At 39.3% G+C, this 66,147-nt stretch overlaps 1 protein-coding gene across 1 annotated transcript; it reads left to right on the top strand.

The window, feature by feature from the left end:
- Positions 1-19,982: 19,982 nt before the first annotated feature.
- On the top strand, positions 19,983-47,813 carry LOC311588726 (vomeronasal type-2 receptor 116-like; the record flags this gene model as incomplete). The annotated part of the gene is made up of 6 exons (XM_084766675.1): positions 19,983-20,191; positions 26,760-27,051; positions 29,768-30,574; positions 41,384-41,611; positions 42,676-42,799; positions 46,879-47,813. The coding sequence occupies 6 exons, from the start codon at positions 19,983-19,985 to the stop codon at positions 47,811-47,813; spliced, it is 2,595 nt and encodes an 864-aa protein (XP_084622801.1).
- Positions 47,814-66,147: the final 18,334 nt, after the last annotated feature.

Here is a 66,147-nt window from a genome sequence, read left to right on the forward strand (position 1 = left end):
GAAACTGAGATTTAATTATACCTAGAAGTCACTTCATAGACAATAGATAATTAAGTATTATTTTATCCGTCTGGGGATAGGGTCCAGGCTACTGATTATAAATGAGAGAGCATACCACTTTATGTAGATTAAGTGTCCTGGCACCCTTACCCATTACAAATCAGACACTTTGACTCTTGAAACACATTGCCAACAGCCCAAGGTTTATAAACAAAGACTGGCTCGCTTGCTGGAGGTGGGAGGCACTTGCTGTTTTGCTCACCATTCCTGCACCATGACCATCTGAGACCTCATTTCTTCTGGAGAGAACCATCGCTGGAAGCCCCATGTTCAGGTTGCAAGGGTGAAACTCCCTTTGCAACTGCTGGAACCTGCTTCACCACCGCCAATACGTTGGTGCTGACCACAGGTGAAGCACTACCAGGCCTGCATGACAGCATACCAGCATCCCTCCCAGCCAGGAGGTTTCAGAAATAAGCCTGCCTCTGCTGTGGTTGGCACAGCAGCTCAAACAAGGAGTTGTAACAAGTATAGCCATCACAGGCTTGTGGAAATCCTAAGTCTTTACTGCCGTCTTAGACCTGCAGCCTCACTCTAAAGAGATGTAAGCTGTGACACCCAATGGAAACTCATTTTCCACATTCCTAGAAGGCATAGTGCCCAGGCAACATGCCTCACCCTAAAGTGGCCTAGCCACCCCTGAGCAAGAAAGTTCTCATCCAGAGGCAAGCATTGCCTAGAACAGCCTGAAGGATGTGGGACCAAGGCCAGCCTCATCTACCATAAGGACAGCTGGCTCCCACCTTACGGGGCAAAAACAAACAAACAAACAAACAAACAAAAAACCCCAAACAAACAACATCCAGGTAGAGCAAAAAAAGGAGAGAGTTCTCAGGCCTAAGGAGGCCTCCACACTCTGAGGGACATGTCACTATTTATTTTCTAGTTTGCTTTCAGTAGGTGACTGAGCAAGGTATCAGATATGTTTTGCAGAACAACTAAGGCTCTTGGTTGTGGTCCTCCATGTTATACACAACCTGGGTATAGGCAATTGTATTTTAGCCTTTCAGAAAAAAAAAACCAAAAAACTTGTGATACTGTGGTCACTTGCAAGTCATTAGGATGGCTGCCAAATTCTTAAATCTCGGCATGATTGTGGTTGTGGGGCATGCCAATCCCTCTTGGAAAACTGCATTTAGAACATTGGCCATCACCAATCTTTATATATCACCATGGGGAACAGTTTATCACATAAGAAAGACCCTCAGGTTATGGAGATATGTAACCTTAAATTACACGGCATGAACTTCAACAAAACCAAATCTCCTTTCTTTGGGAGGAGGTGCTTCACGTAGCACCTCACATAGCCACAGGTTTTTTGTTGTTGTTGTTGTTTTGTTGTTGTTGTTATTGTTGTTGTTGTTTTTACACTGATGGTGGACCGAAGTTGAGTCTCTTATGCAACAATAATCCTAACAATCAGGGAGGAAAAACTTCTCCCAACTTTCAGCTCATCTTAGCCCTAGTCTGTCAGGGCCCAGAACTAATTGCAGACCCTGCCATAAATGCTGCTTCTTCCAGGCCAACTGAGTCTGAAATCAGGGCCATACACTGCAGCCAACCTCAGGCCTAGAAGCCCTCACTGAATCCTTTTGGGAAGTTTAAACTGAAATCCTGTGGGACTGTATATTCTTTTATATTTAGATAGCATTGTCTGTATATATTTAATAGGTCCAATTGACTGATAACATCAAATATTGTTGTTATTTCTTTGTTTAGTTTCTGTCTTGATCATGCTTTGATGAGAGGTGTGTCAGACACTCTTACTGTTAATGTGTGGGATTCAACGTGTGTTTGAATATTTATTAATTGTCTATCTTATGAATGTGGGTGCCCATCGCAGCTTTTAATATTCTGTCTTTGTTCAGTAGATTTAGTGTTTTGATTACTATGTGGCATGAGCATTTTCTTTTGTGGGACAGCATAATTGGTGTTTCGTATCCTTCTTGTATATTTATAAGCACCTCTTTTTTATGTTTAAATGTTTCTTCTATGGTTTTTTGAAAATATTTTTTGGTCCTTGGAGCCGAGACACTTTACCTTCTTCTATTCAAATTATTTATAGGTTAGAGCTTTTCATAGTATACAAGATTTCCTGGATGATTTGTGTCAGGAATTTATTGGCATTCACATTTTCTTTAATTTGTGTGTCTATTTCTTTTATCATTTCTTCTGTTCATGAGAGTCTTCCTTCCATTTCTTGGATTCTCTTGGAGATGCTTCCTATGTTATTCCTGTTGTCTTCCTCAGGTTTTCTATATCCAGATTGGCTTCAGATTGTGCTTCGTTTATTGATTCTGCTTCCATTTTCAGGTCTTGGACAGATTTATTCACTTCTGTAAACTGTTATATTATTTTTTTCTGTATTTATTTATAGGATTTATTAATTTCTTCTTTTAAATCCTTTATCATTTTCATGAGACTATATTTAAGGTTGTTTTCCTTAGCTGTATTGCAATATCCTGGTCTTGCTGTAGAAGGACTCATGGGTTCTGGTGTTGACATGTTGCCAGGATTTTGTTATTCATAGTTTTTTGTGGTCCTTTAGCCATCTGCTTGTCTCTAGTAGAGACTGCTTGTCACTGGGGACCTCCTGTTTCCAGGAATGCATGCAGGTGTGAGTTCCAGTGGATGGAGAGTGAAGGAGAACAAGGGTAGCTCCTCTCTGCTGTGTTTGCTCAGCAGTCTGGTTTTTGTTGGGGGCTGTAGGCCTCTGTCTTTGCCAGGTGTCTACTGAGGGCCTTCAGGGATTGCTAAGAGCCACCCCGTTAAGGGAGCTCACTAGGCATACAGGCTGTCTAGGAGGTTATCTATATTTTTCAAGATCTTTACTGTGATGTACCCCAGTATTGCTTCCAACCTCTGACTACCCTGTCAAATGTACATTGCTGCATCTCTCTAAAATCTGGTATTAGAGCTGGGCTTGGTGGCACATTTCCTTAATCCAGCACCCAGAGAGGCAGAGGCATGTGAATAACTGTGAGTCTAAGGCCAGCTTGGACTACAAAGTGAGTCCAGGACAGTCTTACACAGCGAAACCTGTCTGGAAAAAAACAAAAGAAAAACAATCTGGTATTGGTGTGAACTGTCACTTTCTGGGTATTGACCAGCTCTGATTCAGCAGGCTTCCTACAAGAGGATGTACTGTATATTGTTCAGATGAATTAATCCCTGATTATTGATTTCCCGATTTGATTCAAATAGTTTTAGAAGTTAAATTATTTTTGATCTTCTAAAACAATTTTAAAGAGTTTATGGCTACAATAATTACCTTTGTGTACCTCAAATGCCTCACTAGGGGTAGCTTTATGGCAGATTTGTGGGTTCAGATAAGCTTCTACTCCAGATGGCACCATGAGTATGGGTATTTTACAATAAATATAGACAAGTTGGTTTAAATTTCCCATGAACCCTCGTTGGAATGATGCTAACTAAAGATGTCTTAATTTACTCTGTTTCTTAGAATGAAAGACAGATAAAATTATTGTCCTGAACGCATTACAAACTAAGAGATAGCTGGACAATGTATAGTTAGGTCAGTTCTGATTGATAAGTCATATACTCTTGTAATTTTTTGGTCTCGTTACCCTGACCACACTATAAACTAATCTAATGGATACTTAGATAATAACTGTTCAGATTCAAAACATGTAACCTGTTGTATTTTAGAATTCATCTGTTTTTGTGATTAATTGCCTTTTTTTGACTATGAGGTAATTCTCTTTTCTCAGAAGTATAAGTACGGTGACCAACAATAAACAACGTTGAAATTGGGAAGCTTAACTTCATCCAGTTGAAGTTAAGATGCCTAACTTCATCCAACTTTTCTCTTGAGTGTATGTGTCAAAATTGGAAACGTGACTTCAATTGAAGTTGTAATGCATAATTTTATCCACCTTTTCTGTTGAATGGATGTGTGTGAGTAGTTTATTTTCTATCTCTCTCTTATTTCTTATTTCACTGTAGATTTGCAAATAAGTTGGCCGACTCAGTGCCATTTTTTACCTGACCCTAATTTGACATTACCTTTACTGGAGATCTACACAAAAAGGCCTATCTACAGATCAAAGAGCCTCTTTTTATGACAATCCCCACCACATGCAGTTTCTGGCTAAAGCTGCTTTTATAGCCTCAGCCATATGAAGTTGTGGTCACTTCAAATTATCTTCCTGGACCACAGTACAGTCAGTCCCTAGAGAAGAAACCCTGGACTCCCTTCCCTCCTTGCTCTTTTGATCCTGATCAGTTGCCTGAGCCATCAGCTGTGGTGACCCAGGAAATGAAGCAAACTGGAAGGGCATCTGTATCCAGCACCTGAGACCCTGCTCTGGATGTCTTAGGGCAGCAGCCAGGCATTAACAACTGGTGCCTGGACAGGGACCTTGGATAGATAAGTGGATGTGGACAAGCTCATCCTGAGAGCCTAAAAAAGATAGATGAGAAAACAGAGACGTGAGTCTTGATATAGAGAAAGAAGTGTCAATGCCAGTCTTACTGGTCCCACAAAAGAAAGAATCATCAGGCTTAGTCTTTCAGATATAGAGAAAGAAATGCCAGTCGCTAGTCTAACGGGCTCCAGAAAAGAGACAAAGAAACAGAGAAAGATTCGGCAGTCTTAATTCCTCAGATACAGATAAAGAAAACACCAGTCACCAGTCTAGGTGGCTCCAGAAATGAGAAAAAAGAAACAGAAAGAATCATCAGTCTTAGTCGTGCAGGTATAGAGAACTAAGTGTCAGTTGCCAGTCTAACTGGACACAAACAACAGAAAAAGTAACAGAGAAAAAAAAAGCTAGTCTCAGTTGCCAGTCTTAGAGTTGAATTCACGTGCTGCCATCAGCACAGGTTGATAATGTACATGCCATCAGCACCCAGCTGCATTTGTGGTATCAGCAGTACCAGATTTGTGTCAGGTGCCATTAGCTCTCATTTTGTTGTGTATACCCCTTAAATATCCCTCAAGATGGGATAAGGTAAACCCAGAGATAGATGGATTTTCACCCATATTATCAAATGTACTCTTAAGAAAAAAAGATAATATTGAAACAGACATTTCAATCCAATTCAAGGGGACTGGAGGTAAAGGCCTGCCAATGACATTGTTTAATAGATGGAATGTGCTTCCACAGGCATTAGCAGATGAAGGAGAACCCCCACATAAATCAGAATCTCTAGCCTCTTTTCCTCATGAAGGAACTCCATTTATTGAAATCCCACACAAGATCTAGGAACACTGTTGATCATTTAGTAGAAGAGCCCCAGGAAAGCGATTCAGAAAAAGATATTGATGAATCAGGACAGGAAAATTTGGCCTCAGAGGAAGAACTTGATTTAGAAAGGGGAAAAAATATACCATGAACCAAAGTGGCCTTCTGTGCAGCACTTGGTCATAAGCCAAACCCCCAGCATCCCCTAAAATATCTAAAAGGAAGACAAAATGACCTGTGAGCTTTGCTGTTGCTGTTAAGCAGTCCCAAAAACAGGGTGAACCTCTAAGATGCTTTCCTGTGGTTATGGGAGATGATGAACGGACTGAGGAGCCTTCCTGGCATCCTCTGCCATTTAAACATCTTAAGGAGATAAAACAGGCCACATCTGCCTATGGACCCACATCTCCATACACTCTCATTCATGTGGAAAGTTAGCCTCTCGATCGATGACAACTTTTGATTGGTTCCAGGTGGCTAAAGCCTGCTTAGGAGGAGGCAGTATTTTACTTTGGAAAGTTGAATATGAGGACTCAGTTCATGACAAATTATCTAAGATGACTAAAATTGCCTACAGAAGCTTTACTGATAGTTATAGTGGCTGCTATAGAAACATGTAAACACATATCTGTGGGAGATACAAATACCAGACGTCTCTCTAGTATAACACATAAGACAGAGGAACCTTTTGAGGAATTCATTGCTGGACTAAGAGAAACAGTGGAGAGAATGGTTCCTACCCCTGAGACAAAAATATCCTTTATAACAATTGGTCTTGGGAAATGCTAGGCCTGCATGTCAGTCATTGGGGAGGCCAATAAAAACTCTGAAATATTTCTGACTTTATTAAAGGCTGTGCCCAGATGTCCACCAAGGGACTCCAGGAATTGAGGTGCTGGTGGTCCCTCTGGCCACCTGGCATTGGGGAATGATGTCCTGTAGATGGTGGGTACAGGAGTTGGGTGGAGCTCACTGCTCCTGTGTTTGCACAGTGGCTTGATGCAACCAGGAGGCTGGTTCATAGAGATCTTGCCTTCTTTGCCAGGTAGCCACCTAGGTCATTCAGTGCAGGGATGGATGTGTGCCTAAGGTTATTTTGTAGTTTAAATTCTGATTTTCTGTATAAATGTTGTATTAAACCTAATCCCCAATTTTCCCTCTGTTATGTCAATAAAGCAGAGCAGGGGAGAGAATAGAGCTGGACTTCCTGCCAGTCAGGATAGGAAGAGTTAGTAAAGGAGCCATGGGGAGAGGGCAAGGGACGATGAGGAAAGAGCTGGAGCCTAGGAAAGCTACAAACCTGCCAGTATCTCTGGGATGTTTGCTGGGAGTAAGTCAAAATTGCTTACAGGGTTAAGTACAGACTTAAACTTCTCAGATTGTGTTGTGAAGCCTTGTATTATATATATTAAAAAGGCTTCTCCTGGAAGCAGGAGCAAGACATAGACTGAAAAGCTTCAAGCCTCTTAACTGGGAAAGTCTAGAAGGGAAGCTGTGTCTAAGAAAGTGAAGTCCTTAGGAAGGAAATATACTTTGTTGATCCCTCCACATAGGAGCAGAACTGAAACTGCCTGAGATATGAAAATATCTCCAGCCAGGATATTAGTTATGCATGGCAATAAATCTTTGACTACAAATTCCACAGCACTTATCATGCCAATCTGTTAAATGACACAGATAAAATTTTATTTTACAGAGAATCATCTTTAACCAAACTGTGCTCAGTGCACATATGTATATGTATGTGTGTATGTACAAATGTATATATATGTATGTGTGTGTGTGTATATGTATATGTATGTATACTACCATTGAAAGTTAATATATTTTGCACAGCAAAAGGACCAGACACCAAAAAAGACAAGATAAGTAGCCCAGGTGATCCTCCCTCTAGATGTCCTCAATGACAGTGTTTCCTTGAAAGTCTTCACCTGGGACAATTTCAAAATGGCTACCTAGGTGATCCAGCATCACAGACTGTTCCAGTCATGAATTCAGTTGAGCTGGGAACTTTCTCAGCATTTAGAGACTGGATAGAAAATGTTTCAACTAGTTTTTTTAGACTGGACAATACCACACATTTCTTCCTCCCCCGCATAAGAAAACTATGTCCCATTCCTTTGCCAGTGTGGTGGTGGACGGTTTTTGTCATACTATGGGTGACAGATTTTTGTTTTTCTTAAAGGAGTTGGTTATAAGGATGATAAGTAAAAGGTTAGATTATTGAATCTGCTTATAAACCAAAGAACATTTTAAACCTAAAATCTTATATTTATTTAGATCTTTGTATTATATTTTGTTACAACATGCTAAAGTATTGTACCTAAGTAATTATTAAAACTGCAACATTAAATTCTAGTCATTTTGAAAGCTGCTATTGTGAACTGTTTAAGATAAGTATGAAATCTATGTTAGTCTGAAAATCAAACTCATGTTCATGTTAGATATTAGTTTATTTAATTATTAAAAACATGTTTCCTAGATTGACTGATAAAATTAGCTAAAAACAAGCAATTCAGATAAATAGATACATAGATGGTCTTCAAAAAACCTCAGAGATCTACAGAATATGCCGTTTAAAAATGGTAGTAAATTAAGGCTTTTTTGACCTAAGACAAGACTACTTCTGGCAACATCCCATTCTACTTCAGGGAGCATCAAAGGCTTCTTCATATTTGGCAAAATAGCCACTGGGTTAGAAAAGGCAATTGTGTCAATTACATACAGAATACAGTCCAAACATGAGAAACTGGATGCAGGAGGGTTGACTGTCAAGATTTGCAGGACAAGGTAGGTAAGTCTTAATAATTCCTGCTTCACAGAAAAACTGTCAAGTATTATGGCTCAGAAGACTGAAGATGAGGCTCTAACATTACAGAAAAATTTGAATGACTGTCCAGGCAGCTAAATATCTCTATCAACACTACGCTTTTGGAAGCTGCTTGCCTTCACCTCCTACATAATTAGATAATATTTATTCCTTGTTGAATCTCATATGGAGTTGAAGACTAGATAGTTACAGTCTCATACTTAAACTTAACTTGTTTAGATGATAAAAAATTGATGGATAATAAAATATGTTTATTTATACAAATTTAAGTCTTACCTAATAATTTTCATGATTGTATATAGTTTGTTAATGTAATAAAAGTAGCCTTTTATTATATTAAAATGGAGAAATGTAGGCATAAAGTTTTGTATAGTTTAAATTCTGATTTTTCAATCTAAATGTGTAAACTCTGCTTCGCAATTGTCCCCTGATATGTCCATGAAGCATCTTACAGCCAATCAGCGAACAGGCCAGAGAATAGGGCTGGACTTCTTGCTAGACTGGAAGAGGGATTAGGGAAGGAGTGAAAGGAGAGGGCAAAGGAAGTTGAGGAGGAAGGAATTGGAGCCAAGGAAAGCTACAAAATTGCAATTATCTCTGGGATGTTGGCTGGGAGTAAGACAAAATACCTTAGAGGGTTAACTACAGACTTAAACTGTTCAGATTGTGCTATGAAGCTTTGTATTATAAAAGAGAGTTAATTATTTGGGTGATAGCTTGGTTAAGAAATAAGCTAAGAAAAACAAACACAGTTGCATAAAATAAATTCAACAGATGAGACCCTGTATCTAGAATTTATTTCCATTGATTTTTAACCACAGGATGTATTAACACCAAGAGATGCCCTAAACAATCACTTGAAATCCAGAAATAAGCTTTGTTACCTCCATTGAAGAGATGCAATTCAATTTCCCCTTGGTAAGACTGGTCAATAACCCTCCTGAAACTTGTAGTTTTTTCTTACTGTATCAACTTAACCATCAGAAACTGACTGTTGCCTTTGAGGAAGTATGAACTTCAAGTTTATTAGAATATTTGTTGTGTCTCCTAGCAGGAACAATTCTTGCTCTTGAAAAAAATATTTCTAGGCCATAGGAGCTCAAGATTTTCAGGAACAGGAAGCATAATTTTCCTAAGGGTCACTAGAGATGATATTGGAACTATTCCCCATTTCTAACTCCGTATTCCTGCACTAGTAGATCCTAGCTCTGGAATAAATGGAATATATTGCACACTTTTTCAGAGCATATACCACCCTTCTGGAGAACCCATCCCTAACCTCCAGGTTATTGCTATCAATGGATACTGTAACCATGTTTCCAAAAGGCCATTTCAATTCCAACAAGGCAGGTGCATCAGAACAGGAGATAATTTGGCAAGACCTGTGAATTCCATGATTGTGGTCCTGTTGTCTTACTTCTCTGGCTGTGAAGTGTGTTTCTTGGTCCCCTACAATATTCTGTGGGATACCACAATAGTGAATAAAGCATTCTGTACATCCATGGATGGTAGTTTGGGCACAAGCATTATGTGCTAAATGGCAAATCCATACTCATAATAAGTATCTATGCTGTTAAGGACAAAACATTTCCCTATGGAGTAAGCGGCCCAGAGTAGTCATCTAGGCACCTGATCATCAGCTAGTCACCTCAGGAAATAGTTCCATGTCTGTTGCTCAATGTGGGTCTCTGCTGTTAGCATATCTGGCACTCTGCAGCACCTTTAGCCAGGTAAGCACTGATGATTAGATGTTCATGTTGTTAAGGTCATGCATAGCCCCTGCCTCGGCCACCATGACTATTTTGTTTATGGCTCCATTGGGTAATGACAGGATAGGCTGTAGAAAGAGGTTACCTGTCCACAGATTGTGTCATCTTATTGACTTGACAACTGAACTCCTCCTCCTCAAATGAAATCACCCTTTGATGTGCATTTTCACTGAAAACAAGGAATGTCAAACTCTTGCCCATTTGGAGAGATGTATCCACATATATCTTTTCCAGATGTCTTTCTCACAAATTTTCGAATCATTCCCTTTTAAAGTACCTGCTAGTTGAGTTAGGGGACCACTGTACCTATTGTGATTTGAACTTTGGCCAAAACTCTATTAACCACCTGGCCTTTAAAAGGCTTTACTTTATCTGAAGTGTAACAACATTTCTTGGGATCTCCTGGAATCCATATTTATTCAGAACTGGTGTCCAATGAACACAGAAATCTCTGGTTGGTTTCTATTCCCCTTGTATAATTACTCTTGTAATTATGCAGCAGGTCTATCTCGATAATGTTCCTAGAAGTTAAGAAGTAAAACTTTTTGAGAAGTTTTATCAAGATCTGTCCTCAAGGAAATCTGGAAGTCTTTTCTTAAGAGGTCCTGGATGTAAAATCACCTCAAGTCAGGAAGTTGACTTGGGTGCTTAGATTCCTTTTTATCACAATTTCATACAGCATTTTTTAATTTGTTTGAGATGTTTTCCACTTATACAGACCCAACAATGACTCAATAGGCTCCTTATCTATTATGCTGGAGTAGACAGCATCAATGGTCTCAACAATCATAAAATTCACTTGGAATGTGCTGATTGTGATGGATGAGACCATTATGGACATTCTTTGTCTCTGTTTCCCATTAGGACAACTATGATCACCTTGCCTTTGCTGACTGCTTCCTGCTACCTGGCCTGCACCACCTCAGGGCCCAGTTAAATCCACTATATTTAATTCATTCTATTATCATCTAATATCATCCAACACCAAGATGTGGCACACACAAAAAACATTAATAAAAAAAAACCTCTTCATTTATGCTGGTGCCCTCTTTCAATTTTCTGTCTTTCCCACTACACCTGCTATGAAAACCACAGATCTTGAAAGGAGTATAACATAATCCTCAAGGAATATCACAAGTCCAAACTTTTCCTGATATGGAACTTGCCCAATAAGCACAGTGAATTTCTGGAAGCACCCAACTCTATGCTGAGGAGATCAAAGCCTTCAGAAAATGACTTCTAATATTACCTAGAAGATATTCCCTTCACCCATAGGATAATTGACGACTGTTTTCTCCTTCTTGTTATAGGGCCGCATGTTACTACATGTAAATGATAAACTGTACCGCTCTATGTAGATTAAGTATCCTGGTAGCCTTAGCCATAACAAATCAGACACATTAACCAACAGAATCCCTCCATTTTGTGCAAGGCTTATAATTAAAAGCTGGCTGGCATGCTCCAGATGCTCACTCTCTTGCTCACCATTCCTCCACCATGACTGTCTGAGACTCCATTTATTACAGCAGCATCAGTGACAGGGTGGACCATCAATGGTGAAAGTGCCTTTGTATCCACTGGAGCCTGCTACCACTGCTGCTAGCTCAGTACTGACACCCGGTGTGAACAAGAATCTGGCCTAGCACCTAGGCAGGCCTCACCCTGAAGTGCTCTATCTCCCTCTGATCACAAGCAGGACCTTTGGACCCTTGATCCCAAGGTCTGTTTTTGTCAGGAAGCAACCAGTGCCTGGACCAGCCTGCAGGATGTGGGATCCATGTTGCTCCCAGGACATCTCTAGGAACAGTAAACAGGAGAGAAGACAGATCGATCCACAATAGAGAGAACTGAGAAGACAGTGGACAACTGGTTAAGGAAAATCAGCTGTTAGTTGACAACTAGCTAGAGGAACTAGTTGTTGGAGAGAGGTTGAGGAACAGAGGAAAAAGAAAGGAGGTCTCTGGAATTTGTCAAGCAAAGCCTCTATGACTTTTCATGTCTGTGACAGATCCTGACCACCCACTAGCCAGATGCTAAATGACAGCTGATGCCACCAATGTGGGGGCGACAAAACCTCATGTTAGGGTGAAAAGAGGTGAGTGTCGCCCATCCTGGAAAAGTCTCCAGACTCCGAGGGAGGTGGTTCTATCTATTTTCCTACTTTGTTTTCAGTCAACACCTTTGTGAGGCACTAGGTAAGTTTGTGGAGCATCTGAAGTCTCTTGGTAAGGGTACTCCTCAATTTTGCTCAAAGGTTCCCTTACTCTCTTTATGGACCCTGACAGACAACCTGGGTGTAAGCAATGACTTTTTAACATCTCAGAATAAAAAAAAAATAGAAACAACTGGTAATGTAAAGGCCTCTTAAAAGTCCTTAGGACAGCTGGCAGATTCTTAAATCTGTGGGCAGGCTTCCATTGGTGGGGTATTCCAACCACTCCTGGCAAATTTGTCTCAAAAATATTGACTGTTACCACAATATTACCTATCTTTATCTATCATCATGAGGAACAATTCATCATATAGGAAAGGCCCTCATGTTAAGTGGATATGTAACTGCTTAAAAGTACATGGCATAAACAGACGAAAACCAAATCTCCTCATTTTGGGAGGAGGTACTTCAGGCAGCACCTCACAAGGCCATGGTTATGTTTATGACTCTGACTTGTTGACCCAGTCTTATCTCTTACTCAAAATCAAAACAATCAGGGATGAAAAACCTCCCCCAAGGTAATCCCCCTCAGGAACAGTCATAGGGGAGGGGAATAAGGGGAAAATGGGAGGGAGGGAAGAATGGGAGGATACAAGGGATGGGATAACCATTGAGATGTAACAAGAATAAATTAATAAAGTAAAACTAAACAAAAAACAAAACAAAACAAAAAAAACTCCCCCAAATTTCAGCTCATCTTTACCCTAATCTGTCACCACCTAGAACCAACTGCAGGTCCTGCCAAAAATGCTGCTTCTTCCCAACCAGTGGAGTCTGAGAATCAGGGCTTTAAGCCCCTCCCTGACTGAGATCTTGCAGTCCTAGCTGAATCCTTATGTGAATTTAAAACCAAATATCTCTGAGATTTTAAAATTATATACCCACCCATAACAGCCTATAAGTTCTGGGGTGTATCTGCAAACCGCTGGCCCCACCCTCCCTAGTTCCTTAATTCAACAGCCCGGACACCTGCAGGACTCCATAATAAAAGTGGGCAACTTTTCCCCTCCCAGTCCTCTACCTCCTGCCAAAGCAGAGGAAATGGTCCCTGCTTCTGCTTCTCATAGGCAACAAAACCACACTCTTAAAAATCCCACTAAAAAGTACAAAAAGAGAAGCTAAATAACTCCACAGTTTTCACCCACAACCCATCCTCTACTATGCATCATCTTTGCAATCTCTGTGATTCTGTTGTAAAAACAAAACAAACAAACTAAAAAACAAACTCAAATCAAAACCCTGGGGAGCTCGTGACTCCAATTTGTAGCCAGAAATTGAGGAATCCCAAGGATTCCCAGATAATATCATCCCTATGAGAAATCAGGACCCAGATGACATCCCATGGGGACTTGATAAACTTTTTAACCAGGAACCCTTTTCTACAGAACAGCACAGGACATGACCAACAGGTTTTTGTGACCCGAGGTCTCTGTGCAATTCAGGTAGAGAATAGAGCAATCCCTCCCTCTGGCTCACAGACACCACCTGACCAGTGGTTGTGAGTTCCTTATAACACCACTGTGTGTGCAAGATCACAGCAGCCATCTTTTTATGCCTCTTGGCACACCTCAGTGCACATCCGCAGTAGCACAGCTCAATCTACCACAGTGCCAGTCTGAAGGATCAGGCATTCAGCTGTTCCTGAAGCAGACATTTTTGTCCACCTGAACAAAACCAGGCTCCTTCCTCTGTTTCCATCTGTTTCAGGGCTCCCTGCCAGTAACCTCCCCCATTACCAGATGCTCACAAAACAGCCACTGATCTGCCCAAGTTTGACCAGGCCATTCTTTCTGTCTGGCTTGGGCTCCACTCAGCCCTTAACACTTTTCTGCCATTTCCCACCAGGCAGCTAAGACAGGGACAAGGAGCAAAGGCCCAGCCCTCCTTGCACCATCCCCAGCCTCACTCACAGTCCTTTCTGCTGTGTGCATGAGTATCAAGCCTGTTATGTGCCATGGGCAAGAAGGCACCATGGCAGACTGCCAGCTCTTTCCCAGGTTACAGCACAGGTGTCAGCAGCAACAGCAACCGACCCAAACCAGGCCCTTTCCATAGATTGCACTGGAGGAAGGAGGATGTCAGAATCCCCTGGGAATCCTGACTACCTCTCCATTTCCAGGTTTGAATTGGGGTGAAGACACCAGGCTGCAGGTTTCCCAAAAGTTTGTTAAAATACTTATTTTTCCTCACAATTCACCCCTTTAATCTCAAATTGCTTACAAGGCTTGAGAGGCCCAATTAAATACACTGAGCATGGGATCTCCACACGATCGGCTACTCTGTGCCTCAGCCATCTGTATCAGTGTTGCTCAGTTAGCAATAGCACAGACATCCCACCCAATGTCCTTTCTTATGTAACAGATATCAAAGATTGTTTTTTCTATCCCTTTCCACCATCAAGACTGTGAATACTTTGCACTTTCAGTACCCCCACCCTCATTAACAGGGACAGAGGAGACTCAAGCTAACAGCCCAATCCTTTTCCAGGAAGCTGTGGTCAATGCATTAAAACCTCACTTAGAGAAAGGACTCGATATATATCTTGGTATGGGGAGGTCTTCCATCTCCCTCTTCACAACTTAATGACCAACTATTACCTTCCCTGTCTACCCTAGGATATAAAATACCGTACCTCACAAATTACCACTTATTTCACCCATCACATTTTACAAAACAGACATTATCCTCACCTCAGGAATCCACATTAAACCCACTCTTCTCTCAGAGGGACTGGATAACTCAACTGAAGGCCAAGGAATCAATTCTCTGCTACCTCATTATTCCTTTAGAGTTTCTCACCACACCCTGTGACCCCAATATAGCCAGGCTAGCAGCCTGAATGTTTTTCCTCATTCCAGTGGCCCCTAAGGTTTTCTCACCATGACTCATGGCTCCAGATAGCTAGGTGACTAGCCTAAAAGCTACAGAAAAGAGAAAGATGCTATCCTCAATACAACAATACTTTTAACTGTAAAAGTATTTACAGATTGCAGTCAACGGTAATACTAACATAACTTGGGTCCATTTCAAAGGTCAAACAAGCTAAGTCAACGACTGTTAGAACTAGTTTAATTTTCACAGACAAGCCATTGCTGCCTAGGTCAGATATATAACATGTTTCATTTCTCATTTCTTCTTTAAGAGGGTATGATTCCAAGTCCTTCTTCCTGCTTTCCTAACTTCAGCATAGGTAATTGCCCAATTAAAGGATGCCAAACCAGGAGTAAGGTTCTTTTACACCAGATTGTAGCTCCCTCCCTCTTTGTCTCCAGATCTCATTCTCTCTCCCTCCTCTAGTCATCAGCAGGGGGAGCACCCCTCCCTAATATCTGAACTCATCCTAATAAGTCTCACTTGTACTACCTGTATTCTCTTTCTCTGTGGCCTGGCAAGGCTGCCCTGCAGGGGGGAAGTGATCAATGTTAAGGGGCCAGAGTCCATGTCAGAAGTAGCCCCTACTCACAATATTATGGGACTCACAAGGATACTGTGCTGCTTATTGACAACATCTGAGCAGAGTGTTGATGTCCCTGCCATGCATGCATGGTCCTTGGTTGGTGCATCAGTCTCTGCAGCAACACCCTCCACAACTCAGATTTTTAAAATGTATATTTTATTTATTATAATTTACTTACAGTACATACTGATTGTTATCCCCTCCCTCTTATCTTTCCATTTCCTCGCACCCTCCCTCTTCTGACTATTCTCCTCCTCTAGACCTCTGGTAACAGCCTATGAGTTTTCAGCAGGATAGCCTGTGTCCCCTTCCTCTGTGTTCTCACTAGGCCTTCTTACCAAAGGGCAGTGACCAAATCATGGGCACTGGAGTATATGTCAGAGGTTCAGCAACAGTGGCCCCTCTCTGCTTTGTCGAGAATCAGTAGTCTATTGGCTACATCTGAACAAGGGTTCTTGGTTCTCTGCATGCATTGTGCTTGACTTGTACATCAACTTCTGCAGGCCCACCTGTGCCCAGACATGCAGGCCTAGATGGTCTCCCTGTGCAGCTCTGGTCCCTCCAGGACCTTGTAGCCCCCAACTCATCCCTACAACTCTCGTGCTCTGCTAAGAATCCAGCTTTGAGTCCCAGTATCTGTCCCAAGCTCCAACTGGATGGAGTCTCTCAGAGGACTATCTATTTGGGGCTAATATCCACTTGTAAATGACCCAACAATAAGCCAGGCATGGTGGCACCTGGCTTTAATCCCACAACTCAGGGAGGCAGAGGCAGGTGGACCACTGTGCATTTAAAACTAGCCTAGTCTTCAAAGACAGTCAAGGCTACACAGAGAAACCCTGTCTTGAAAAACAAACAAACAAACAAACACAAAGACCCAACAAGAGTAGTGTGCATAACTACTCTGAAACTAGAAAAAGTACTCTCATCAACTCTTCCTCATTGATTCTTAGAAAGGCTTCTTGGGACAAACACCAATTCTCTTCACTATATTTTGAGAGTTACTGGGTTACTATGGTTCTCTCCTATCTCTGCAACTGTTTTGTCATGTAATGTATTAATAATTTTAAAAAACCAAGTGTTACAGTAAAATGTATCTGTTCAGCCTACAAAGCAAATAACTGACACAAAGAGACAGAAATGTAATTCAAAGCTGCAAGCACTAAGCCAGACAGAATCTAAACTGTTACTTGTTAAACAATAAACTAAACTACTTTAATCGTCATAACCTACATATACCCCAAGCACTTGCCGATCTGATCCTCAGTGGCTTCTCTCCTCCTACTCTCCATCAACTATCAACTCTCAACTGCTAACTAAATTCTTGGCTTCTCCACTCTCCAGGAAGTCCCACCTTCCAATTCCTGTCCTTCTGCCCTGCTGATTGGCTAACCAGTGCTTTGTTGACAGTTGTTACATCCACTAAAGACAGTGATTCACAAAAAATTCTAATTTTTTACTTTACCTCCCTCTCCCTTCTACCACCCCCTCATGATCTTGATGTCTATTGTGCAATTAAGAAGCCTGCTTTCATGGTAATGATTGGCAGCCAGAGAGAAGGTATCTTATGGGCTAGGCAGAGAGGAAAGATCTAGGCAGTCTGTGAAAGCTATGGCACCATGATAGAAGTTTCTCCAAACATTGTGTCTTAGTTAGTATTAGCTGTCAAATTGACACAGCCTAGAATTAACTGAAAAAAAATCTCAGTGGAGTAATTGTGTCTTTATAAAGTTGTTCTATGCACATATCTGTGATATGGACATGTCTTTTTTAATTATTTATTCATATTACATCTCAATTGTTAGCCCTTCCCTTGTATCCTCCTATTCCTCCCCCCTCCTGCTTCCCCCTTCTCCCCTCCCCTACGTCTGTGACTGAGGGAGATCTCCTCCCCCTGTATATGTTCCTAGGGTATCGAGTCTCTTCCTGGTAACTTGCTATCCTTCCTCTGAGTGCCACCAGGCCTCTCCATCCATGGGATATGATCAGAAAAGGAGCACCAGAGTTCATGTGAGAGTCAGATCTCACTCTCCACTCAACGGTGGAGAATATCCTGTTTATTGGCTAGGTCTGGGTAGGGGTTCGAAGTTTACTGCCTACATTCTCCTTGGCTGGTGCCTTAGTTTGAGGAGGACCCCAGGACCAGATCTGCCTGTCTTAAAGTTCTTCTTGTAGGTCTCCAGGACCCTGTGGATCCTTCTATTTCTCCATTCTTCCAGGCTACTCTCACCTAAAGTCTCAATAGGATGGATATGGACATGTCTTTATTGATAATTTGGTAGGTCATTCCTGCCCACTATTGGCAGTACCATTCCCTAGGCAAGTGGTCATCAGTTGAATGAAGAAGCTAGCTTATCATCAGGCTAGCAAGAAAGTCAGCCTGAAGCATTCCTCCATATTTCTTGCTCTAGTTTTAGCTGTGATTAATAGTCCTGCCTTAACTTCTCCCAAGAACAGGCCTCTGACCTAAAAGTGTAAATAGAAATATACTCTTTATTCCCCCTAAATTGTTTTAGTCGTGATATTTTCCACTGCAACAGAAAAAACTAGGATACCTTGTTACATCACAAAATTCTAGGCCATTTGAAGAGAGAAGTATCTTCAAATAGCTGTCTCTACAATTATTGGAACCTATGTTGGGATATAGAAAACTTAAGAAGTTCATAAAGATTTTAAATCTAGCCCAGAAAACACATTCATAATAATGTTGAGATTGTTTCACCACGACAGTGATTTTTTAAATTTACTCAAGAATCCACAGCTGAGAACTCTGGTATGATACTCTTTCCATACATTTTTTTTTTCCTGAGGAGAACCCAAATGAGCAAAAGTAATTGGTTTTCATCAACTTTTAACATCCTTCAGGGACACTGAGCAACCTAAATGCAATGTTTGGTACTTGTAGTCACTGTACAGAGATTGTTTTCTATAAACAAAATTTGCTTCTGTCAAAGAGTAGAACAGGAGGATGTTTGAAGAAAAACTACTAACTACTAAGTACACTATTCTGTAGTTGGAGCACAGAATAAAAACTAACCTGGAAAAAGTCCATGTTGAGACATAAAACCTGCCCAGATACAAAACAGCTTCTCAGCTCTGTTTCTTTATGAACTTATTTTGCATCAATATGAACTTAAAATAACCTTGTTTGTGAGTAACAGTTAAGGCCTTAAGTTGAGGAGTAGGTACAATAATCTTTCTTTTCTGTCATCCCTATCTATTTCTATATTCCCCCTTCTTTCTTTTCCACCCTTATTTCTAGATCTAAGAAAGAAGAATAAAGGAAAAAAATGAGAAATCCCTGAGTCCAACCTTGTTTTCTATCCAAATAAGAGCAATAATAACATAAAGCGAACTCCCAATGAAGATAAACATCCATAGCCCAAGAAAAACACCATTTATTATTGTAGAGTTTTAATGTTTCATTTGGGTTTTGTTCACTCTATTCTCCATCTTTTCTTAGGGGAGTCAATTTATTTTGGAGGAGGGGTACCTATTCATTACCATATCAAAATATATAGTGCATTCACTGCCCTAAACTGCTGGTGGATAGAAATAGAGCTCTGCTCAAGATAGCTTCCCTCGTTACGTCACGTCAAAGGACACATTGTGATGCATTCAAGTTATTATACTTGTGACAGAACTGAGAAGAACTTCTCACACAGTGATGTTTTCAGAGCAGGGTAAATGGTGGATGAGGTCTACATGCAGGGGTGGCTCATAAGTACACCTGTACCTAGTGATTGATAAAGGAAGTAGTAAGTAGATAATTTGGAAGTGATGAAAGCAGCAGGACTATTGGTCTTTTCCAAAGTGAGTAATAAAAAATTGTATTAGGTATAGACATCTTAGTGATCTCCAGACACAGATGTATCATAGAATAATATTCGGGGACACTTATAGCCAGGAAGAAGAGGGGACCTCACTGGTTGTTTTTGGTTTGGAAAAGCATGGCCCACTGATTTTGTCTGTGTGTGTCTGCCATGGGCATTTTCTGACCTTCTCCCAATTCACTTACCATGGCAACCTCTGATGCTGTTTTCATCAGCCAAAGGTGTTGTCACATGAAAAGTTTCCTGCCTCAAGTTTGTCCAAAACAGCCTAATAGGGAAATTGATCCCTGAGCTCTGATGTTTGTCTTCTTGGCTGAAATCATGATGCCTGTGGCTAAAGAAGAAAATACAAAATAGAGCTTCTCACTTATTCTTAAGCTGAAAACAGGGACGCAGATGTAGAGAGAGTCTAAGGGAAAAAAGACTTTCAGAACTCACAATGGCAGTGGAAGAAGTATCAGGAAAAACTGTGCTGATTAGTGTGACAGCTGCACCCAGTAACATAGTGAGAAGCACACATGCTCACAAACACTAGAGATCAATATATACCTGATGGACATCATTAGGTATGTATCTATCTGTCTTGTGCCTGGGCAGATGCACATGTTAATAGGATGTTCTTGATTTTCATCTTTGGGCTTCTGTATATTCCCAATTTTGTGTGTGATTCAACTAGCAGTCACTGCTATGCAAACATTGGTGAATATCTTTTCCATGAAGGAGATATGCAGATTTGTGCATTTATTCCTCTTGCGGACATCCATGAAGAAAAATATATTAAATATGAATATGTGCCACATCACTTTCAGAACCTTAATGTATGGTAAGTACAATTATTCATCCTCAGGGTTGAAGATTCCTGAGACTAAAAGAATGTATGGATTAAAACTTTCTTGAATTTTTCACAACTTCTCTTTTCCATTCTCAAACCATTTCAAACATATTTTCATGTGTACTTCTTTTCGTCTTTCAAGGAAAAGTAACAATTTTGATGCCTGGAGTGCCTAGAAAGTCTTGACTATGTTACATGTAGCTGAATTCAGAACAGGACTGTCACTATTAATATTAGGATGCATTTCACTTCTCTACACATGTCTTTGTGTATATCCTTTTGTAATATTTCAATGTTTCTTTGTTAAATGTGTTTATTCTCAAACAGACTTTATATATTTTTATTAATTTTTTACACATGTATTCATATTATTACATTTATATACAATAAATTAACTATAGTAAGAAGAACCATGACACAGTCAGGAATTATATAAATGTTACATTCTTAGTGTTTTGGTTATTTTATTTGGCACCCATATAACTCAATTACAATACAAGGTTTACTTCCAATATTTTTAAAGTTCTATTGCAGGCTGTTTAAGATAAATGAGTTATACATATTTTAATGTATACCTGTTGGCCGTATATGTTTCCAGTGCTTCCCTCGTTTGTATGGATGTGATCACCAAAAAGATACTCTTGATGTGAGGGTGGCCACATAAGGCCTTTATTTTTAGATTTTCATAAATATGCAAGGTTAAGGAATAGTGTCAAGAGAAGTCTGATTTCCTTTAACAAATGACAAATATTCAAGTGTGTCTCTTTATAAGGGAAATATATTGTGGCTATCTTATATAGACATCCCAAATCTCAATGGATAAATTTTAAAAAACATGAAATAGAGCAATTGAGCTTGTAAGATGTTTGAACACATGAGAAAATTGTTATGAGGACAATAGGCAGAAATTTACAAGAAAACTATCCTTCTTAAGGTAAATTGTGCTCAGTGTGACAGTGCTGTGTAATTCTTAACACCATGGTGGGGTGTTAAGTAAAACTACAGGAATGGTGGACGAAGGAATGTGTTCATATATAAAATTTATGGGATGTTTGGGGGTCTTGACACATTTCATTGGAAACTAACATAACAAAGATGGTCACGGTACCAAAATTTTCTGTGTAGATGAAAACATTTATATCTCAATGCAGTGATTAAAGTTAGATCCAAATTCTTAAGGGTCATATCTCAAATAAGATCATAAATTTGTCTGATAAACTTAGCAGACTGAGGACTTTGGATGATGGTTGGAGCCCCATCTACTACATCATAACTAATGCCTCTTGTTACTCTCTTTTTTCTGTTCTCTTAGTTTTCAGTAGCTCAGGCACAAATGTACATCTGTATGAATTTTTCTTTTGTCACCCTGCAATAAGCATATATATATGAAAAGAATATACTTTCAGTTATGTGAGCCCCGAGTGTCTGGCTTGTTTCATTTGTTTTTTCAAGTCAAGTACACTTTACTTTCTAAATGTACTACTGTAATTACAGCCTTCCCTTGTGTGGGTTGATCCCTAGTAGTGACAACAGTAAAGAAACTGAACATCTCTCCTCCAGTAACTATCGAATCTCATGAGCATGGCTGTTAGGGGTTAGACTTCATGTCCATTTCCTTTTCCATACTGGCATTTTGTCATGTTTAAGCATACATAATCTTGCTCATACTTTCATAATCATTCTGTGTTAAATGTGCAACTATGTGCACAGAACATATTCCTACCTTGAAGTTATCCTCAAAGCCTCTGGCCCTGACAATCTTCCCACTTCCCTTTAACCATGATCCATCAGCCTTGTTTGTATGGGTGTGATATGTAAGCCACAATTATGACTGAGAACATGATAGTCTTCTATTATCTGTACCATGATCAATCCTCAGTTTCTGTATTATTTGCCGTGTACTGCAAAAGGAAGCTGCTCTGGTGAGGGCTGAGGGATGCACTAACTAATGGTAAAGCAATAAGACATTAGGAGTTGATTTCCACTGTGTGCATTTAGAAGACTAACAGTCCTACGTTCTCTCCTTGGGTCTATGACCTACTCAGTAACACACTCTGTCCATTTCTATAATGCCAAGCAGTGGTTCCATGTCATCTGGGGGACTTTAACCAAATCAGACAAAGGTATTTCAACATATAACATGTGTACCCAATTTAACTTCAGAGGGACTATCATATAAGGCCTGTTGTTCCTGGATCCCTCATGGTTTTATGATGGGTGACAGTGATAGTTACCTTTATTTTCTTTGGTGGCATGCATAGAACCTTTCAGCCAGGAAAGATAGGCATCCAGGGGAGTACCAGTTTTATTTCATCATGTTACCTAATTCAAATACCTAGTATTCTCTACTGGATCCAATCTGGTACCTTCCTAATATTCTACTTTCTTTTTAATGTTTTATTTTTATTTTATTTTTAATTTGTTCACTTTACATCTCAATTGTAGCCCCTTCTCCCCATGATTCCCAGTCTCACACTCCCTCCCTCATGCTGCTCCGTCTTCCTCTCACCTAGTCATCAAAAGGGGAAGCCCCCTCTCCTCTCATGTGACCTCAGCCTATCAAGTCTCATCTGGACTGCTTGTGATTACTTCCTCAGTATCTGGCATGGCTGCCTGCCACTGGGAGGTGTTCAATGAGTGGTCACCAGAGTCCATGTTGAAGTAACCCCTACTCCACCTTGGTAGAACCACAAGGTGACTCTGCTGCCTATGAACTACATCTGAGCAGAAGTCCTCAGCATGCATGGTCCTTGCTTGATGTATCACTCTCTGCAGCAGCCCCTACCACCCGCCCAAATTTGTTGGCTTCTTTGGACTCCTTATGGAGCACCTGTCTACTCCAGGTCCTTCTATCTCCCAAGTCTTCCCTAAGACTCCCTCCTCTCAACTCCAAAGTGTGGCTGTGAGTCTCAGCATCTTCCTTAATCCCTTCCTGGGTGGAGTACTATATTAATGAGATATGTAGGGAGTGGGAATTGTTGCCTAGTTCCTGATTTTTCTGGAACTTGTTTGCATTTGTCTCCATTTAATTTGATGTTGGCTATCTGCTTGCAGTGTTTAGCCTTTATGATGCTTATGTATGTGCCTTGATCTCTCTGAAACATGAATGGGTGGTGGATTTTGTCAAATGCTTTCTTGTCATCTAAGGAGATGATCATGTTTTTTCTTTCAGTTTGTTTATGTGGTAGATTACATTGATTGACTACTGTATATTGAATGATCCCTGCATGCCTGGTACAAAGATTACTTGGTCATGGTGCATGATATTTTTAACATGTTCTTGGATTAAGTTTGTTAATATTTTATTAAATGTACTTGAATTAACTTTCATAATAGAAATTTGCCTGGAATTCTCTTTCTTTCTTGGGCCTTTGTGTGGTTCAGGTATCAAGGTGACTGTGGCCTCATACACCAAGTTTGTTAATGTTCCTTCCATTTCTATTTTTTGAAATAGTTTGAAGAGAATTTGTATTAGCTCTTCTTTTCAGGTATGGGAGAATTCTGTGCTGAAGCCATCTGACTCTGGGAGTTTTATGGATTGGGGGCATTGGATGATTGCTTCTATTTCAACAGGAGATATAGGACTATTTAATTTGTTCACATGATCTTGATTCAGCTTCAGGAAATGGCCTCTATCAAAATTGTCCCTTACATGTAGATTTCCAAATTTTGTGTCATGTAGCCTTTTGAAGTATGACTAAATGATTCTTTGGATTTTCATGGTGTCTGTTGTTATATCTTTCTTTTCAGTTCTGATTTTGTTGATTTGGGTATTGTTTCTCTGCCTTTTAGTTTGGCTAAGAGTTTGTTTATCTTGTTGATTTTCTTAAAGAACCAGCTATTGGTTCCATTCATTCTCTGAATTGTTCACTTTGTTTCTAATTTTTAGATGTCTGCCCTGAATTTGATTTTTTTCCAGCTTTCTAGTCCTCTTGGGTATTTCTGCTTCTTTTTCTAGATCTTCTAAATGTGCCAATGTGCCATTAAGTTGCTTGTATGAGATGTTTCTCTTTATAAAGGCCATTAGTGCTATGAACTCTCCTATTAACACTGCTTTCCTTGTGTCTTCATAAGGTGTTTATGTTGTTTAATCATTTTCATGGAATTGTAGGAAGTCCCTAATTTCTTGTTTTATTCCTTCCCTGACCCAGTTGTCATTGAGTGAACAGTTGTTCTGTTTCCATATATGTGTGGGCTTTTTTGTTATTTCTGTTGTTATTGAGGTCCAGCTTTAGGCTATGGAGGCCAAAGGTACAAGGTATTATTTAAATCTTCTTGTTTCTGTTGAGGCTTGTGTTATGACCTACTATATGCTCAAAAGCATATAGTAGGACCTTGGAGAAGGTCCTGTGAAGTACTGAGAAGAAGTTACACCTTTTGTGTTTGTGTAAAAAGTTCTGAAAATATCTGTTAGGTCCATTTGATTTATGACATCTATTAATATCATTATTTCTCAGTTTATCTTCTGTTCTGTTGACCTATCCTTTGTTGAGAGGGAGAGGTTGAAGTCTCCCATTATTAATGTGTGGAAATCAACGCATGGTTTAAACTTCATTAATTTTTCTATAGCAAATGTGTGCACTTAGATTTGGGGCATAGATGTTCAAAATTGTGATGTCATCTAGGTTGACTTATCCTTATGTGACTATGTCCTTCCTTGTCTCTTTTGATTAAGTTTGGATAAAAGTCTATTTAATAGATATCAAACTGGTTCCTCTAGCTTGTTTTTGTCAGTTTGCTTGGAAGACATTCTTCTAGCCCATGACTCTCAGGTAATGTCTATCTTTGTTGCTGAGGTGTTTTTCTTGTATGAACCAAAATGTTGGGTCCTCTTTATGCATCCATTCTGTTATTCTCTGTCTTTATTGGAGAGTAGAAACTACAGTGTTAAGAAAGATTAATGACCAGTGACTGCTAGGTTCTTTTATTATTATATTGGTTGTGGTACTGTATATATGTGCTTATCTAATTTCTGTTTGCTAAAGTGAAGTTACCTATGTCCAGTGTTTTCCTAGTTGTAGTTAACCTCCTTAGGCTGGAGTTTCCCTCATAGTATCTCCTGTAGGGCTGAGTTTGTAGATAGGTACTGTTTAAATTTGTTTTTGTTGTGGAATATCTTGCTTTTTCCATCTATGGTTATTGAAAATTTGCTTCATATACTAGTCTGGACTCTCATATGTGTTCTCTTAGAGTCTGTAAGACATCTGGCCAGGCCCTTCGGATTTTACAGTTTCTGCTGAAAAATATTTAACCTTCTTAATGTGACTCAGAATGTTTACTCTAGTTATGTACAATTCACCAAGATTACAGACCTCTAGTTTGTTTAAATTGGTACTTTGTATTTTAATTTTGAGAGTTAGTATAATAGCTTTTAATTAAAATATTTTAATTTTTGTGGTTTTCATTTCATCTTGGTAAATACAATTGAATCCTTTTGGTTTTTTGTTTGTTTTGAGACAGTGTTTCTCTGCATAGCCTTGGATATCCTAGGCTCAAATTCTAGACCAGGCTATCCTTGAACTCACAATGATCCACCTGCCTCTGCTTCCCGAGAGCTAGGATTGAAGGCATGTGACTCCATGACTGGCTACAGTTGAATCCTTTACTATTCATTTTTAATTATAATATATACTAAATGTTTTGTTGCATTTCATTTTGTGTGAAACTTCTAGAGAAATCTATTAATTTCAAAAGAAACATACCTCATTGCATGCAATCTGTAAATCTCAGCAGCATCCCTGAAAAGGACTATACAGAAGGTAATAAAATATATAATTTCTTGGGCCAGCATGTGTGTCAGATATGTAGCAGACCAGTAACAATCAAAAGGGGAAATGGTTTAAAAAAATAAGGGAAACACAAGAATCAGAAATGCAATAATTTCTTGAAGCAAGCAAGCAAATAAGCAAAGGAACACGAACTTAAAACAAGAACAATGCAAAAACCAAAAGAAATAAAAACAAATATATGTGACTAAAAGGACAGAATTTTGCAGAATTAAAAAGTTATATCTAGAGGTACTCTGTCTCTTTTTTTTTCAGGTATGTTTAATGAAGGTTTAACATCTTATTCTATATATCTTTCCAAAATACAAAGATAAATTGCTTTTCTGTGAAACCCTACAATATTTTAATATTGAGTATTTCTATATCCAACTGAAGGAGATTGTCACAGAAAACAAGGTGATTGGATGAAGATAAACTGATTTTTTTTTATAATTGTAGAAGCTGAAGGTCTTAGATCCTGATATCAAAGTTCTGATATTTTGTCAGACTCTAATTTCTTATTCATGGACAGGTTTTTTCCCATAAAAGACTAAGAAAGCCATTTAATAATAAATTAAAATCTCAGAGCTCATAATTAATGAGTACTAATACTGTAGAATTTTACTTAATCCTATTTAATTATACATTCTTCTAATTTTAGCCATTCATGAAAAGATATTAAAAACTGGATTTTAAAAAGATATTGGGATTTGGATTAAAAAAGCCATTGGACTAAATAGGAAGGTTCGATGGTCTATGCCTTTATTCTGTGTAATTTTATGGAATTTGTGCAGGTATAATTTTAAGAACTACCAGGTGTTTCTGGCCCTGATATTTGCCATTGAGGAGGTCAACAGGAACCCCTATCTTCTACCCAACACAACTCTGGGCTTTGACCTTTATTCTACTTTACATTCTGAAAGGGATAGTTTTGATTTTTTCATGTTCTGGTTAACACGGCTCATCAATCCCATTGTTAATTACAACTGTGGAGAGAAGAAAACATCACTTGCTGCATTCACAGGAACACCAATGTCAACATCTTCCTATATTGTTTCACTGCTACAACTCTACAACATACCTCAGGTGGGTGAGGTGCCAATGTCTGTCTTTGCTCTGGCAAGTCCAGGGTTGGATTTCTGGTACTGGATGCAGAATCTCCATTCATTTTATCTCAGGCAACTAATTAGGATTTAAAGAAGAATGATGGGAGGGAGCCCAGAGTTCCTTCTCTAGTCACTGTCTGTACTGCAGCTAAGGAGGGGAACTCAATCTGACCACAAGTTTCCTATATCCGGGGCTGCAAATTCAAATTCTAGCAAAAACAAAAAACAACCACAAAAAAAACCCCAAAACAAACAAACAAAAAACCCACAAACCTGAGAACATAATTAAAGGAGGCTTCTTGTTCTATAGATAGGCTCTTTTGTGGAGATCTCTGGAAAGCTAACGTATGCCTGTTTGTACATGATAGATATTGGGGAACCCTGAGCCTATTCACTTATTTCTGAATCCATGGTGAAATAATAAGAAAGAAACAGAAAATAGACAACATACACACACACACACACACACACACACACACACACACACACACACACACAAACACACACATTCAAGAGAATATGTGGATAAAGTTAAACATCTTAATTTCAATTCCGTTTATTCTTGGTCACCATATTTACACTTATAAGAAAAAGAATTGCCTCATAGTAAAAAGATACAATTAAAGACAAAAAACAGATAAATGCTAAAATACAACAGCTTACATGTCTTAAAATTCAATTTTTCTTCTCTACGTGTCCATTAAATAAGCTCTTGGTCAGTTCAGAATGACAATGTTTGACAAGGAATAAAGCTTAACAGGGTCTAAGTTACAAGATTATATGTCTTTTCCATTAGGACCAACCTGGCTACACAATGTCCAGTTTTCTCTTAGTTTATAGTAAATTCAGGACAATAATTTTATCTTTCTTTCATTTCAAGAAAGAAAGTAAATTTAAAATGACAGCATATAATACCGTAAGGTGACAGGGTGTAAGAGATTATAACAGAAGAGTTTGTACATTCAGACATTAGAGTTTATACTGAATTTAGACATACTCAGGTAGCTCCATCATATTATGGGTTCATGAGAAGGTTAGGCCAACTTGTGAATATTTATGGAGAATACCAAGATACATGGTGCCATCTGGAATAAAAGCTTATCTGAGGTCACAATTCTGCTTCAAGGCTGTTCCCTAGTGTGGTGTATAGAGGTCCTCAAAGGTATTTATTGATGTTATTGTTTTGGAAGATCTAAAACAAATTAGCTTTTAAAATTGTTGAATCAAACCAGGAATTCTATTATCTGGAATTAGTTCATCTGAACAGCAGTACATCTTTCAGTAAGATAGTGTACTCAGTTTAGTCAAGCATAGTTTATCAATACCCAGGAAGGGAAGATGCAGCAGTGCACAACTGACAGAAGTGTCAGACATTGGAAGCAATTCTGGGGTGCATAAAGGTACAGACTTGCAGAATACCAGATCCCTTCCAGAGAGTTCTCATGCCTACTGAACATCAACGAATAGCTGTTGACATCACATCTGAACCTGGAAGGATTTTTGAGGTGCATCATGGCACTGATCTTGCAAATTGATAGATCCTTTCCAGAAAGCTCATATGCCCATTTAACTCATTTAACAGATTGGCTCAGAGGCTGGAAGCAATTCTTTGGGTGCATCACAGTACAGACCTTGTAAAATACCAGATTGCCCCCTAGAAAACTCACTTGCCTAACTGTCTCCTTTAAGAGGATGGCTCTTGCAAGTGACCCGTGGGACTAGGAGTCAAGGATCCTATGTTGACGTTATAAATATCTTGAAATGTAAAATAGGTACATTTGAATTAATCACGTTGTTGCAGGCTCTTTGCTTACAATGTGAAACCCAAGATTTTGTACTGGAAAAATCTGCTCTTAGTGTCGCTCACCCCTTTCACACATTCTTTAATCCAAGAGTTTTCTGGAAACAAGATTAAATAATGTCAACAACAGGTCAGGAGGCAGAGCTAGCAACCAGTTGACAGAGAGTGAACATAGGAAAAAATGTATAGAGAATGGGTCAGGTTTAAATGTGCTCAACTCTTCCAAGAAAAAGAGGACTTGAGGAATCAGGGCACAGAGAGATGGGGGAGCAGATTGATCTGGATATTTTACAGAGACACATTGAGAAGAGGACAAGATAGACACAGGTGAAGATAAATGGGGCCAGAGAATGAGCATGAAGACTACAAGAGATTGCTAGAGTCAGTTTGAGGCCAAGCAGAGCAATTCAGTGAGAGGACAACAGAGAAGCTAGACCGAATCAGTCATCATGGAAAGGAGTTTGAGCCAGAACACCTGATAGAATTCAGAAAGAGCCAGAAAGAATTCAGAATGAAGAATAAAAGTGAGCGTATTTAGCAGGGAGACTCACAGGTTGAAATAATTCTAGGCCTAACTAAGATAGTGTGAAGTCTAGAGGTTTGAAGGACTAGACCTAGGTTACTAGGCCTACAATTGCTTCAGTTGAACAACAAAATACTTTGATGTCAGGTACCAAAGAAAGTGTAAGGGTACTTGATATATCCACATGTCCAGGAAGGAGAGGTGGATGAGACCTGCTAGAGTATTTAACCTGAACACTTGTCTGCAATTTTTGTAGAAAACACTGTAATGGATTTGCATTTAAAAAATTACAATTCCATTCTCATAATGAATGTTTTCATATGTTGATTCAAGACTGAGCTTGTGTTTGATGCCAGTGTGTTTTCTCTTCAGCTCACTTTTGGGCCTTTCGATTCTACCTTGAATGACCAAGGTCAGTTTCCTTCTCTCTATCAGATGGCTCCCAAGGACACCTATCTCTCACTTGCCATAGTCTCTTTGCTGCTTCATTTCAGCTGGTCCTGGGTTGGTCTGATCCTCCAAGATGACAGCAAAGGGACTCAATTTCTGTCAGAATTGAAAGAAAATATGGACAATGGTAACATCTGTATTGAGTTTGTGAATATTATCCCTGCCACTTCATATGTAGACTCCAATAACTTGGGTGAAAATCTGGAGATCATTCTGAAATCATCAGCAAATGTCATAGTTATTTATGGGAACATTGTTTCTTCACAAGGCTTAATGTTTCACATTGCAAAACTCTTAGTGACATGGAAAGTCTGGGTCTTGAACTTTCCATGGGATGTTGACAACCATTATGATTATTTCATGGTAGGCTCACTTCATGGAAGTCTCATATTTTCACACCACCATGAAGAGATGGTTGGATTTACCAATTTTCTTCACACACTTACTCCCTACAAATATCCAGAAGACACTTTTCTTCCTAAGCTTTGGGCTTTATTCTTCAACTGCTCATTTCATGGGTTTCGTTGTCAAATATTGGAGAACTGTCAACCAAATGCTTCTTTGGAGTTATTACCCAGACATATTTTTGACACAGCCATGAGTGAAGAGAGTTATAACATATACAATGCAGTGTATACTGTGGCCTACAGTCTTCATGAGATGAGTCTTCAACAAATACAGATACAGCAATATGCTAATGGAGAAGAAATGGTATTCTTCCACTGGCAGGTAATATCCCTTCCTGTGTGTTGTAATATCAGCACTATGACCTTTTTTTTATTATTTTCTATGGCACTCCAATAGGGCAGCACAAATTTTAGATCATAAACATACTATATTCCCTGTCTGGAGGTTAATGCAAAACCACGTGTAATGTCCTTTATAAAATGCATGACAAGAATAGGGAAAAACCAATATTAAATCATCCTTCAATTCTTATAACATTTTGCCCTCAGAGTTCTCTTCATAATCTTTTCAATATGAAAAGTTGAGATTTTTCATATGTTTACAAATAGCTTGGCCATACAGTTAGTCTCTTCTCTTACTAGCTCATAACTTAAAATAATCTATTCATACTGATCTACATTCTGCTTCATGGCTGGTTACCTCTGTTCAGGTACCATACATCTCTTCTCCCCACATCTTCTCCAAAAAATCCCTCACGCCAGGATATCTCAGAATACTTTCTGTCTGACAATGTCCCACCTTCTATGCTATACTTTCCTATAGTCCATAGGTTTTTATCTAAAGTTATTGTATCCACACAATACACAAGATCTTCTCTCTATATGCCCACTTTAATCCAATACAAGTCTGTTTTTCTTCTAATAATCAACTATATACATAAAAACAACTATGAGACAACCAGGGAAGATTTACATTCACAGGGTCAAGTCCATATGTCCTTGGAGAGAGTGCTCTACTATATTCTATCTTGATGAGTTTTATATCCAAATCAGTTTTATTATAGCACTTATTTAACAGCCTAAAATTTTTGACCTTAAAATTTCTTCTTAAATCCTAAATAATTTAAGCTTACTTTTAAGTCTGTAACTGTCAAGTCTTCAACCTCATCAAGGCTTGAGAACAAAATATTACCTTAGTATGTAAGAAGTATAAGGAAGCAGTTTACAACATAGAGAATTGACAGAGAGCTGTCTGCCTCAATAGTCACCCAGATTTAATTATAGTGTTGAAACGTCATCTTCAGTCTCCTTGCCCAGAATATCTGACAGACATATTTGTGAAGCAAGAATTAGGAAGGACTTGCTTACTCTGTCTTCACAGAGCTTAGCAGTTGACTTTGCCTGTGTCCAAGTTCTGCTCATTATCTGCTGATGGAGTAAAGACATTTCTTAGCTCAGTTGCAACATGCCATATTTTTAAAAGCAAATCCCTAAGAGAAATTCTTCAATGTTCATCATCTTCTTTCATGTGAAAATGTGTGCTGCCAGCACCTGACATGTCTCATTAACTGAAAATCCTTAAAACATTAAAACATCTTCAAATGCAATTTATGGCTGGTCTCTGAGGCCTTGGAGACCACCTATACTATTGTACACATTTATATAGTGCTTACTAATTATCTATCTTTCTATAGTATATGTGAGTAGACAAATGTTGATTTTTTTCTAGCTATTTACTATGTGTTTAACCTAGGATATATATTTATGTGATAAGCCAGACTGGTATCTCAGATGACCATGAATTTGATTAACTATTGACTTGTATTACTTAATTATGCTAAACAGTTTATAATAGCAGGTTTTAAAAGGACTGGAAGTAAACCTCCTCTTTATGAATGAATTGTATAGGTCCAATATGTTATACAAGAGTTGAATCAGATGTACATATGTCTATCAAAATAATTTTAAAATTTATCAATACACAATAATTTATACCAAAGTATCAAAAGTAACCTTAATTCTGTATCAAGTTACAAAAACCTGTACTATTATAAGCAAAAATAACCTTATTTTTATGTAAATGTACACAATATTACAGCGGTGTAAGATTAATGGTTTATAAAACGATTTTTGGTTTAAGAGCAGATTCAATAATCTACCCTTTTTCCCTATTAATCCTATACTCTTCCTAAATCTTATGCCCTGTCTACCGCCAATTTCTTCTGAATATCTTTCCCAATATCTAAGAAAAAAGGATGGAGTAAGGAAAGGAAAGAGAAAGTCATGAGTCTGTTTCCCTATGAGTCTTTCCCTAATCAAGACCATTAACAACCTGTAACCAAGCCCTTTTAATGATAAGCATCCATAGCATCCAAAGACAAGTTTAAATGTTTAGGGTTTTTTTTGTTTTGTTTTTGTTTCTTTTTAAGCTGGTTAACTAAGTCTGGATTTTTTTTGGTGTCTTCCTGTGTATGCACTTGGCTCCTCCTTCCTGTGCTGTGCTGTGTTGTGTTGTGCTGGCTGTGCTGTGCTCGGTCAGGCACAGCTGTCCTTCTCTGTCCCAGAGTTCAAGCTTTAAAGGACTAAGCCTCCTGCCATGATCTACTAGACAGGAAGGAGTGGTCCTGCAATGTTGTCAGCTGTTTGTGGCTTCTCAGTGGTATCCCTTCTGTTGCACTGGATGCTCCACATAATGTAGACGCTGCAGGGTGTGAGTGGATTTGCTGAAGAGACTGCTGCACAGCTCTGACCAGCTCCCACGGAGCCATCTGTTCACAGAAGCATTTCTCTCAGGTGGCAGATCATTTATTTTTGATATTTAAATATTTTGTTTATTTTTGAAATTATAATATAATTACAAAAATTCTCCCTTCTCTTCCTTCCGTCAAAGTCATCCTATAGCCCTTTGTGCTTTCCTTTAAATTCATTACCTATTTTTTAAATCAATTGATTTTGTATGCATATATGTATTTGTTTTTTTCCTTTTTTATTTGATTTTTTATTTTCATGTTTTACTAATTTTCTTTTTTTCTTCTTTTTTATTAATTTATTCATATTACATATAGATTGTTAGCCCTTCCCTTGTTTCCTTCTATTCCTCCCTCCCTCCCACTTCCTCCCTTCTCCCCTCCCCTATGTCTGTGATCGAGGGAGACCTCCTCCCCCTATATATGCTCTTATGGTACCAAGTCTCCTCTTGGTAACTTGCTATCCTTCCTCTGAGTGCCGCCAGGCCTCCCCATCCAGGGGATATGGTCAGAAAAGGGGCACCAGAGTTCATGTGAGAGTCAGATCTCACTTTCCACTCAACGGTGGAGAATATCCTGTTCATCAGCTAGGTCTTGGTAGGGGTTTGAAGGTTACTGCCTATATTCTCCTTGGCTGGTGCCTTAGTTTGAGGAGGACCCCAGGCCTCGGTTATGCCTGTCATAAAGTTTTTCTTGTAGGTTTCAGGACCCTGTGGATCCTACTATTTCCCCATTCTTTCATGCTACTCTCACCTAAAGTCTCAATAGGATGTCCTCTTCTCTGACCCACTTTCCTGGTATGTAAAATTTTTCATGGGACGTATCCCTTGGACTAGTGTCCCGATATCAGTGAGTATATACCGTTTGTCTCTTTTTGCTTCTGGGTGAACTCACTCATGATAATTTCAGGATCAATCTGATTGTCCACAAATTTCGGGAATTCCTTGTTTTTAATAGCTGACTAGTATTCCATAGTGTAAATATACCACAGATTCTCAGTCCATTCTTCCACTGAGGGACACTTAGGCTGTTTCCATGTTCTGGCTATTATGTATAAAGCAGCTATGAAGATGGTTGAGCATATGTCGCTGTTGTGTGGTAGGGCATTTTCTGGGTATATTCCAAGGAGTGGGATAGCTGAGTTTTGAGGAAGCCCTTTTCCCACTTTTTTGAGAAAGCACCAGATAGCTTTCCAAAGTGGTTGTACTAGTTTGCATTCTCACCAGCAATGAAGGAATGTTCCTCTCTCCACACATCCTCACCAACATGTGATGTCATTTGAGTTTTTGATCTTAGCCATTCTGATGGGTGTAAGGTGGAATCTCAGTGTTGTTTTGATTTGCATTTTCCTGATGACTAAGGAGGTTGAGCCTTTCTTTAAGTGTTTCTCAGCCATTTGATATTCCTCTGTTGAGAATTCTCTGTTTAGTTCCAAGCCCCATTTCACAATTGGGTTGTTTGGTTTTGTGGTGCTTAATTCTTGAGTTCTTTATATATTTTGGATATTAGACCTTTGTCAGATGAACGGTTGGTGAGGATCTTTTCCCAGTCTGTAGGCTGTTGCCTTGTTCTACTGACAGTGTCTCCTGCCTTACAGAAGCTTCTCAGCCTCATGAGGTCCCATTTATTAATTGTTGACATTAAGGCCTGGGCTGTAGTGTACTGTTCAGGAAGTTGTCTCCTGTGCCTCTGTGTCCCGGACTCTTCCCCACTTTTTCCTCTAACTGAATTAATGTCTCTGGTTTTAAGTTGAGGTCTTTAGTCCACTTGGACCTGAGTTTTGTGCATGGTGACAAATAGGAGTCTAATTGCATTTTTCTAGGGGTAGACATCCAGTTAGACCAGCACCATTTGTTGAAGATGCTATCATTTTTTCACTGAATAGATTTGGCTTCTTTGTCAAAAATCAAGTGAGAAAATGTGTGTGGATTCATCTCTGCGTCTTCAATTTGATTCCATTGATGTACCAGTCTATTGCTTTGCCAGTACCATGCCGTTTTAAGTACTGTTGCTCTATAGTACAGCTTGAGATCAGGTATGGAGATTCCTCCAGAGGATTTTTTATTGTGTAGAATTGCTATTCTGGGCTTTTTGTTTTTCCATATGAAGTTGGGAATGATCTTTCAATATCTTCAAAATATTTTTAGGAATTTTGATAGGGATTGAGTTGAATCTGTAATTTGCTTTTGGTAAGATGGCCATTTTTACTATGTTGATTCTCCCGATCCGTGAACAAGGTAAATCCCTCCATCTTCCGATGTCATCTTCAATCTCTTTCTTCAGAGGTTTAAAGATTTTTTTTCAAATAAGTCCTTCACTTGATTGGTTAGAGTTACTCCTAGATATTTTATATTGTTTGTGGCTATCGTGAAGGGTGTAGTTTTCCTAATTTCTTCCTCTGGTTGTTTGTCATTTGTATATAGGAAAGCTACTGACTTTTTTGAGTTTATTTTGTATCCTGCCAATTTGCTAAAGGTGTTGATCAGATGTAGGAGTTCTCTGGTGGAATTTTGGGGGTCACTTATATACACTATCATATCATCTGCAAATAGGGATAATTTGACTTCTTCCTTTCCCATTTGGATCCCCTTGATCTCTTTTTGGTGTCCTATTGCTCTGGCTTGAACTTCAAGAACTATATTGAAGAGATATGGGGACTGAGGACAGCCTTGTCTGGTCCCTGATTTTAGAGGAAATTCCTTGCGTATCTATCCATTTAATTTAATGTTGGCTATTGGTTTGCTGTCTATAGCCTTTATTATGTCTAGATAAGTGCCTTGTATTCCTGATCTCTCCAGAACTTTAAACATAAATGGGTGTTGGATTTTGTCAAATGCTTTTTCTGCATCTAAGGAGATGATCATGTGGTTTTTCTCTTTCAGTTTGTTTATATGGTGGATTACATTGATGGATTTCCATAGGTTAAACCATGCCTGTGTGCCTGGAATGAAGCCTACCTGGTCATAGTGAATGATGACTTTGATATGCTGTTGTATTCGCTTAGTGAGTATTTTATTGAGTATTTTTGCATCAATGTTCATAAGAGAAATTGGTCTGAAATTCTCTTTTTTGTTTTTGTTGGTTCTTTGTGGGGTTTAGGTATCAACGTGACTATGGCCTCATAGAAGGAATTTGGTAATGCTCTGTCCATTTCTATCTTTTGGAATCGCTTGAATAGTATCGGTATTAGCTCCTCTTTGAAGGACTGGTCGAATTTTGCCCTGAAGCCATCTGGCCCTGGGCTTTTTTTTAGTTGGGAGACTATAAATGGTTGCTTCTATTTCTATAGGCCAAATATGGCTATTTAATTTGTTTATCTGGTCTTGACTCAATTTTGGCAAATGAAATTGGTTGAAAAAATTGTACCTTTCCTTTCGATTTTCAAATTTTGTGGCATAAATGCCTTTAAAGTAGGTTCTTATGATTCTTTGTATTTCTTCAGTGTCTGTTGTTATGGCTCCCTTTTCATTTCTGATTTTGTTTATTTGGATAATGTTTCTCTGTCTTTTAGTTAGATTGGCTAAAGCTTTGTCTATCTTGTTAATTTTCTCAAAGAAGTAGCTCTTGGTTTTGTTGATTCTTTGGATTGTTCTCTTTGTTTCTAATTTATTGATTTCAGCCCTGAGTTTGATTATTTCTAGGAGTCTACTCCTCTTGGGTGCTTCTGCTTCTCTTTTTTCTAGAGCTTCCATATGTGTTGTTAAGTTGTTTATATGGGATGTTTCCATTTTCTTTTTAAAGGCACTTAAGGCTAGGAATTTTTCCTTTTAGCACTGGTTTCAATCTGTCCCACAAATTTGGGTATGTTGTTCCATCATTTTCATTGAATTTCAGGAAGACTTTTATTTCTTCCCTTATTTCTTCCATGACCCACGTGTCATTAAGTAAAAAGTTGTTTGTTTTCCACATGTTAGTATGCTTTTTGTTATTTCTTTTGTTGTTGAAGTTCAGCCTTAGACTATGGTGATCTGATAAGATACAAGGTATTATTTCAATCCTCTTGTATCTGTTGATGTTTACTTCATGACCAACTATGTGATCAATTTTAGAGAACATTCCATGGGGTTCTGAGAAAAAGGTATAATCCTTTGTGTTTGGGTGGAAAGTTCTGTAGATATCTGTTAGATCCATTTGATTCATAACATTGGTTAATGAAATTATTTCCTGACTTAGTTTTTGATTCAAAGACCTATCCTTGAGTGAAAGTGGGGTGTTGAAGTCTCCCACTATTAATGTGTGGGTATCGATGAGTGGTTCAAGCTTTGTTAATAACTCTTTTACAAGTGTGGGAGCCCTTGTATTAGGAGCATAGATGTTCAAAATTGTGATGTCTTCTTGGTTGACTTTACCTTTGATGAGTACAAAGTGTCCATCCTCATCCCTTTTGATTAATTTTGGTTGAAAGTCTATTTTATTAGATATTAGAATGGCTACCCCAGCTTGTTTCTTGAGACCATTTGCTTGGAATATTCTTCCCCAACTTTTTACTCTGAGACAATGTCTGTCCTTGTGGTTGAGGTGTGTTTCTTGAATGCAGAAGAACGTTGGGCCATGTTTATGCATCCACTCAGTTAGTCTGTGTCTTTATATTAGAGAATTGAGGCCACTGACATTGCGAGATATTAATGACCAGTGATTGCTAAGCCCCTTCATTTTTGGTATTTGTAACAGTCGAGATTTTGTCAGGTTGTGATTTTGCGATGGTATAGTTATCTATTTCCTATATAGTTTGCTTGTAGTTTGACCTTTTAGGATGGAGTTTTCCTTCTAGTAACTTCTGTAAGCTGGATTTGTGGATAGGTACTGTTTGAATTTGTTTTTGTCATGAAATATCTTGTTTTCTCCGTCAATGGTTATTGATAATTTCGCTGGACAAAGTAATCTTGCCGGGTATCTGTGTTCTCTTAGGGTTTGCAGAACCTCTGTCCGGGCCCTTCTGGCTTTCATGGTCTTTGCTGAGAAGTCAGAAGTAATTCTGATAGGTTTGCCTTCATATGTTACTCAATCTTTTTCTCTTGCAGCTTTTAATATTTTTTCTTTGTTCTCTATGTTTTGTGTTGTTCTTATTATGTGGAGAGAAGATTTTCTTTTCAGGTCTATTCTATTTGGTGTTCTGTAGGCTTCTTGTATGCTCATATGCATCTCCTTCTTCAAAGTGGGGAAATTTTCTTCTATTATTCTATTAAAGATATTTTCTGGGCTGTGGAGTTGGTTGCCTTCTCTTTCCTCAATCCCTATTATTCTCAAGTTTCGTCCTTTCATGGTGTCTTTGATTTCTTGAATGTTTGGTGTCAGGAAATTTTCAGATTTAGCATTTCCCTTGATGGTTGTTTCCAGTTCTGTGATTGTATCTTCAAGTCTCCATATTTGTTCTTCCATTTCTTGCAATCTGTTAGATAAGGCCACCTCTGAGATGCTTGCTTTCTTCTCTGATGCCTCTCAATCACATTTTTCTTCTGTGTGTTCCTTTATCACAGCTTCCATTTTTATCTTCAGGTCTTGAACTGTTTTTAATGATTTCCTTCATCTGGTTATTTATATTTTTCGGAAATTCTTCAAGTGCCTCTTTATATGACTCTTTTAAATCTTCAGCCCTCTTGTTTGCTTCCTCCTGAATTTGTTTGCAGATTTTATTTGTTTCTTCCGTTATCATCCTCTTTACTAAGGACTTGAGGTCATTTTCTTGACTATGAATTGCTGTTAGGTTCTCCAGGTTGTTTTCATTGGAATTGCTGGTATCTGGAGATGCCAAACTGTTTTGGTTTTTGTTAGCGTTCTTTTACTGTCCTCTAGTCATTTTGGTGACTCTGATGTTGGAAGGTAGTTTGTAGTGACCTTCACTGGCTGAAGGTGGGTAGGTGATGGTTGATTATAGGTTGAGTCCTCTTGCCTGTGGGGATCAGAGAGTATTTCCTTGGAACAGGCAGGTGATCCGGTTTCCACTCCTGGAGATTTTTCTCTACACTGTAGACTCTAGGCTGAGTCAGCCAAAGTAGGTTTCTGTTTGGACTCATTCACCTTACTGCTTTAATTCATATCAGTACTTTGGGGACCTAGAATAAGGTCAGCACATAAGCGCTTTGGTTGTGTAGGTTGAACCTAGCTGCCTGTCCTTCTTGTAGCTTTGTAGCCAAGACCCCAGGTGGATCAAATCTTCTGGGCTGTAGTTATCTTTTAGCTTTGTCTCTATACCCCGTAGAAGTGTCCAGCCTCTCCCAGAGCTATAAGCCTGGAGGGTCTGAGATCACTCTAGGTCAGTAATTAGGCACTGCAAGTATGACCCTTGGTGGGTCTCCTCTCCCGATACTGTGTGAGTTCCTGCCTTGCCTGCACCAGGAGACCCAGCTAGGATCTCTCCTTTGGGGAGTGCAGGGTCAGTGCCCAGCAGCCAGTGGCCAGAGACAATAGGATTTCTGAACTCTGGTGGTTTCAGGAGGTGCTTGCTCTTCCCACATGTCTGGGACACTCCAATAATCACTCTAGGTCAGCAATTAAACACTGCAAGCATGATCCATGTCTTCCAATAGGCCCGTGGAAGCAGTCCAAGCTGGTTTCTAATTGCCCCTGTTTGCAGGCTCAATCTGTTGTGTCCGGCGTTAGGTTTGGCCCAGGATGGCCCGTGAGCTGCAGGCCCACTTTAGCTATCTTTGGTGGGTCCCGCCACCTGTGTTTCCACTTGGCCTGGGCGTGTGATCTCCAAGTTTGGAGTGGTGTGGATGGAGGGATCCAAGGGCAGATTCACCTTGTTCCCTGAAGCTCCTCTGGCTAGGGGTCCAGAAAATCCCTTCCTCAGACAGCGAGTTTGTGTTTCATATGCCGGTTGCAGTTTGCGTGTGGATTCCATTCCAGAGTTTGGGGAGTGTGTTTAGCACCTTCGGGATGTTGCTTGTCCCTGTGGTAGGCCCAGTGGTGGTCTGTGGAGTTTGGGACCCCGCTCACCTACAGTTCTCAAACTCCAGCAGTCTGTGGCTCCATTCATGTGTCTGGCCTCCTCTGCATATATGTATTTGTATATATATATATTCCCATATTTTTTTATTTTTACAGACATATGTTATTTAGCTAATTTGAATGTTTGGTACATCAGATATCTCTAGCACTATAATTTTCCTATTGTTTCTAGAGAAAATTTCCAGAAGTTTAACATCTTTTTTTTCTTTTGGTCTTTACAAAAATTTTTTAATTAATTCATTCAATTGTTATCCCATCCCTTGAATAATCCCATTCCTCTATTCCTCCAGGCAGCTGTTTAAAAATGGAGAATCAGGAGCTTTGTTTTAAGAGGCTAACATCTGCTGTATCTCTCTGCAATTTCCTGCTCCTTTCTAGCTTTTTATTTAGAAAAATCTTGTGTCCAGCTGCTTTTTTTTTACCTATTTGTGCCACTATTTTCAGAAGCATTTTGTCTTCAAGCTTCTTTTCTTTAAAAAATACAGGTTTGAAGTTTCATTTGAAGGGTGTGAAGTTTCTCTCTGTGTCCCAGACTTTAAACAAGTTAGTTTGGATTTAATGCTCCATGAATGGTATGTCGTTATGTTGTGGGGTTTTTCCACCAGGGCCCATGTTGTAGGAATAACCACTCAAACTCAAAATGTATTTACAAATTTCTAAACCATATAGCTAGGCTCTTCTTTGACTAGCTCATAACTTAAAATAATGTATTTATACTAATTTACATTCTGCCACATGTCTGCTTACCTCTGCTCAGGTATCTTGCATCTGTCCTCACATCTTCACCAATGAATCTCTCACACCTAGATATCCCAGATTCCTTACTGGCTGCCAGATGTCCACTTTCGATGCTATCCTTTCCTATGGGCCATACATGTTTTAGTGACATGTGTTGAATTGTAGAAAAAACAAGGTATTCTTTCTACATTTAGGCCTTTATAAAAACAACCCAGAAATAATTTTCTCAGGAAAAGGCATAACATGCGTGATAATGTAGAATGTCCTTAAGAATGCAACATGCAGAGGCTAAAACTTGAAAAACATAGCATGACAATGATCACAGCACTGGGCTCTGCTTTGTGAAAATGGTAATGGATGGATTAAGTAAACAGAATGAGCTAATTGGCCAGAAAGCTATAATATAAATACAGGTGTTTTTGCAAGTGGCACTGGATGGGGGAGGCAAGGAGAGAGGGTACAGAGATAGGGAAAAAGGGTGACCTGGAAACAGACTGACTGTTTTATATAGTGAATCTCTGAAAGAAGGGAACCTCTGCCCCTATGTAGAGGGATGGCCCCGCCAGCCACACCCTGCAACAGGATCTAACAATGACAAACAGCTGTGCTGGCTTCATGAGATTCTTTTTATGACATCAGAAAATGACTATAGTCCCTCAGATGTACTTCAACATATGTTCCTGCATCTCTTCTAGCTCCTCCATTTCCTAAAGAAGACCTTACAGAAAGATCGTGTGAGAGATCATATCATAATGGATGGGAAAAGAGACTTAGATTCAGAGTATGACATTTTCAATATTTGGAATTTTCCAAAGGGCATGAGATTAAAGGTCAAAGTAGGAACCTTCTCTCCAAAGACTCCTCAGGGTCAGCAGTTCTCTTTAACTGAGCAGATGATTCAATGGCCAATACAGTTTACAAAGGTGAGTTATGACATATATCACCGCTTTGACCTTTCATAAAAGTAAAAATAATTCTCAGGAAAATGATACTTGGACATTTATTTCATACCAACCCATATACAATTAACAATAAGAATCTACTCATAGGATATCCAACATAGACTAATTTCTCATTCCCTGACTCTGATCAATGGAAAAGTTTTTCCTAAAGTTTATTCATGCTTATACAGTTCTTATGAATAGAGTGTCTTTTAGATTTCTGTTACTGTCTCCAACAATGATAAGAGGCTTATATTTGTCAGCAGATGAGTATATTTCAAGTGAAGGGTAAAATGGCATTTTTGTTTTGTATGCTTTTAAAAGGTAGGATAGCATGTCAAGTGTGTGTGTGTGTGTGTGTGTGTGTGTGTGTGTGTGTGTGTGTGTATTATACTTGCTTTGCTACATCAGATAAATAGTAACAAAAACAAGTAAAGGATTACAGGCTTGAAATAGATGATACTCTTAGCATGTTTTTATATGTTAGTGCAGAGAGAATATTTTAGGTGTCAGAAGAGGTGATTACATCACAGTCAGGGACCAAAGAATATGGCTGCTCCTATCTCCTTTTCATTTTGTCGGTCACAGTAGACAGTGAAATACTGATGCCCATTTTGTGGGTGCTCTTTCCACCTCAAGTAAATATCTCATAAAACTCCTCACAGATGCCTAAGATATGTTCCCATGATGAACCCAAACAATGTAAAGATGTCAATCATTATTGCCAACCATATAGAATATAAAAGTCCCCACTAGGAGCCAGTAAGTACAGAGACAGGTTCACCAAAATCATACTATGACCTGCTAGAACACCACTTTAATGACTTAATCTTAACAACAGTTTTGTGGCATTGGACCAAGATTTAAGCATGTGGCCTATGCAGAATCAAAGCCGCTGACAAAATTAATAATACCAAGACACATTACTTTTATTTGCCAATGTAAGCATTTGCAAATTTACTATTGATGATACTCATAAAATCTCTATTTACTCTAAATGTTCACAAAAGTCCAGAGCATTTTCTAATAGTTGTTATTTCTCTCAGACCCCTCAGTCTGTGTGCAGTGAGAGCTGTAGGCCTGGATTCAGGAAAGCTGCCCAGGAAGGCAAGGCTGCCTGCTGCTTTGATTGCATTCCTTGTGCAGACAATGAGATTTCCAATGAGACAGGTAAAATCTTGTTTACAGAGAACTCTCAGACTTGATCACAGGAGTCTGCAATACTTAAGCAAAAGGAGAGGGATGGGAGAGAAGTAAGAGATAAACTTTGGTTCCATGACTATAAAATTTGAGCATTGCTGTTACTTTTCCTTCCTTTGAAGAGACACAGGCTAGACACTGAAATCATCTTGACTTACATTGTTGCTCCATTGCAGACACTGTTCCCTCAGGTGACCTGTTTTGCACTAAAATTAGCAGTCTGCTTTATTTCACCAAGAATACAGTGTTTATCACAACATTTCTTTATGTTTTCAAGCCATGCTTAATTACATGTAGTATTCTTTTAAGGTTTGGATTTCTCACATTCTCTTTCTGATTATTCCCTGTACAGGTTTAAATTTTTACACAGTAGGTGACTGAAGAGTTGTATTTATTTCCCTATTACATATAATTTATTTCACAATGACTAAGTTTCATTTGCTTAACTGAAGATAGATTTCCTGTAGTATGTTCTTTTTAAATCTTTTTCCCTTTTATCAACCATAGACTTTTCTCTAATACAACATAATCTGCATATAATTTCCTCTCCATACACTTCTCTCAGTTCCTTCCCATCTCCTTTTTATGTGGGTTCATAATGCCAGGTACAAAATACTGTTTTGATAAATATTTATCCTTTGCACATTAGCTATAATGTGTGTTCATAAATATTGTCAATATGCACAGATAGTAGCAGTTTAGCCATGGATACAAAATCCTACAGGGTTTTGTGTTATTGACTATATTATTTATACTTGTAAGACAAAGTAGGGGGAAAACATACATGATAAAACTTTGAAATTTAAAATATACTGATGCAATATTGTAGAATAAGGAATTTATATAAATTAGTTAATGAGATATATAGCATGTACCTTAATTAAGTCAAAATCTATACTTGAAGCATACATTCTCCTATAGAAAAGAAAACAAAACATTCAAAATAAAAGAATAAGGTGTGAAAGCGTGATAAGCATGAGAAAATATCTGAAGAAAAATTCATTAGAGTTCCATGATTAATAAACAAAAATCACCCAAGTTATTAAATGAGAATTTGATTCTCATGAAAAACAAACTTAATAAATGTTTTGCTCAAACAAGAAAATAGACATATGTATTGATATGGTGATAAGATTTAGAAACACACAAAGATTTAATTGAAATGTGGCATTAAAATCCAAGGTGTATAAGTTTTTGTTTTGTTTTGTTTTGTTTTTTTTACATCTTTCCTCTGCTCCAGTCACACATTCCTCCTTCCTCTTCTATCCTGCCTCCCCTACTACTCAGAAAAGGGAGCAAGCCACCCAAACCAACACAGGGCTGCGTAACAAGTCACATCAGGACTGAATGCATCCTCTTCTGCTGAGGCTGGGCAAGGCAGCCACACCAGAGGGATGTTATCAGAAAGAAGGGGAGATAGTACGTCAGAGAAAGCTCCTGCTTGCCTTCCTAGGGAGCCCATATGAATACTAAGCTGCCAATTGGGTACATGTGTGTAGGTGGCCTAGGTCCATTCCAGACATGGCCCTTGGTTGGGGCTTTAGTCTCCATATGCCCCCTGGACATATGTTAGTTGTCACTTTGCATTCTTGGGGAGTTCTTATCCCCCAGGTCCTTCTGTCCTAACCCCACCTGTTCCATAAAACTGGCCATGCTCTGCTAGATGTTTGGTGGTGAGTCTCAGCATCCATTTAGAGCTGCTGTTGTGTGGGGCTTCTCCAAGACCAGTTATACTAGGCTCCCTTCTACAAACATAGCAGAGTCTCATTTACAGTTTAGGGGTAGGTTTCCTCTCATCAGGTGTGCCTCAGGTTGTGCCAGGCATTGGTTAGACATTCCTTCAATCTCTGCTCCAACTTTGTCTCTGACTATCTTATAGGCAGGGAAATTTTTTGGTAAAGTTTTGGTGGTGAGTTGGTGCTCCTCTCCCTCCATCAGAAGTCCTGTCTGGATAGAAGGTGGCCTTTTCAGACTCCATGACTCGTGATACTAGGAGTCTTAGCTACAGTCCCTCCCCTCCCCTCTCAGGAGCCTACGCTATCACAGGGCTCTAGGTTGTTTCAGTGATGCCCACCGCAGGTTCTCCTCCCTCTAAGACTTGTGGCCTCCCACCCTCACCTCCCCACATCTAATCCCCACCCTCAGTTTCCACCAAACTCACTCTTCTACCCTGTTTGCCTTTTTCAACCAGTTTTGTGTTATATTCTGTTTCTCCTTCTGAATGAGGTTCAAGCACCCTGCCTTGGAGGCTCCTTCTTTCTTAGCTTCTTATGGTCTGTGAATTGTAGTGTGTCTGTCCTGTACTCTATGGCTAGAATCTGTTTATAAGTGCGGACATGCCATGTGAATCTCTGGGTCTAGGTTACCTCACTAAGGATGATCTTTTCTAGTTTCACCCATTTGCCTGCAAATTCTGTCATTTCCTTTCTTTAAATAGCTGAGTAATATTTCATTGTGTAAATGTACCACATTTTCTTTCATCATTCTTCAGTAGAGGGCTATAGGGATTATTTCCAGTTTCTTCCTATTATGAATAAAATTTCTATAAACATAGCTGATCAAACATCCTTGTTGTGTGGTGGGGCATCTTTTGGGTATATGCACAATTGTGGTATAGCTGTGTCTTGAGGTAGGGATATTCCTACGTTTTTGATAAAGCACAAGATTGACTTCAAAAGTGGCTGGACAAGTTGAACCTCCACCATCAATGGATGAGTGTTCTCGTTGTTCAATATTATGGTCACCATGCAGTGTCTCTTGAGTTTTATATTTTAGCATTCTGACAGGTGTAAGATGAAACTTAGAGTAGTTTTGATTTGCATTTCTATACTGACTAACTATGCTGAGCATTCCTTTAATCTTTTCAGGGATTCAAGATTCCTCTGTTGAGAATTCTGTCTAATTCTGTGTCCCATTTTTAATTGGGTTATTTCATTTGTTCCTTTTTTGTTTTTAGAGTTCTTTGTATATTTTGGATATTAGGCCATTGTCAGGGGCAGGATTGGTGAATATCCTTTCTAATCTGCACCCTACCATTTTGTTCAAGATAAAAGTGGTTGCAGTCAACATACAAGTCAAAATATTAGCAACAGAGTATACAAAATTTGATGTGAATAACTAGAAATATTTCAAAAGTTCTCTCCCTATATATTGAAAATTATAATGCTATAGTTAAATGTAACAACATATTATTAGTGAAGGATTTAAGGTTCAAAAATATAAGGGTATTTTTTATTTCAAAATCATTCAGAGTATAACCTAAATTAGAGAAACAAAGGTATTTTATGAAAATAAGTAAATATGGATCCCAAATCTGCACCTTTTGAGAAAGGAATTTCAAAAATATTATAGCCATAATGTACAAAATACATATCCAGAGTTGTCATCATTTCATAATATTATATCATAATAAAATGATAATTATACAATGTACTTTTAAATTATATTTATGAACTATAAAATAGATGCAAAAAAGTCACAAATTCATTCTACGCATGAAGCATCCATCAGTTGTACTGAGATGTCATCTCTCCTCTCCTTTGAAAGTTCTGACAACTATTTATAACCGACCTTCTTCTTAAGAACTGTACTTGAGGGTGTTAGATCAAGGTTGTAAATTAAAATCTACAACAAGAAAAAAAAGTCACAAATTCAGGGAAAGTACACACACAAAAAAGGAAAAGCAATGAGCTTCTTTGATTTTGTCACCATAGGCAAATAGGGCTGTATTAATTTGAAATGATTCACAGAATACTTAAAATTTGATACTAAAAAAAATAAAGCAAGCCATTCAAGAAGCATTTCAGGGCTGGAGAGATCGCTAAGAGGTTAAGAGCCTCATCTGCTCTTCCAGAGGTCCTGAGTTCAATTCCCAGCAATTACAGGGTGGCTGACAGCCATCTATTATGTGATCTGATGCCTGCTTCTGCAGATAAAGCACTCATATGCAAAAAATAAAAGAAATAAATCTTTTAAAAAAGAAGCATCTCAATGATCTGAAGCTGAATAACAGCTTAAGCAGAAAAAACAACCCTCTTCTTTCTGAACAGATATGGATCAATGTGTGAAGTGTCCAGAAAGTCATTATGCTAACTCAGAAAAGAACTATTGCCTCCAGAAATCTGTGAGTTTTTTGGCCTATGAACACCCCATAGGGATGGCTCTCACCACCACAGCACTGTTCTTCACTGTACTCACAGCTGTGGTAATTTTCATCTTTGTGAAGCACAGAGGCACACCCATTGTCAAGGCCAACAATCGGGGTCTCAGCTACACTCTGTTATTGACACTCATCGCCTGTTTCCTCAGTTCCCTGCTCTTCATTGGACAGCCCAACACAGCCACCTGCATCATGCAGCAGACAGCATTTGGAATTTTGTTCACTGTGGCTCTCTCCACAGTCTTAGCCAAAGCTATCACAGTGGTTCTTGCATTCAAGGTCACTGTTCCAGCTAGAATGGTGAGGTGGTTAATGGTATCAAGGGCCCCTAACTTCATCATTCCCATCTGCACACTGATCCAAACTGTTCTCTGTGCAGCTTGGCTGTTTACCTCTCCACCCTTCATTGATCAAGATGCTCATGCTGAACATGGTCACATCATCCTTGTGTGCAACAAGGGTTCAGAGGTTGCCTTCCACTGTGTCCTGGGATACCTCTGCTCCTTGGCACTTGGGACCTACACCATGGCCTTCTTGTCCAGGAATCTTCCTGACACTTTCAACGAAGCCAAGTTCCTGTCATTCAGCATGCAGGTATTCTTCTGTGTCTGGGTCACCTTCCTCCCTGTCTACCACAGCACAAAGGGGAAGGTCATGGTGGCTATGGAAGCCTTCTCTATCTTGGCTTCCAGTACAGCTCTCCTTGGCTTGATCTTTGCCCCAAAATGTTACATCATTTTGTTAAGGCCACATAAGAACTCTTGTGACATTAGACACAAAACACACTCAGGAAGGAATAGACATATAAAATTCATTTTACAATGAACTTAATCTATGTTAGTAAATGTAACACAATGATTTGAACTAGTGCCATACTGTGACACTTTTAATGTTCAGGTGTAATATGATTTGATTATGTGGGTCCATAAGTCTTCATCCATTGTACTGAAGTATCTTTGTACTGGAACCATTAACTTTATCTTATGCTTGAGAATCATGTTATACTTTCTTAATGTAATAAGAATTCACTTTGTATCCTTCCTTGTCTTGAAGGCCCATTGGTAGACCAGTGTGGCATAAACTCATGGAAATCTGCCTTCCTCTGTCTACCAAGTGCTGATGGTGAAGATGTGTCATTGTGTTCAGCCATGCTGTTCTCACTTTGTCCTTCTATGATAAAAGATTAAATGTCATGTGATTGCTTTTATTGATTTTGGACTCAGGAATATTTTATTATATTCTACTGTATAAATTGAACATTACTAGGGCTGATTGTCTTTCAAACATTAGTTTAACAGGTTCTCATTTTCAATTATTTCAGGTGAGTATTCAAAGTTTGAAATTATAGTAAAACATTCTATTTTCATATTTCATTATTTTGGCATATGGAAGAAAATGAATCCTCTTCTTTGGGGACCTACACAAATAGGTAGTATTTGATAACTAGTAATTGCTTAGAAACCTAGAGCTCAGGAATAGGATGTGCATGACCGATCGTGTAGTACATAGGCTATTATTAAGACAAGGCTTTGCCCATTTGTCCACAAATTTAGGGATTCCTTGTTTTTAATAGCTGAGTAGCATTCCATAGTGTGAACTAGAAATGATCATAATGAGTGAGTTAACCCCAAGGCAGAAAGAGTCAAATGGTATATACTCACTTATATCTGGACACTAGCCCAAGGGACTAGCCCCATGGAAGTCTTCACTTACCAGAAAAGTGGGACACAGGAGAGGACATCCTATTGGGACTCTAGGTGAGAGAGGCATGAGAGAATGGGGAAATAACAGGATCTAGAGGGTCCTAGAAACCTATAAGTAGGAAATTATGATGGGTGGATCTGGGTCCGAAGGTCCTGCTCAAACTAGGGCACCAGCCAAGGAAAATACATGCAATGAACTTTGGACTCTTACTCAGATCTAGCCAATGGACAGAATATTCTCCACAGTAGAGTGGAGACTGGGGACTGACTTTCACGTGAACTCTAGTGGCCCATATTTGACCACGTCCCCTGGTTATGGAGGCCTGGTGGCACTCTGATGAAGGATAGCAAGCTACCACGAAGAGACTTGATACCCTATGAGCATATAGAGGGGTAGGAGGTCGGCCTCAGTCACAGTCATAGGGGAAGGGAGCAGGGGAAAGTGGGAGGGCTGGAGAAATTGGAGGATATAAGGGATGGGATAACAATTTAGATGTAATATGAATAAATTAATAAAATATATATTAAAAAGCAAGTATTTGTGTAAAAGTATATATTTTGTTTTGTTTTATTTTCATTTGGTTTGGTTTGGTTTGGTGTGGTTTTTCAAAACAGGGTCTCTCTGTGTTGTCCTTAGCTGTCCTGGACTATTTTTGTAGACCTGTCTGGCCTCAAAGTCACAGCGATCACCTGCCTCTGTCTCCCAAGTGCTGGGATTAAAGGTGTGCACCACAACACCCAGCATTTGCCTGATGTAATTGTCTTCTTGGAAGCTTATTGCCTCTGTCTGTTAACCTAGGCCTTGTCCTGGAAGCTCCTAGCCTCAGTACAAACTAATAGACATAATTTTTTTCAGTCTATGGGACTAACTTCTGGATAAGCTCACCCTTTCTTGTTTCTTCTGAACTCTTGCTGCCTGGTTCAACTCAGTTGTTCTGGTTCAAAATCCACTCCAAGCTGGTTAATTCAATTTGGCTTCTCTCAGCATCTGACTAAACTGCTCTGTTGGCTTCAAACTAACTCCAACAATCTGTTCTAATCTTCTGGTTCCTTCACATTCTTTTGTTCATTCCATCCTCACCTGTGTCTAAATTGTACTCTCAACAATCTGTCTCTGTAAAACTTTCCTGGTAAAATTGCCTCTGAATTCCACTAACTAAAATCCCACAAATTCGATTCCACTGCACTACCTGTCCACTCACTGAACCATGCTGAGCTCAGTTAGCAACAAGCTTTGCTGGATGCATGGAGTAATTAAGCCTCTACAGCAAAGGTTTGAACATTATACACATAATTATGAATTAAACTTCTTTCCTAGAGAAGTAGAAGCAATGGATGTTCAGATGGAATCTCCAGTTGCCCTCCCCTCCCCCACATGGTCCAGTTCCCCTTGAAGGAAAGCATCCATATACCTGGCCTTCCTAAGGACAGCCCCACGCCCTTCACCTGCAGCCACCATCTCTTCAAGCCCAGCAGGAGGCAGACACATCATGTTCCTTCAACTGCAATTCTTAAAAACCCTACCTACCATAGTTGAGGTGTGACTTCTTCTGGCCCTGACCTGTGAGGGTGCTGAATTCACACAGGAGCCTCAGTTATCAAATAAACCTGTCCTTTTTCTGCTTTTAATCTGGCTTTGATTAGCATATAACATTGGCAGAGACAACCCATAGATGGATAATTCACAATGGAAGTGAAAATATAATTTTAAATGATCTCAGGGAACGATCTTGAACCTGATCATAGGAATCATGTTTGGATAGTGAGTATCCCAGAAGAAAACTTATGGCTGTATGAAAACAGGGGGTTTTAGAGTCTCTTATTCTAATAACATCCTAAATGCCATCTGTATGAGTCAGCATTAGCTGATGTAGTTTGGACAGGTGCATTCCATTATTGGTTTGTTATCTTTCTGATGTGGTTGAAAAGCTGGGCTTCTCAGAGGTGGGATAGAAGGTTTTAATACCATGGACCCCTTTCTGAGGTTATGTAGACAGAGAAAAGGCAGAAAGGTGTTGGTCTGCCCTCAGAAGTAAAGACTGTTTTATTCCTAATATAAGGAAAAGATATTCTACAGTGAGAAAAATGAGTATTGTGGACTCTGCTAGATAAAGTTGAAGTCTGACTTCTCCAGATAGCTGTTTCATGCTTGGTCTGTGAAGACAGACTCTCTTTTCTTAACAAGTTTCTCACTCCATTTGGTCTGGTATCCCCAGACTTTAGATGGACAGTTGCATAGCCCTCAGGGATGATTAGAAACCAAACCCTTTTCTAATAAGGAACTTCACCAGCAAGCACAGGAGATTCCTGAGCATACTCCAACCCATGCTGAGAAGATCCTAACCTCCAGAAACTGAGATTTAATTATACCTAGAAGTCACTTCATAGACAATAGATAATTAAGTATTATTTTATTCATCTTAGGATAGGGTCCAGGCTACTGATTATAAATGAGAGAGCATACCACATTAAGGAGATTAAGTGTCCTGGCACCCTTACCCATAACATATCAGACACTTTGACTCTTGAAACATCTTGCCAACAGCCCAAGGTTTATAAACGAAGACTGGCTCGCTTGCTGGAGGTGGGAGACACTTGCTGTTTTGCTCACCATTCCTGCACCATGACCATCCGAGACCTCATTTATTCTGGAGGGAACCATCATTGGAAGCCCCATGATCAGGTTGCAAGGGTGAAACTCCCTTTGCAGCTGCTGGAACCTGGTTCACCACCGCCAATACGTTGGTGCTGACCACAGGTGAAGCACTACCAGGCCTGCATGACAGCATACCAGCATCCCTCCCAGCCAGGAGGTTTCAGAAATAAGCCTGCCTCGGCTGTGGTTGGCACAGCAGCTCAAACAAGGAGTTGTAACAAGTATAGCCATCACAGGCTTGTGGAAATCCTAAGTCTTTACTGCCGTCTTAGACCTGCAGCCTCACTCTATAGAGATGTAAGCTGTGACACCCAATGGAAACTCATTTTCCACATCTCTAGAAGGCATAGTGCCCAGGCAATATGCCTCACCCTAAAGTGGCCTAGCCACCCCTGAGCAAGAAAGTTCTCATCCAGAGGCAAGCATTGCCTAGAACAGCCTGAAGGATGATGGACCAAGGCCAGCCTCATCTACCATAAGGACAGCTGGCTCCCACCTTATGGGGGAAAAACAAACAAACAAACAAACAAAAAACCCAAACAAACAACATCCAGGTAGAGCAAAAAAAGGAGAGAGTTCTCAGGCCTAAGGAGGCCTCCACACTCTGAGGGACATGTCACTATTTATTTTCTAGTTTGCTTTCAGTAGGTGACTGAGCAAGGTATCAGATATGTTTTGCAGAACAACTAAGGCTCTTGGTTGTGGTCCTCCATGTTATACCCAACCTGGGTATAGGAGATTGTATTTTAGCCTTTCAGAAAAAAAAAACCAAAAAACTTGTGATACTGTGGTCACTTGCAAGTCATTAGGATGGCTGCCAAATTCTTAACTCTCGGCATGATTGTGGTTGTGGGGCATGCCAATCCCTCTTGGAAAACTGCATTTAGAACATTGACCATCACCAATCTTTATATATCACCATGGGGAACAGTTTATCACATAAGAAAGACCCTCAGGTTATAAAGATATGTAACCTTAAATTACATGGCATAAACTTCAACAAAACCAAATCTCCTTTCTTTGGGAGGAGGTGCTTCACGTAGCACCTCACATGGCCACAGGTTTTTTTTTGTTTTGTTGTTGTTGTTATTGTTGTTGTTTTTACACTGATGATGGGCCGAAGTTGAATCTCTTATGCAATAATAATCCTAACAATCAAGGAGGAAAAACTTCTCCCAACTTTCAGCTCATCTCAGCCCTAGTCTGTCAGGGCCCAGAACTAATTGCATACCCTGCCATAAATGCTGCTTCTTCCAGGCCAACCGAGTATAAAATCAGGGCCATAAACTGCAGCCAACCTCAGACCTAGAAGCCCTCATTGAATCCCTTTGGGAAGTTACAACTGATATCCTATGGGACTGTATATTCTTTTACGTTTAGATAGAATTGTCTGTATATATTTAATAGGTCCAATTGACTGATAACATCAAATAGTGTTTTTATTTCTTTGTTTAGTTTCTGTCTTGATGATCATGCTTTGATGAGAGAGGTGTGTTGAACACTCTTACTGTTAATGTGTGGGATTCAATGTGTGTTTGAATATTTATTAATTGTCTTTCTTATGAATGTGGGTGCCCTTTCATGGAGCATATGTTTTCAGTATTGAGGTGTCATCTTGTTAGATTTTTCCTTTGATGAGTATGAATAAACCCTTCTCATCTCTTTTGATTAATATTGGTTGAAAATCTATTTTATTACATATTAGAACAGTTACTCCAGCTAGATTTTTCTGTCTGTTTGCTTGGAAAACATTTTTCCAGGCCTTTATTCCGAGGTAATGTAAATCTTTCTGCCTGAGGTGTATTTCTTATATACAACTGTTTGATGGGTCTTGTTTTTCAATCATTCTCTTAGCCCGTGCCTTTTTGTTGGTGAATTGAGACCATCAATGTTGAGGGATATTAAAGACCAAAGATTGTTAATTCTTGTGATTTTGATGTTGGTGGTATTTGTAGGTATTTGTATGTGCTTTTTTTCTTTTTCATTTGAGGGTATGGAATTATTTATTTCCTGTGTTTGTTGGGTGTAATTTACCCTTGTTGTCATGAAGTTTTTCTTCTAGTATTTTCTTTATGGCTTGATTTGTGGATAGGTATTGATTAAGTTTGGTTTTCTCTTGGAATATATTGTTTTTTCTACCAATGGTGATTGAGAGTTTTTGTAGGCATAGTAGTCTGGACTAAAATCGTTGGTCTCTTAGGGTTTACAAAACATCTGTTCAGACTCTTATGGCTTTTAGAGTCTCTGGTGAGAAGTCATGTGCACTTTTGAGAGGTCTGCCTTTATATGTTACTTGGCTTTTCCCATCGCAGCTTTTAATATTCTGTCTTTGTTCAGTAGATTTAGTGTTTTGATTACTATGTGGCAGGAGTGTTTTCTTTTCTGGTACAGCCTAATTGGTATTCTGTATCCTTCTTGTATGTTTATAAGCACCTCTTTCTTTATGTTTAAATGTTTCTTCTATGGTTTTTTGAAAATATTTTCTGGTCCTTGGAGCCGAGACACTTCTTCTATTCAAATTAGTTATAGGTTAGAGCTTTTCATAGTATACAAAATTTCCTGGATGATTTCTGTCAGGAATTTATTGGCATTCACATTTTCTTTAACTTGTGTGTCTATTTCTTTTATCATTTTTTCTGTTCATGAGATTCTTCCTTCCATTTCTTGGATTCTGTTGGAGATGCTTCCTATGTTATTCCTGTTGTCTTCCCCAGGTTTTCCATATCCAGATTGGCTTCAGATTGTGCTTTGTTTATTGATTCTGCTTCCATTTTCAGGTCTTGGACAGATTTATTCACTTCTGTAAACTGTTATATTGTTTTTTTTCTGTATTTATTTATAGGATTTATTAATTTCTTCTTTTAAATCCTTTATCATTTTCATGAGACTACACTTAAGGTTGTTTTCCTTAGCTGTATTGCAATATCCTGGTCTTGCTGTAGAAGGACTCATGGGTTCAGGTGTTGACATGTTACCAGGGTTTTGTTATTCGTAGTCTTATGTGGGCCTTTAGCCATCTGCTTGTCTCTGGTAGAGACTGCTGGTCACTGGGGATCTCCTGTTTCCAGGAATGCATGCAGGTGTGAGTTCCAGTGGATGGAGGGTGCAGTGGAACAGGGGTAGCTCCCCTCTGCTATTTTTGCTCAGCGGTCTGGTTTTTGTTGGGGGCTGTAGGCCTCTGTCTTTGCCAGGCGTCTACTGAGGGCCTTCAGGGATTGCCAAGAGCCACCCCGTTAAGGGAGCTCACTAGGCATACAGGCTGTCTAGGAGGTTATCTGTATTTTTCAAGATCTTTACTGTGATGTACCCCAGTATTGCTTCCAACCTCTGACTACCCTGTCAAATGTACATTGCTGCATCTCTCTAAAATCTGGTATTAGAGCTGGGCTTGGTGGCACATTTCCTTAATCCAGCACCCAGAGAGGCAGAGGCATGTGAATAACTGTGAGTCTAAGGCCAGCTTGGTCTACAAAGTGAGTCCAGGACAGCCAGGCTTACACAGCGAAACCTGTCTGGAAAAAAACAAAAGAAAAAGAATCTGGTATTGGTGTGAACTGTCACTTTCTGGGTATTCACCAGCTCTGATTGAGCAGGCTTCTTACATGAGGATGTACTATTTATTGTTCAGATGAATTAATCCCTGATTATTGATTTCCTGATTTAATTCAAATAGTTTTAGAAGTTAAATTATTTTTGATCTTCTCAAACAATTTTAGATAGTTTATGGCTACAATAATTACCTTTGTGGACCTTCAGATGCCTCACTAGGGGTAGCCTTATGGCAGATTTGTGGGTTCAGATACGCTTCTACTCCAGAGGGCACCATGAGTATGGGTATTTTACAATAAATATAGACAAGTTGGTTTAAACTTCCCATGAACCCTTGTTTGAATGACACTACCTAAAGATGTCTTAATTTACTCTGTTTCTTAGAATGAAAGGCAGATAAAATTATTGTCCTGAAATCATTACAAACTAAGAGATAGCTGGATAATGTATAGTTAGGTCATTTCTAATTGATAAGTCGTATACTCTTGTAACTTTTAGGTCTTGTTATCCTGACCTCACTATAAACTAATCTAATGGATACTTAGATAATAACTGTTCAGATTCAAAACATGTAACCTGTTGTATTTTAGAATTCATCTGTTTTTGTGATTAATTGCCTTTTTTGACTATGAGGTAATTCTCTTTTCTCAGAAGTATAAGTACGGTGACCAACAATAAACAACGTTGAAATTGGGAAGCTTAACTTCATCCAGTTGAAGTTAAGATGCCTAACTTCATCCAACTTTTCTCTTGAGTGAATGTGTCGAAATTGGAAACATGACTTCAGTTGAAGTTGTAATGCATAATTTTATCCACCTTATCTGTTGAATGGATGTGTGACAGTAGTTTATTTTTTATCTCTCTCTTATTTCTTATTTTTCTGTAGATTTGCAAATAAGTTAGCAGACTCAGTGCCATTTTTTACCCGACCCTAAGTTCACATTAGCTTTACTGGAGATCTACACAAAAAGGCCTATCTACAGATCAAAGAGCCTCCTTTCATGACAATCCCACCACATGCAGTTTCTGGCTAAAGCCGCTTTTATAGCCTCAGTTATATGAAGTTGTGGTCACTTCAAATTATCCTCCTTGACCACAGTACAGTCAGTCCCTAGAGAAGAAACCCTGGACTCCCTTCCCTCCTTGTTCTTTTTATCCTGATCAGTTTCCTGAGCCATCAGCTGTGGTGACCCAGGAAATGAAGCAAACTGGAAGGGCATCTGTATCCAGCACCTGAGACCCTACTCTGGATGTCTTAGGGCAGCAGCCAGGCATTAACGCCTGGACAGGGACCTTGGACAGGGACCTTGGATAGATAAGTAGATGTGGACAAGCTCATCCTGAGAGCCTAAAAAAGATAGATGAGAAAACAAAGAATCGTGAGTCTTGATATAGAGAAAGAAGTGTCAATGCCAGTCTTACTGGTCCCACAAAAGAAAGAGTCATCAGGCTTAGTCTTTCAGATATAGAGAAAAAAATGCCAGTCGCTAGTCTAACGGGCTCCAGAAATGAGAGAAAGAAACAGAGAAAGAATCGGCAGTCTTAATTCCTCAGATACAGATAAAGAAAACACCAGTCACCAGTCTAGGTGGCTCCAGAAATGAGAAAAAAGAAACAGAAGGAATCATCAGTCTTAGTCGTGCAGATACAGAGAACTAAGCGTCAGTTGCCAGTCTAACTGGACCCCGAACAACAGAGAAAGTAACAGAGCAACAAAAGCTAGTCTCAGTTGTCAGTCTTAGAGTTGAATTCACGTGCTGCCATCAGCACAGGTCGATAATGTACATGCCATCAGCACCCAGCTGCATTTGTGGTACCAGCAGTACCAGATTTGTGTCAGGTGCCATTAGCTCTCATTTTGTTGTGTATACCCTTTACATATCCCTCAAGATGGGATAAGGTAAATCCAGAGATAGATGGATTTTCACCCATATTATCAAACGTACTCTTAAGAAAAAAGATAATATAGAAACAGACATTTCAATCCAATTCAAGGGGACTGGAGGTAAAGGCCTGCCAATGACATTGTTTACTAGATGGAATGTGCTTCCACAGGCATTAGCAGATGAAGGAGAACCCCCACATAAATCAGAATCTCTAGCCTCTTTTCCTCATGAAGGAACTCCATTTATTGAAATCCCACACAAGATCTAGGAACACTGTTGATCATTTAGTAGAAGAGCCCCAGCAAAGCAGTTCAGAAAAAGATATTGATGAATCAGGACAGGAAAATTTGGCCTCAGAGGAAAAACTTGATTTACAAAGGGGAAAAAAATATACCATGAACCAAAGTGGCCTTCTGTGCAGCACTTGGCCATAAGCCAAACCCCCAGGATCCCCTAAAAAATGTAAAAGGAAGACAAAATGTCCGGTGAGCTTTGCTGTTGCTGTTAAGCAGTCCCAACAACAGAGTGAACTTCTAAGATGCTTTCCTGTGGTTATGGGTGATGAAGAACGGAATGAGGAGCCTTCCTGGCATCCTCTGCCATTTAAACATCTTGAGGAGCTAAAACAGGCTACATCTGCCTATGGACCCACATCTCCATACACTCTCATTCATGTGGAAAGTTAGCCTCCCTGGATGACAACTTTTGATTGGTTCCAGGTGGCTAAAGCCTGCTTAGGAGGAGGCAGTATTTTACTTTGGAAAGTTGAATATGAGGACTCAGTTCATGACAAATTATCTAAGATGACTAAAATTGCCTACAGAAGCTTTACTGATAGTTATAGTGGCTGCTGTAGAAACATGTAAACACATATCTGTGGGAGATACAAATACCAGACATCTCTCTAGTATAACGCATAAGACAGAGGAACCTTTTGAGGAATTCATTGCTGGACTAAGAGAAACAGTGGAGAGAATGGTTCCTACCCCTGAGACAAAAATATCTTTTAAAACAATTGGTCTTTGGAAATGCTATGCCTCCATGTCAGTCATTGGGGAGGCCAATAAAAACTCTGAAATATTTCTGACTTTATTAAAGCCTGTGCCCAGATGTCCAGCAAGGGACTCCAGGAATTGAGGTGCTGGTGGTCCCTCTGGGCACCTGGCATTGGGGAATGATGTCCTGTAGATGGTGGGTACAGGAGCTGGGTGGAGCTTACGGTTCCTGTGTTTGCACAGTGGCTTGATGCAACCAGGAGGCTGGTTCATAGAGATCTTGCCTGTCTTTGCCAGGTAGCCACCTAGGTCATTCAGTGCAGGGATGGATGTGTGCCTAAGGTCATTTTGTAGTTTAAATTCTGATTTTCTGTATAAATGTTCCCTCTGTTATGTCAATAAAGCAGAACAGGGGAGAGAATAGTGCTGGACTTCCTGCCAGCCAGGATAGGAAGATTAGAAAAGGAGCCACGGGGAGAGGGAAAAGGAAGATGAGGAAAGAGCTGGAGCCTAGAAAAGCTACAAGATTGCCAGTATCTCTGGGATGTTTGCTGGGATTAAGACAAAATTGCTTACAGGGTTAAGTACAGACATAAACTGCTCAGATTGTGTTGTGAAGCCTTGTATTATATATATTAAAAAGGCATCTCCAGGAAGCAGGAGCAAGACACAGACTGAAAGGCTTCAAGCCTCTTACCTGGGAAAGTCTAGAAGAGAAGCTGGGTCTAAGAAAGTGAAGTCCTTAGGAAGGTAATATACTTTGTTGATCCCTCCACATAGGAGAAGAACTGAAACTGCCTGAGATATGAAAATATCTCCAGCCAGGATATTAGTTATGCATGGCAATAAATCTTTGACTACTAATTCCACAGCACTTATTGTGCCAATCTGTTAAATGGCACAGATAAAATGTTATTTTACAGAGAATCATCTTTAACCAAACTGTGCTCAGTGCACATATGTATATGTATGTGTCTATGTACAACTATATATATATATGTGTGTGTGTGTGTGTGTGTGTGTGTGTGTGTGTGTATGTATGTGTATATATATATATGTATATGTATGTATACTACCATTGAAAGTTAATATATTTTGCACAGCAAGAGGACCAGACACCAAAAAAGACAAGATAAGTAGCCCAGGTGATTCTCCCTCTAGATGTCCTCAATGACAGTGTTTCCTTGAAAGTCTTCACCTGGGACAATTTCGAAATGGCTACCTAGATGACCCAGCATCACAGACTGTTCCAGTCATGAATTCAGTTGAGCTGTGAACTTTCTCAGCATTTAGAGACTGGATAGAATATTTTTCAACTAGTTTTTTTTTGACTGGACAGTACCACACATTTCTTCCTCCCACGCAAAAGAAAACTATGTCCCATTCCTTTGTCAGTGTGGTGGTGGACTGTTTTTTGTCATACTATGGGTGACAGATTTTTGTGTTTGCTTAAAGGAGTTGGTTATAAGGATGATAAGTAAAAGGTTAGATTATTGAATCTGCTTATAAACCAAAGAACATTTTAAACCTAAAATCTTATATTTATTTAGATCTTTGTATTATAGTTTGCTACAACATGCTAAAGTATTGTACCTAAGTAATTATTAAAACTGCAATATTAAATTCTAGTCATTTTGAAAGCTGCTATTGTGAACTGTTTAAGACAAGTATGAAATCTATGTTAGTCTGAAAATCAAACTCATATTCATGTTAGATACTAATTTATTTAATTATTAAAAACATGTTTCCTAGATTGACTGATAAAATTAGCTAGAAACAAGCAATTCAGATAAAATAGATACATAGATGGTCTTCAAAAAACCTCAGAGATCTACAGAATAAGCAGTTTAAAGATGGTAGTAACTTAAGGCTTTTTTGACCTAAGACAAGACTACTTCTGGCAACATCCCATTCTACTTCAGGGAGCATCAAAGGCTTCTTCATATTTGGCAAAATAGCCACTGGGTTAGAAAAGGCAATTGTGTCAATTACATACAGAATACAGTCCAAACACGAGAAACTGGATGCAGGAGGGTTGACTGTCAAGATTTGCAGGACAAGGTAGGTAAGTCTTAATAATTCTTGCTTCACAGAAAAACTGTCAAGTATTATGGCTCAGAAGACTGAAGATGAGGCTCTAACATTATAGAAAATTTTGAATGACTGTCCAGGCAGCTAAATATCTCTATCAACACTACGCTTTTGGAAGCTGCTTACTTTCACCTCCTACATAATTAGATAATATATATTCCTTGTTGAATCTCATATGGAGTTGAAGACTAGATATTTACAGTCTCATACTTAAACTTAACTTATTTAGATGATAAAAAATTGATGGATAATAAAATATGTTTGTTTATACAAATTTAAGTCTTACTTAATAATTTTTATGATTGTATATAGTTTGTTAATGTAATAAAAATAGCCTTTTATTATATTAAAATGGAGAAATGTAGGCATAAAGTTTTGTATAGTTTAAATTCTGATTTTTCGGACTAAATGTGTAAACTCTGCTTCGCAATTGTCCCCTGATATGTCAATATAGCATCTTACAGCCAATCAGCGAACAGGCCAGAGAATAGGGCTGGACTTCTTGCTAGACAGGAAGAGGGATTAGGGAAGGAGTGAAAGGAGAGGGCAAAGGAAGTTGAGGAGGAAGAAATTGGAGCCAAGGAAAGCTACAAAATTGCAATTATCTCTGGGATGTTGGCTGGGAATAAGACAAAATACCTTAGAGGGTTAACTACAGACTTAAACTGCTCAGATTGTGCTATGAAGCTTTGTATTATAAAAGAGAGTTAATTATTTGGGTGATAGCTTGGTTAAGAAATAAGCTAAGAAAAACAAACACAGTTGCATAAAATAAATTCAACAGATGAGACCCTGGACCTAGAATTTATTCCCATTGATATTTAACCACAGGATGTTTTAACACCAAGAGATGCTCTAAACAATCACTTGAAATCTAGAAATAAGCTTTGTTACCTCAATTGAAGAGATGCAATTCAGTTTCCCCTTGGTAAGATTGGTCAATAACTCTCCTGAAACTTGTAGTTTTTTCTTACTGTATCAGCTTAACACCATCAGAAACCAACTGTTGCCTTTGAGGAAGTATGAACTTCAAGTTTATTAGAATATTTGTTGTGTCTCCTAGCAGGAACAATTCTTGCTCTTGAAAAAATATTTCTAGGCCATAGGATCTCAAGATTTTCCGGAACAGGAAGCATAATTTTCCTACTGGTCACTAGAGATGATATTGGAACTATTCCCCATTTCTAATCCCTTATTCCTGCACTAGTAGATCCTAGCTCTGGAATAAATGGAATATATTGCACACTTATTCAGAGCATATACCACCCTTCTGGAGAACCCATCTCTAACCTTCAGGTTATTGCTATCAATGGATACTGTAACCGTGTTTCCAAAAGGCCATTTCAATTCCAACAAGGCAGGTGCATCAGAACAGGAGATAATTGGGCAGGACCAGTGAATTCCATGATTGTGGTCCTGTTGTCTTACTTCTCTGGCTGTGAAATGTGTATCTTGGTCCCCTACAATATTCTGTGGGATACCACAATAGTGAATAAAGCATTCTGTACATCCATGGATGGTAGTTTGGGCACAAGCATTATGTGCTAAATTGCAAATCCATAATCATAATAAGTATCTATGCTGTTAAGGACAAAACATTTCCCTATGGAGTAAGCGGCCCAGAGTAGTCATCTAGGCACCTGATCATCAACTAGTCATCTCAGGAAATAGTTCCATGTCTGTTGCTCAATGTGGGTCTCTGCTGTTAGCATATCTGGCACTCTGCAGCACCTTTAGCCAGGTAAGCACTGGTGATTAGATGTTCATGTTGTTAAGGTCATGCATAGCCCCTGCCTTGGCCACCATGACTATTTTGTTTATGACTCCATTGGGTAATGACAGGATAGGCTGGAGAAAGAGGTTACCTGTCCACAGATTGTGTCATCTTATTGACTTGACAACTGAACTCCTCCTCCTCAGATGAAATCACCTTTTGATGTGCATTTTCACTGAAAACAAGGAACGTCAAACTCTTGGCCCATTTGGAGAGATCTATGCACATACAACTTTTCCAGATATATTTCTCACAAATTTACCAATCATTCCCTTTTAAAGTACCTGCTAGTTGAGTTAGGAAACCACTATTGTGAGTTGAATTTTGGCCCAAACTCTATTAACCACCTGGCCTTTAAAAGGCTTTACTTTATCTGAAGTGTAACAACATTTCTTGGGATCTCCTGGAATCCATATTTATTCAGAACTGGTGTCCAATGAACACAGAAATCTCTGGTTGGTTTCTATTCCCCTTATATAATTACTCTTCTATTATGCAGCAGGTCTATCTCGATTATGTTCCTAGAAGTTAAAAAGTAAAACTTTTTTAGAAGTTTTATCAAGATCTGTCCTCAAGGAAATCTGGCAGTCTTTTCTTAAGAGGTCCTGGATGTGAAATCACCTCAGGTCAGGATGTTGACTCAGGTGCTTAGATTCCTTTTTATCACTATTTAATACAGCATTTTTTTCATTTGTTTGAGATGTTTTCCACTTATACAGACCCAACAATGACTCAGTAGGCTCCTTATCTATTATGCTGGAGTAGACAGCATCCATGGTCTCAACAATCATAAAATTCACTTGGAATGTGCTGATTGTGATGGATTAGACCATTATAGACATTCTCTGTCTCTGTTTCCCATTAGGATAACTATGTTCACCTTGCCTTTGCTGACTGCGTCCTGTTACCTGGCCTGCACCACCTCAGGGCCCAATTAAACCCACTATATTTAATTCATTCTATTGAGCAGCAGCATCTCCAACACCAAGATGTGGCACACACACACAAAACATTAATAAAAAACCTCTTCAATTATGCTGGTGCCCTCTTTCAATTTTCTGTCTTTCCCACTACACCTGCTCTGAAAACCACAGATCTTGTAAGGAGTATAACATAATCCTCAAGGAAAATTAATAGGCCAAACTTTTCCTGATATGGAACTTGCCCAATAAGCACAGTGAATTTCTGGAAATACCCAACTCTATGCTGAGGAGATCAAAGCCTTCAGAAAATGACTTCTAATATTACCTAGAAGATATTCCCTTCACCCGTAGGATAATTGAGGACTGTTTTCTCCTTCTTGTTATAGGACCGCATGTTACTACATGTAAATGATATACTGTACCGTTCTATGTAGATTAAGTATCCTGGTACCCTTAGCCATAACAAATCAGACACATTGACCAACAGAATCCCTCCATTTTGTGCAAGGCTTATAATTAAAAGCTGGCTGGCGTGCTCCAGATGCTCACTCTCTTACTCACCATTCCTCCACGATGAATGTCTGAGACTCCACTTATTACAGCAGCATCAGTGACAGGGTGGACCATCCTTGGTGAAAGTGCCTTTGTATCCACTGGGCCCTGATACCACTGCTGCTAGCTCAGTACTGACACCCGGTGTGAACAAGAATCTGGCCTAGCACCTAGGCAGGCCTCACCCTGAAGTGTGCTATCTCCCTCTGATCACAAACAGGACCATTGGACCCTTGATCCCAAAGTCTGTTTTTGTCATGAAGTAACCAGTGCCTGGACCAGCCTGCAGGATGTGGGATCCATGTTGCTCCCCAGGACATCTCTAGGAACAGTAAACAGGAGAGAAGACAGATCGATCCACAATAGAGAGAACTGAGAAGACAGTGGACAACTGGTTAAGGAAAATCAGCTGTTAGTTGACAACTAGCTAGAGGAACTAGTTGTTGGAGAGAGGTTGAGGAACAGAGGAAAAAGAAAGGAGGTCTCTGGAATTTGTCAAGCAAAGCCTCTATGACTTATCATGTCTGGGACAGATCCTGACCACCCACTAGCCAGATGCTAAATGACAGCTGATGCCACCAATGTGGGGTCAACAGAACCTCATGTTAGGGTGAAAAGAGGTGAGTGTCTCCCATCCTAGAAAAGTCTCCAGACTCCGAGGGAGGTGGTTCTATCTATTTTCCTACTTTGTTTTTAGTCAACACCTTTGTGAGGCACTAGGTAAGTTTGTGGAGCTTCTGAAGTCTCTTGATAAGGGTACTCCCCAATTTTTCTCAAGGTTCCCTTACTCTCTTTATGGACCATGACAGACAACCTGGGTGTAAGCAATGACCTTTTAACATCTCAGAAAAAACCAACTGGTAATGTAAAGGCCTCTTAAAAGTCCTTAGGACAGCTGGCAAATTCTTAAATCTGTGGGCAGGCTTCCATTGGTGGGGTATTCCAACCACTCCTGGCAAATTTGTCTCAAAAATATTGACTGTTACCACAATATTACCTCTCTTTATCTATCATCATGAGGAACAATTCATCATATAGGAAAGGCCCTCATGTTAAGTGGATATGTAACTGCTTAAAAGTACCTGGCATAAACAGACAAAAACCAAATCTCCTCATTTTGGGAGGAGGTACTTCAGGTAGCACCTCACAAGGCCATGGTTATGTTTATGGTTATGAAAAGAGAAAGATGCTATCCTCAATACAACAGTACTTTTAATAGTAAAAGTATTTACAGATTGCAGTCAACGGTAATACTAACATATCTTGGATCCATTTCAAAGGTCAAACAAGCTAAGTCAACAACTGTTAGAACTAGTTTAATTTTCACAGACAAGCCATTGCTGCCTATTTAAAATATATAACATGTTTCATTTCTCATTTCTTCTTTAAGCGGGTATGATTCCAAGTCCTCCTTCCTGCTTTCCTAACTTCAGCGTAGGTAATTGCCCAATTAAAGAATGCCAAACCAGGAGTAAGGTTCTTTTACACCAGATTGTAGCTCCCTCCCTCTTCGTCTCCAGATCTCAGTCTCTCTTCCTCCTCTAGTCCTCAGCAGGGCGAGCACCCCTCCCTAATATCTGAACTCATCCTAATAAGTCTCACTTGTACTACTTGTATTCTCTTTCTCTGTGGCCTGGCAAGGCTGCCCTGCAGGGGGGAAGTGATCAACGTTAAGGGGCCAGAGTCCATGTCAGAAGTAGCCCCTACTCACAATATTATGGGACTCACAAGGATACTGTGCTGCTTATTGACAACATCTGAGCAGAGTGTTGATGTCCTTGCCATGCATGCAAGGTCCTTGGTTGGTGCATCAGTCTCTGCAGCAACACCTTCTACAACTCAGATTTTTTAAATGTATATTTTATTTATTATAATTTACTTACAGTACATCCTGATTGTTATCCCCTACCTCTTATCTTCCCATTTCCTCCCACCCTCCCTCTTCTGACTATTCTCCTCCTCTAGACCTCTGGTAACAGCCTATGAGTTTTCAGCAGGATAGCCTGTGTCCCCTTCCTCTGTGTTCTCACTAGACCTTCTTACCAATGGCAGTGACCAAATCATGGGCACTGGAGTATATGTCAGAGGTTCAGCAACAGTGGCCCCTCTCTGCTTTGTCGAGAATCAGTAGTCTATTGGCTACATCTGAACAAGGGTTCTTGGTTCTCTGCATGCATTGTGCTTGACTTGTGCATCAGTTTCTGCAGGCCCTCCTGTACCCAGACATACAGGCCTAGATGGTCTCCCTGTGCAGCTCTGGTCCCTCCAGGACCTTCTAGCCCCCAACTCATCCCTACAACTCTCAGTGCTCTGCTAAGAATCCAGCTTTGAGTCCCAGTATCTGTCCCAAGCCCCAACTGGATGGAGTCTCTCAGAGGACTATCTATTTGGGGCTAATATCCACTTGTAAATGACCCAACAATAAGCCAGGCATGGTGGCACCTGGCTTTAATCCCACAACTCAGGGAGGCAGAGGCAGGTGGACTACTGTGCAATCAAAACAAGCCTAGTCTTCAAAGACAGTCAAGGCTACACAGAGAAACCCTGTCTTGAAAAGCAAACAAACAAACACAAAGACCCAACAAGAGTAGTATGCATCACTACTCTGAAACTAGAAAAAGTACTCTCATCAACTCTTCCTCATTGATTCTTAGAAAGGCTTCTTGGGACAAACACCAATTCTCTTCACTATATTTTGAGAGTTACTGGGTTACTATGGTTCTCTCATATCTCTGCAACTGTTTTGTCATGTAATGTATTAATAATTTTAAAAAACCAAGTGTTACAGTAAAATGTATCTGTTCAGCCTACAAAGCAAATTACTGACACAAAGAGACAGAAATGTAATTCAAAGCTGCAAGCACTAAGCCAGACAGAATCTAAACTGTTACTTTTTAAACAATAAACTAAACTACTCTAATCCTCATAACCTACATATACCCCAAGCACTTGCCGATCTGATCCTCAGTGGCTTCTCTCCTCCCACTCTCCATCAACTATCAACTATCAACTGCTAACTAAATTCTTGGC

This window comes from Acomys minous, assembly GCF_964271855.1.
Source record: "Acomys minous genome assembly, chromosome: 17".
Taxonomy (NCBI): Eukaryota; Metazoa; Chordata; class Mammalia; order Rodentia; family Muridae; genus Acomys; species Acomys minous.